We start from the raw sequence: 71,104 nt of genomic DNA, 5'->3' as shown, positions 1-71,104 counted from the left end.
CTGAGCCCTCTTCCGAATTTTTAATTGCCTCAGCTATTTCATCACGAACGCTTTTCACAGCGACTTCCATCTCGTTTTTCTTAATAAAATCTCCTATATCATTCTTAGTTGCATACTTTTCTGCAATTTGATTAATCAGAATAGCAATAGCATCTTTTGTAATGAATTGTTCAATACTGTCTATAATATTAGCTTTTATTGCACTCACCATTTCAGATAATTGTTTTTCAAACTCTTTCTTTGTTAATGAAGAACTAGTCAATTTCTGCAAAGTAGATTCTAAATATTGCTTATCAATTGCCGATGGGTGTGTTTCATTTACTTTAGTAAAAATTTCTGTACTCAGCTGTTTTAATTTAGTATTGAGATAGTTTCTGTCCAGCACCTCCAAATTCTTAATTTTATCCGATATGGCTTTTAATTTCTCATCTAAATAAGCTTTATCAACTTTATCGTTGTTAATACTCACCAACTGGGATGAAAAGCTGTCTGTTAAAGTTTTCACTTCTCCTAGAGCAGATTCTAAAGTTAGAGTTCTCTCTGCAATAACTTCATCAATATTGGCGCTGAAATTTTGTAATGAACTTAGAATATGTTCTCTTTCAATTATGCTCACTCTGATATTCTTTGTATTTTCCGAAACGAGTTTGGTTATTTGCGAATCTAAATAAAATTTCACAGCTTCGCTGATTCCTTGTTGATTTATCGATTCGATTATTTTCTGTGTTATCGAGTCAATATCACACGTAAGATTAGCAGCAGCAGCACCACCACCACCACCGCCAGCACTAGGCGTATCAATCCGACCGAATCAATGCAGAGTCATCGTAACACTAAACAATTAGTTTAGTTTTTTTTTCTTTTAGCTCTTCAATTATAGAGGCGATCTCAACATCATGTCCAGTGTTGCCAGAAGCTTTTGAGGAATAGAGTAAATTCAATCTTTCCACTAATTCGTCAAAATTATCAAAGTATTGATAAATTCTATCATGAGAATTATTTTTTGCAAATTTCAAAAAACCCCATCCCTTCTTTTTACTAATTTTTTTACTGGGAAATAGCTTCTGAATCATTTGCGATTTAATTCCCTGATTTCGTTTAACATAGCCTCTTCAATCTAAATGTATGCCTGTAAGTGTTAGGATTTTTTTATACTTATCCAGATCTCTCTGATTATAAAGATTCGAATTCGGTCTTGAACTGAATAATAACTCAAGTAGACCATGTGTCAAACGAAATCTTTCATTATAAATATCTATATAACCGTTATTGAATATTACTTGCTGATTTCCAATATAATACACGTCATCTTTAGAATTGTATGAGATTCCATAACTAATTGAATTATTCAATTTTTCCGCATGAAACGTTTTTAGATATTGTGACAGCACATCATCGTTTTTACTAGAACCAAGTAAACTGTTTTCAAATTTAGTCGAGCTTAAAAGATTGCCTGTTGAACTCCCATAGCTTTTATCATAACTCGACTGCTCATCATCAATCTCCATGCTCACTTCTTCCTCTTTTACCTCTTCCTTTTTTGGTTTTACACCATGATTAGAGTGAAAACTAGATTTGTTTTTTCCCAGTTCAATTATGGGCTCTATCAATGGTGAGAGCGTTCTCCTATTGTATTCCTCTGATCGTTTTTCAAAATTAACTAAGCCTTTATGCTTGTCGCTGATTACTTTTCTCAATTTCTTAATCTTTTCGATTAAACCAATGTTCTTTCTATTCAGCTTCCTGCTGCGTGTTTTAGACAACATGACTGCACAAAGAATTAATCTCTACTGAATGGTAAGAAATGTATCGAGCGAATCTTGATACTTGCCACTATTAATTCCACACTCATTCATAATAGTTACAAAATTATGAGGTTTACGATTCCAAACTTTATGACAAAGTTTAGCGAAATCTTTATAAGAAATATCTCCTCCAACATGATCTCTGTGAATTAATTTCAGACTCAACAAATCTATCTTGAAGATTATAATCATATTTGCATTGTCCCTAGTAAAATGTTTCTGTGTAGCTCCATAACTCTGAATTAAATATGCTGTCACAAAGTGAATTTTTGTGACGGACGTAGAGCCGTCGACTAATGTATAATTTAGCAAATTTATTCTATTTTAGAATTAGAATAGGGTCGACTGCCGGATATATTTTGTTAGATTTGCAGTTGTTTACATGCACATCATCACCATCGCCGTCAACCCCTTTGAATCAGCAGCAGCCGTATCATCAAAACGATAAGCGGCTACCGAGTCGGGTTGGTATCGTTCTTCATGGAATTTCTGGAATAGAAATATTGTTTACCGGCCTGAATTAGTGTAGCAATTAGTATCATTGTCATCATTTGCTGCACCCTTAGCATCAGGAGCAGCTGAGTCAAAACCCCGTCACATGACCAGTGGCGTGATCGTCTTTTCAGACTCTCATTGGTCAGGAAGCTCTTTTCCCCCGGCCTCCTAATTTTCAGCGACCCGGTGCAGCTTCAAGAAGACCTGGGAGAAGGGAGTTGTTCGGTGAACGGGTTCGTGTACGGCTGCGTTCTGAGCGGCGCTCCTAATAGTGGTGTACTAGAGGGTTAATATTCTATTCTGTATTTTAGTGAATGGAATATTGTATGTCGAATTGCTGACTGTAGTTGAAGATAGAACCTCCTGGGGGATTTTCTTCCTTGTTGATTATTTTTTCCCGAATTCGTATCACTGGGGGTGAATGAGTTATTCTTGGTTTTAAAACCTGTAAGGGATCTCAAGTTTGCGCTACAAACAGTTGAGTGGGAAATTTAGCTAGGCTCTTATAGCAGATTATTTTTGAGTACTTAATTTATAAGTCTCGACTCTGTCGCTTCACGACGTTTTTAATTGTAATACGGGAAGTGGGAATCGGTTCGCTATTCTCCGTATCAGTATCCACGTCATTTCAGGTAATTGTATGTCAGGACTGGTAGTCCGTATATTTTTCCTTCTCTGTAGTAAGGTGGCCTTTAGTTTAAAGAGTAATTTTTCTCCATTGAATTTTTATTCTTGTAGGGAAATCCCTGTCCTTTTTGAGAATAGTTTTACTCAATTAATTTTTATTCTTGTGGGAAAATCCCTGTTCCTTTTGAGAATAGTTTTCTCGATTAATTTTTATCCTTGTAGAGAGATTATTATCATTTATGGTAAATTTTCCTTGCTTAGTTTTCATACTATAGAGTGGCCTGTATGTTAAATTCGCTTAGCAGTTTCTGACTTGCTGTAATACCTAGTAGGAAAATTCCAATCATTTCCTAGAGAACTCAGGTACAGCTTGAGTTCGTCCTTGTCGAAGTTGGTAGACTGCGACGTCCTTTCTCTTTCTTTCTCTTCACTTTCCCTATTCTAAAATCCTTCTAGCTCTCAGGTACAGCTTGAGGACTTCCTCGCCGAAGTTTCTAGACTGCGGCATCCTTTCTCTTCCTTTCTCTTAATTCTTCCTGTGTTAAAATCCTTCCTGATCTCAGTTCCAGATTCGAGATCGTCCTAGTCGCGGGTTTTCAGACCCGCGAATCCTTTCTAAAATTCTTAGAAACCTGTCTTCTTTAATAGCAAATATTATTTGCTGGTTTTCCCTGTGGAAAATTCACGAATTTTCCCGTGATCTCAGTTGCAAATTAGAGATCGAACTTGTGGTAGTTCTTAGACTGGCAATTACTTGGAAAAGTCTATTGAAATCTTTTCCTGAATTAGGAGTCTCTGACTCGATATTTTCCTTGTGGAAAATCCTGGAAGAATCCTTTCCATCCCTGACAACGACAGACTGTTGTCTTCCCGATATTATTCTACAGACTGTGTCTGTGAAAAATCTTTTCTATCCTCTCATAATAGTCGACATACAGACTATTAATTTAAAAGCGTTTCGGACGATTGAGAGTGATTCCCATACCCTTAAGGGCAGTTACAGATTGGCCCTTAATAACCGGCGCGCAGTCATCAGACTAGTGCGGAAATACTGTTTAGCAGTTTCAGAATTGCTGAAAATCCTTTCGCAGCTGCAGGCTCGCGATTCAGAAATCCTACACCTAAAACCTTATCCTCCAAGCTTTAATTACCACGTAATTGAAATTGATATACTGTATTTAGCTAGCAGGTCCAGCTTGCTGAGAGCTAGAGCGCAATTCTCAGATTGCGGATTATTGAGCAGATATTTATTTGCTGTAGAGAATAATAATCTTATTATTGATTCTCTGTTCCCTATACCCTATACCGTATACCTCATACCCTGCACCCTATTCTCTAAACCACATCCCGGGCTTGCAGGTACAGCTTGCTCGCCGTCAATTCGCAGTTGGTTCAGATTGCGTACTACCTTTATAAATAGAATTATTGGTAGGGATCTGATAGTCAGATCCGTCTCCTTGGGTAGGGTTATCTTAATATCCCTTAACACCCACCCTGTATTCCAAAGGCCGAAGGCCGAATCGGCCAGCAACGGCACGGGCAAACACTCTTCCCCTGAAAGTAAAAATCTCGCGAAAGAAGCAGAGGGTAAAGAATCAGGATAGAGGGAGAAGTGTAGGTCTGGTAACTCCACCTGTCAGTACGGCTACTGACCCCGACCCATATCCGACTGTAGCTAGTCCGCGTCGTAGCAATACTTCGCAATTATTAGGAAACCTAGAGGGTGGAATAGGTCATGCTAATAATGCAGTGTCAATATTACGATGTCGTCCCATAGTAAAATATTCTCTTATTTGAGGTACATGATTAAGTTGTAAGTCGTCAAATATTGCTAAAGAATATTCTGATATTTTGTTCGGGTGAGGTATAGATTCAGAATTGTTGTTTATATGAAATTCAACATCTTTCATTTTTGAAAAGACTTTTCTCAAAAACAAGTACTTATCTTGATACTCGCTCTTCGTATGCAAGTATATAGTTTTAAATCTCAACCCATTCTTCAAAAAAATTAAATTGAATAGCAAATTGGTCTTGCCACAGCCTGAAGAGCCTATTATAAGGATCCTTGCATTATGAGGTAACAACTTACCATTTTTACACCATGTTGGCATTTCTTTCTGTCTTATAACATTGTCGAAATTCACTATCGGGATATTACTCATGTTAGACATGTGTACAGCATGTGATCTGATAAGGAACTAATCATTTTTCGTAAGTTATCAGGGAGGAGGAGGAGGAGGAGGGTGTGCACTAGACACCACATGGGTGTGTGTATAGCTTATCACATCGGGATGCAAGCGACAGGCGCTCGCTCTCCCCTTTCAATGCACTGATAGAAGTTTCTCACTTCAACATATCGTTCCCTCTCTTTCCCGCACCCTCTTTACTAGAATGCATCTGTTGCTTGCCCTTATCTAAGCCTAAGCAAATTACGAAAATGAATCTTCAGATTAAAATGAAACTGAGAAGTGTTTTTTGATAAAGAGGTATCATATTTACACCAAATCTTTGTCATATTTACACTGAATGGAATGTATAACAATGTGATATAGATTATTTTTCATCTAATAGCTGACTTCTACTAATATAACTAGGCGTTGAAAATCCAATCCACTTAACAAGCAATCCTTTTTTGTTGCGCTTTAATATTTTTTCAATCAGATATACTTGTCTCTCCGATTTGTTTAATTCTGTTTTTTTTTATTTCTTCTCCGTAAAACCTACCACTAATTACTTCTCCGTTTAGATCTCTCAAGCTATATGTTACAGGTTGAGAAGGAAATATAGAATGAATTACAAAATACTCTGCACTCCAATTTATGTTATAAGATTTATCGAAAAGAACCCTTTTCTTTGAGATTCGTACAACATCTCCTAGCTTAAATTTCGGTTTTGAATTTTTCAATTTATATTGTCTATTGATTGCAGAATTCAAAGACATTAAAACATGATTACGATCTTTTTTCCTCACATCTTTAGGTTTCATTCTAATTGAAGTGTGCATTGTTGCATTATAATCACGAACCAAACTGTCTAGCTGTGATATCCAGTTTTTGGTTCCACGTTCAGTTAAATATCTATAAATTTTCGCTTTAATTGTTCTATTAAACCTTTCAACCATGGAGGCTTTCTTATCGCTAGAAACATGATAATGTTTAATACTGTATCTATCTAATAACGCTTTAAATTTCGAATTAAAGAATTCTGTTCCCTGATCTGATTGAAACAACTTAACTCCCTTATTTTTAGAAATAATTGGCTCGAGTGCATCAAATACAGATTGACTTGACTTGTCTTTTAATGGTACACAATATGCGAATTTTGAAAAACAATTAATAACAGCTAAGATATACCTATAACCTTTATTAAAACGTGATAAACTGCTCATCTCAATGAGATCGGCTTGAAGCAAGTCTTTTTCACTTTTCAACTCATATTTGCGAGTGGGATAGTTAACGTGTGGTACACTATGAAGTTCTAATGCTATCTTAGATCTAATAATATTCATATTTACAACATGAAATCAAAATTAGTGGTGATGCATGCTTCTCATAGGACATACTGAGCAATCAGTTCAGAGTGTTGTTGGCACTCTATAATGTCCGAAAGGTAAAGTGTCCACACCGTTCTCAGCAATATATCTCTTATCGTCATAAGGACTCAAACAGATGTTTGCACATTCAATCTGATACATGGTGTGATTATAGGACCTCATCATATTAAATTTTTCAATGTGTTCACAACGTTTAATCAGCAATTTCTTATATAAATTAAAATTAAGTTTTCTACATTTCACTCCGGTCTGTACACCCTTTGCTACACATTTATTTACAGGTTCTTCATTCTCGTTACATACTAAATATGAGTAAACTTTGGATCGAAGCCCTACAAATCTATGGACAGGTTTTGAGGCAGTCTCATCCTTGAACTTTCCTACAACTTTATTTCTCTCCATGGAAAAGCATGGGTGGTGAGGAGGGTAATTACTAGTGTCAAAAAGGGTCAAATTTTCTTTAATCAACTGATACACATCTTCGACTTTTACGTTTAAAAGAAAACTATCTGTATCGGTCATACAGAGTTCTACGTGATCCCACGGTATAATTTTTTGTAATTTGCAATAGAAAAAATCGTACATATGGAATTTACTCAACTCCAGTACGGAAAACCTGGAATAGACAGGCTTGTTCATTTTTAGTTCCAACTTGCGAGAGAAAACCGCGATCACGTTCGGACTAATTATTTGCCAGCGTTTACATAACAGATTTGAAATGTACTTATCTAACCGTTTTTCATCCGTGATAATTTTAACATTGATTTGCTTGCGACTTGATTGAATCGTCTTGCCAAAAACCAAATTACAACAGGCCTTAAAGAAGGATATTTCAAATTTATTTTTCACGTTCTGTCTATTCCGGATATTGAAGTCGATGTAGCTTTTCAGCCAGGGAGATTGGGAAAAGCTAATGACGCGATGTACTTTCGATAATTGCAAGCCGAGCTGAAGGTAGAGCTTTAAATTGACGTAGTGAACAATGTACTTTTCACGGTCGAAAACTGTGTTCATGAGCTTTTTGGTTCCAGTTCGACCGTTCTCATTTGTTTGGTAGTTTGACAGCAATTTGTGCGGTGGTGTTTGGTGGGGAGGCGCGAGTGGGAAGCTGGCATGCTTATCATGTAACTCCTGGGGGTACTTGAGATCGCATTCTATTATATATCCGGTTTCTGAATTGCTGTCCAAATTCGCGAAATCAAGCTTGGAAATTTCTTCCTCTGAGAGGAATTTGAAATTTCCAACAGGTAAGCTTCAGCTCATAACTTCCAAGTATAAACTGTTTGCATCAATATAAAGGAGATAATTACTCGGTTTTGAAGGGTCATATGTTTTGGGTAGATGTTTGTTATTCGCTTCACAATAAAGTTTACCGATAAATGACACCCCACCCCTCATCCCTGCCTCAAACATGAGATGCATGTCAGGATGAGTTATCAATTGTAGTTCGACTTTAGTGTGTTTCAACATACAATTCCAAGTAAAGTGCGCGAGGGAAAGAAAATGGGTGACATCAAGGCCGTATAAGCTAAAAAGCGTAGACCTCATGGATTCAAAAACTTCCGCTAATAGCATCATGTCCAAACATAAATAGAAATTGTGATATTCACCGAGCGATTTCAGCTTGAATGTCGAGAACACTCTTTGCGCAAGCTCATATTCTTCTCGAGATAGAGGTATATCAGTTAAATCATTATGAAAACATTCGATGGGAGGAAGCGATGTTTCCGCGAGTTTTTTGGGACAACTCATGTATGAGTAAGGATATATTCCTTTTTTCAACAAGAGTTGTCTGTGTTCGCGTGGGGGATCATGAAACACTGAAAATAAACGTTCAAATTTCTTTTCCATGTCTGTACTTTACACCAAATTATGCACCAATACTTCCAAGGATTCGGACATGAACTTGTAGGAATCTAAAAATTTAATTTTGCCTACTGAAAGTGTCAAAAATCTCTCTGACTTATTTGCGATGCAGGAAATTTTTTTTTTACATTTACTGAGCGCTTTCAGAATAAAATGCGAATCAAACCCGGAGAAATTGTGAAAATAACACGAAATGTACTACAGAGTACGAGTCGATAAATTACAAGAAACGTGTGCTGCACATAGGTAATTTCCGGTTTCGTGCACATGGTGACGACATTTAATATCGGTGTCTAAAAACGGTTCAGCACAAAGCCCGCAGTTTACCAAATTTTGAAATTCGCGCTCTTGACTTTCGGATAAAGCTTGCATTGGAATTTCTCGTTTCATATCCTCATACAAAATGTCGCCGAGATCTATAATTTCCTGAAGAAATTTCTCCATGATTTTTTCATCTAAACTACTCGATCTATGGAGTACAGGTGCGTAAGCGATTTCCCCGTTCACATCGATAACAACAAAACAATAGCCGCAGGGAATATGTCCTGCTGTTTTCTTTGTATAGCTATGGCTGATTTCATCCCAATCAGATTCATCATCATCATTATTATCGATATTAACAACGTAAGTTTCTAAATCTGCGTAAATGGTGTACTTTTTCTTCAACGTCGCGCCTAGTTTCTTGAATTTAATTGTCTCTCCGCGTTTAGGATATGAAACTCGCTGTGATTGAAACTTGGAACAAAGCTGTTCATGTTTCATCAAATTTGCTTCACCATCACAATTTTTAGATTTGTTCGATGTAAATCTATGAAATAGAAATTGCAAATGTGTACTTGTCCGTTGCATTTTTAATGGTGAGAGAGAAGACGCGATAGCCCGTTTTTCCCGTTCACGGTATTAATTAAACAGAAATGAGTTTTTCCTGCATCGGCTTTTAGCCGAAAACATTCAGCACGATGAACCACTTCACGTTGGCATCATGACGTGCTGCGTGCTCCCTAATTATATCGAAAATGCGCCGTTTCGATCTCTCGAGCACGTTTTCGATACTGATTTCCTCGGGATCGTCGAGGGTTATGCGATGACGCACCGCTGCTGAATTGACACCGTGTTGTCTGCATTCCCTCGGCATGATGTTAGATTCTGAAAAACAAAAGAATAACAATCAGGATGACATAGAGTTTCATGTATGTTTTTAAATCAGTTGTGAATCAGCATTGGTAGAAGAAGGCTGTGTGTGAAAATGATATCTCAAGATCACATAATGTTGCATGAAAGATTAAGATTATTATCTTTTGATAAAAGATGGACGAAATCTTCTCCGCATTTGTCTGCGGAAAACATGGCGAAAGAGGGATTTATATTCTCATCTGCGCCAGACATTGTGCGATGTGTATTTTGTTCAATTTGTTTGTGAAAATGGGAAGAAAGTGACATACCAGCAATAGAACATGCAAGGTACAGTCCGAACTGTAGGAGGAAAGATAATATAACAATTGAAGAGGAGAATTTCGATAATAATATTCTACAGCAATATGAAGAAAGATATTTAACTTTTAATCGTGTAGAAGATTCATCCGTTCAAGGAGAGTATTTTGAAAAGCATCATCTACATTGTGACTTTTGTAAATCATTATCCAATAAAGCAGAGTATTTTGCGAGAAATGGTTATTTCTTACATAAAAATCCATTCTATCTGCAATGTGTCTATTGCAAATATATTATCAAAAATCCATTTGAAAAAGTAATGCATTTACTGTTTTGTTTATATGAAGAGTGTGAGAAAAAAGACTGGGGGGAGGATTATCCGGATATACCGTAAAGATGAGGTAAAATCGCATGCGTGCAGTATATTGTAGAAGGTTTTTTATCCTCCGAGCATAAATATTGTCCTCCGATGACAAAAATCCTCCCCTCTGAGGACAAATATTGTCCTCCGATGACAAAAATCCTCCCCTCTGAGGACAAATATTGTCCTCCGATGACAAATATTGTCCTCCGATGACAAAAATCCTCCCCTCCGAGGACAAAAACTGTCCTCCGAGGACAAATATTGTCCTCCGAGAACAATTTTCCTCTCCTCCACAGAGGATAAAATCAAAGTAAAATGTACTTACATGTACTGGTTGATGCTGCGTGAATCTCCTCAACTGCACAGGTGGCTATGCTTCCTTTTCGATTGATTCCTCTCAGGTGAAGATACCGCCTATGCTTCCTTTCAGATTGATTCCTCTCAGGTGTGTTGCCTCGATGAGAGCTCAACTGGTTATGAGGTCTGGAACTCAAGTTGAGAGGTGAGAAAATGCTGTGAAAACAATGAAATATTTAATAACTGAACTGAAATCAATCGAGAGGCGAGAATGCTATTCAAAATATGTTTGAGTGAGCCCTATGTTGAAATGTTGTGAAAACAATGAAATATTTAATAACTGAACTGGAATCAATCGAGAATGCTATTCAAAAAATGTTTGAGTGAGCCCTATGTTGAAATGGTGAAAAAAAAATGAAATATTCAATAACTGAACTGAAATCAATAAGCATCATGGAAGCCTATTCAAAATATGTTTGAGTGAGTTGACATGGAGGAGATTTTTTTCAGCTTCTAGCAGGTGTTTTCACCATCCCATGCAGAGTTCTAGACGAGATTTTTTTTTTTCGTCTTCTAACACATGTACAAGGATGCTATTCGAAAAATGATTTAGTGACAGTTTTTTGTGATAGGAGAGAGAATACTCACAAATCTGAATGTTGCCGATAATGATGTGGGAGCATGTGTTGTAGGAGAGAAATTTGAATTTTTTTCGCCTTGTAGCACGCTTCGCTCTTGCTTGCACGAGCCTGGAACAGAGAGAGAAACGTATGGTATATAAACAGAAGTGATGAGAGGAGAATTATCATTTACATCTGAGTCTACTTTGAGTAATGATGAGTTCTCCATCAACATCTTCTCCATCATACATCCTGCCGGATAGCCCACCAGCACAGCAGCGCGTGCTCAACTATTGGCAGCGCAAAGCTGCCATCGCTGCTGAGTTGTCCGCTGCTGCTGCTGCTGCTGCACCTGCTCCACTCAACGTGGAACCACCATCACCAGGCGGCGAGATCGTGGTCGGGGACAGCCCTATTCAATGCTTGGCTCCAGCTGCTACCTGGGCACCACGGCAAGCGGTGCTAACTACTCTACCAAACAACAGGCAGAAGCAGGGGAAGCGGAAGTTGATGTTTGAGGAGGAGGAGGCTGAAGTTAGCGGGGATGAAAAGAAGGCAATCTTCTCACAAACAAAGGTTAGTTTCAACAAATATTATTAACTTGTGTATGCACAGATTTTTTTTTCCGTGATTGATTGTTAAAAAAATCTGTGCACATACAAGTCTTTGATTATTTGATATGAATATTATTTGAAGTGATTAGAAATTGAATGCAATGAAATATTATTTGAAATGATTAGAAATTGAATGCAAGGAAATATTATTTGAACTGATTAGAAATTGAATTATGAGATATTATTGTTTAAAGTAATCGATCATGCATAAATTATTTGTTAGCAATATTATTTGAAATTATCAGAAATTGATTGCAAGGAAATATTATTTGAACTGATTAGAAATGGAATTATGAGATATTATTGTTTAAAGTGATCGATCATGCATAAATTATTTGTTAGCAATATTATTTGAACTGATTAGAAATTGATGACAGGGAAATATTATTTGAAGTGATTAGAAATTGACGGCAAGGAAATATTATTTGAACTGATTAGAAATGGAATCACGAGATATTATTGATTAAAGTAATCGATCATGCATAAATTATTTGTTAGCAATATTATTTGAAATGATTAGAAATTGATGACAGGGAAATATTATTTGAAGTGATTAGAAATTGATGGCAAGGGAATATTATTTGAACTGATTAGGAATGGAATTATGAGATATTATTGATTAAAGTAATCGATCATGCATAAATTATTCGTTAGCAATATTATTTGAAATGATTAGAAATTGATGCCAAGGAAATATTATTTAAAGTGATTAGAAATTGAATTATGAGATATTATTGATTAAAGTAATTGATCATGCAACAATTATTTGTTACCAATATTTCCTTGAAGTGATTAGAAATTGATTGCAAGGAAATATTATTTGAACTGATTAGAAATGGAATTATGAGATATTATTGTTTAAAGTGATCGATCATGCAACAATTATTTGTTATCAATATTATTTCAATAACTGATATTACTCACTTTATGCAGAGAATGCCAATTCGATGATGTCAAGTTGAGATTATGACAATAATCTGATGTAGAGATCAATAATCTATTGATCAAGTTCTCTAGTATGATGATAATCTGAAACAAATAAGACACTAATCAAATATTTTCCAACAGAAACAAGCTGGAATGGACGAGAACTAATCCATGGTGCCGCTGATGAAGGAGCTGCGGCAAGGGGAGGAGGAGGATGAGATGGAGTTCGTAACAATTGTAAATGCACCAATGCCCAAACCGTGGATCCCGCTGAGGGAGTTAAAGGAGCACACTCCCTACCCCATAGTTGGCGCGAGGGAACAGACAAATATTCACGGATGACGAGTAATTTTAAAAATTACCAATGTAGGAAACAAATCTATGAGTGAGGTGTATTTACCACAAAGATTTGCTTCCTGCATTAGCTCAGAGAAAATACACCAATTTAACCTCAAGTGTAAAAATTTTGTGATGCTGGTAACACATAGGTCGGCAAATTGGTCTGATATAAAAATTGTTAAGCAATAACAATTTTTATATCTATACAATTCGTCGACTTATGTGTTACGAATTGTATAGTTGAATGTAGTGATTAATAATAATAATAAATTGTAATATTGTTTTCATAAAATTTGTTTTCAATTCTTACCTGTTCAATTCACAATGAATAGTAGATACATACACGGAAGAAATGGTTTACGTGCTTACACTCTGTTGTGAATGATATATAAAAAAGGTGAGCACCTCTTTTATAGTTTTGTTGCAAGCATGCTCAGTAGTCTTTACTGCCACACACACCTTTCCACCATTTCCCCCTTTTCAAATTGCATTCACCTTTTCAGATTATTTGTTATTTGAAATAATATTCTTATCAATCAAGCAATGTTATAAGCACATAGCGTGTGAATTCATTTCCAACTCGATTGAAAATTAAACCAATTCGATTTTCTTTTGATTAAGTTGGTGTAATGATTAATTAATTAATTAACCTCAGTGAATGTTCAACCATTGAGTTGAAAGGTAAGAAAATGGTATGTAGGAGAAAGCAGAGTTCGAGGAAACGAGGTAAAGGAATCTTGAGTTCAGCGGCAAAACTTTTTAAGGGTGTGTCAGGTTTGGCAGGTAATGTGACATCAACTATTTTACATAAGGTAATTGATAACCTGCAGGATGAAATTCACCTCCCGGGGGGCTACCAGTGGTGTGGGCCAGGCACAAAGGTTAATGAAAGGTTAAAGAGAGGTGATCAAGGTATAAATTCATTAGATAGAGCCTGTAAGGTACATGATATAGCGTATACGCAAAATAGTGATAATAAAACTCGAGCGGTAGCTGACAGAGCTCTAGCAAACGCAGCGTGGGACATTTTCAAAAATCTACAAACACCTCCTGCCGAGAAAGCACTTAGCTATCTTGTTACAAACGTCATGGAAGCTAAAGCAGCGTTTGGTGGCTCTTTGAGAAAGAAGAAGAAGAAGGGGAAGAATGAGAGGAGAAGTTATAGTAATGATATTAGACGCAAAGCTATAGCTCAGTTGAAAAAGCATTTTGCAGGAAAAGGGTATTTTTTGAAGCCTTTTCCTAGTATTAGTGGGGGGAGAGTTTTAATTCCACCCCCTCCACCACCCACATCATCATATGGAGTGAGTTTATTCCCTCAAAAACAAGTTAAGAAATGTAGAACAACAAAGAAGAGTAGGAAGAAGAAGAAGAAGACATGAATATTGAAGGAGAATTGAGTAATTATGATTTGATTGATTGGTCGAAATTATTACAGATTCAGCTATATATATATATATCAGCTTTATATATGCTAGATGCATTACCCAAAAAAATTCTAAAAAACGAGAATGCCATTGTGAATTTAGCGAGGGAAAGCGAGGATGGTACACATTGGGTTGCATATAAAAAAGTCGGTTCCAATGTTTGGTATTTTGATCCAATAGGAAATTTACAACTGCCATACGAATTGGACAAATATTGGAAAAAAGAAATTGGAGTAAATATATTTTATAATGTAGAGCACATGCAGCTGTTAAATAGCGATTTTTGTGGTCATCTTACATTATTGTTTCTTGCAAATCAGTTGTAATTAAGTGTTTGTGCTGAACACACATTACAAGATGGTTGTTATTACATTAAGATCTAACACAAGTAACCTCTACGAACATTTACAAGAAATTATAGAATTGGATAAAAATCATGAATGGGAAATTGGATTGATTAATTTTTGTAGTTACAATAGTATTGCAAACATTAACAAAGGAACAAATTCCAGCTTCAAATATGGCGATAGATTAATTGAGCTGGATACGGGTGCATATGAAGTTGAGGATATTATGAAATCTTTAAAGAATAAATTGAATATTGATGAGAAGAAGAATAAACTTATTATATGCCCAAACGTAAATACTATGAAGATTGAAATTCATTCTGATAAAGCTATTGATTTAACACGTACTGATTCGATTGGTAAGATACTTGGTTTTGATAATGTTGTTTTGCAGCCAAATAAATGGCATTATTCTCAGCATTTGGTTAACATAACAAGCATTGGTAGTATTGTACTCGAGTGTAATTTAGCATGTGGTAGTTACTCTGATGGAAAACAAAAACATATAATCTACGAATTTTTACCAAAGGTTCCTAGCGGCTATTCAATAAACGAAGTACCATCACCAATTATTCATGTACCTTTGAATACGCATCGAATTCAAACTATTAATGTAAAGGTAACAGACCAGAACAGATCGTTTATTGATTCCCGTGGAGATACGATTACAATTAGGTTACACATACGTGAAAAACAAGAGTAAACGTAATGGGTTATCTTGTTTTCAATCCACGTTCAAATAAGACATGTACATGCAATGTCATTAGAGAGACAAACGTGAGAGCGTCAACACCTAAAAACAAACGTGCTTTGTCGGCTAAAAGTGCAAGAATATTAGAAAAGTTAGGTTTTATAGTTGATTGGCGGAATGTTAGGAGGAGCGGCAGCAATTAGTGAAATTCTGCATGTGGAGACAGACCTTCAGTTTTATAATGATATAACCAAATTCCAATTTCACACTCATACAGTTTATTTGGGACAGGAAATAAAAAACTCTGACGAGGCACGTATTGGCATCGGCTTTAGATGTCTATTCTTTACCTTGCAAATCATTCATATTTATTGAGGGAACAGTTAACTGTACAAAACCGGGAACAGCCCCGGCTGATGCGCCAGTTATGGCAGACTATAAATTAAGCAGTAATGTAATCGGCAACCTTTTTGATGAAATACGATATGAATTAGCAGGTCAGCAAATTTCTAAATCAAGATTGATTGGATTAACATCCACAATTAAAGCTATTCTAGTGAAGAATACGCTCGATAAAAACACATATCACTTGGCTGGTTTTGACAGAGCAGGATATGAGCTAACGGATAATAAATTCACTTTCTGTGTACCACTGAAATTAATCCTCCCGTTTTTTGAAGATTTTCAAAGAATAATTTTAAATTTGAAACAGGAACTCGTCTTATTGAGGTCACCGACAGACCTAAATTGTGTTGAGTCCGCAAGTGGAACAAGCGTTAGTGTGAAAATTACAAAACTGCAATGGAGAATGCCCTACATAACTTTAGAAGATCATGTAAGACTGAAATTTTTGAGACTGCTCGATGCTGACACTCCACTGAAATTAGGTTTCCGCCATTGGGAAATTTGTGAATTACCAAATTTGCAAAATTCACTTAATTATTCTTGGGCAGTTTGCACCACATCGAGTTTTGATAGTCCAAAATATGTTATAGTTGCATTTCAAACTGATCGTAAGAATAAAATTAAAAAATCAATATCTAATTTCGATAGCTGCAGTATTTACAATGTTAAAGTATATTTGAACAGCGAGTATTATCCATATGAAAATCTGCTAGGTAAAAAGGAGGTATTATACCGCATGTTCTTGGACTTCGCGCCCTCGTATTATAATCATTCAATCAATAGCGAACTCGGAACAGAAATTGACTTTAAAACGTTTTGTGAATCAACACCGCTGATTGTTGTAGATTGTTCGCACCAAGCAAGTCATTTGAAATCATCAACATATGTTCGTATTGAAATGGAATTTAATAGTGCAGTACCTGCAAATACTTCTGCCTATTGCATTTTAATTAGCGATCGTGTGATGGAGTACACACCTCTGATGAGCATGGTGAAAGAAGTTCAGTAATTTTATTGATAGAGCGCACCAGCTGCAATATTATATAAGGTGTGCACTCTGACAAATTTGGTTCATTAACAGTTTCATCTTTGAACAGGTAACATCTAAAATGTCCTATTCTTTGTGTTCTGATATTTTGGACAAGCCGCAAACTCGCTCCATTGGTATCCAGTGTGATCTTGATTCCGATAGTTTCTATTATGAACCAAGCTGTGGTACACCGATCCAGAAGCCGCTTCAGGTGGAGGAGGAGGAGGAGCAGAAACGAGAAGAGGAGGGGAGGGAGAAAGACGAAGGATTCAAGGAGCCCACCGCCGCTGAAGAGAAAGAAGTGGACAAGCAAGCGAGTGCGAAAATTGCTACAGTTGATCTTCACTGGTTTAAACAAGATTGTAATCAAATTATTGTGAAAGAACTTGCCATAATTGATCAGTTTAATAATTATATTGTATTCCATTTCAAATCACCATTTGCAAATACAGAATTGAGTGCAAAATTGTATAACGATGTAACATGGTTAGAACGTCACTATCATAAAATAAAATGGGAGGATGGAGATTTAGAATACACTGACTCATTAATACGTGATTACCTTGTAGGTTATGAGAAAATTTTCACAAAAGGAACTGAGAAAGCAAAGTTTTTAAGAAGATTACATACTAACATTCAATGTATACCAGAGGATTTTCCAAAACCCGATTTCAGCTTTTTCACTAGTTCATGGTGTTATGCTGTGTGTAACATTCATAAAAATAGACCAGATGCCCAGTGTGCTTTGTTCAGTGCTCAACATTATTTTGGATAATTCTTTGTTGTTTAAAAATATGTATCAAACAAATAATTTCTTGTGCGAAAACAATCGAATGCAAAGTATGAAAATGGCGACGATGTACACGAATTCACAGAAAAGAAACTTTGCTCGTTATGGATTCTTCTACAACGGGAAAGAGATTCAGTGTGTTCATTGCATGCATGCATTGAGACTGCATAAAGCACGTACATGTGGTCTGTCGGCAATTAATTAGTGGAAAGACCACTTAATTACTCTATAATAGTTCCTGCATACACTTAGTTTTGTTCATTCGCTTATCATGGATCCGAGAAAGTGGTTGGCTGCTGACAACGAGTTGGAAGTGAGGTTAAAAAACTGTATTGATTGGTATGATGAGTGTGAAAGTGCAATTAGGAAATCAACTCGTGAAAATTATAGTTTGGCAAAACAATTGAAAGACATTTTTCTAAGCACAGTTAATTTAAATGACATAAGAGACTATCTATGTTATTATCGTCCTCATAATTTGTGTATAGATAAGCTAATTAAAATTGAAGATGAAATTATGAATAGTTGTGCTGCTGGTGAAATGTGTAAATAAACTTTTTCTGTGTTCAAATGATTTTTCTTTCCAATATTCCCCCTCACTTTCTAGTTTAGTACTCGCCCAGAGCTAGAGCTGACAACAACAACGCGTGTGGTGCGATCTTTTTTATACAAGTGAGACACGAGCCCCTTCAAGGTACAACATGTGCATCTCATCAATTTATAGAACAGAGACACATGCCAAACATGTGGGAAGCCGTTAACATGCAGTGTTATGGTTTTTCAAAATTCAAAAAATTAACTCGTCTCTTGATGGAAATTTCATTTAACGAATTTGATTCAATTGCTAAGAATATTAAATTTTCAACAGGATGTCAAGATGTTGATTTACTGTTAACAAAAACAGAAAATGTACACTTTCCTATTTTATCTGAAATATTCAAATTGCTCGATATACTAGACAACGGGCATCTACATTATGATTGTACAAATGATTCCCCATTATCTGTTGTTAAAAATTCCGATAAACTTTGGAAATGCTTGTACGATATTGCAGATAAAAAATGTAAAAGAACTTAGATCATTGACCTCTCTCTGGATTCACTAGTACAGTATAGATGTGAGAGAAGGATTCACTAGTACAGTATAGATGTAGAGTGATAGGGAATTTCTCAATTCACTTTAATATGACAGTATAGATGTGAGAGAGGGATTCACTTCAATCTGTCAGTATAGAATTAGAGAAGAGGATTCACTTCAATCTGTCAGTATAGATGTAGAGTGAAGGATTCACTTCAATCTGTCAGTATAGATGTAGAGTGAAGGATTCACTTCAATCTGTCAGTATGGATGTGGAGAAAAGGATTCACTTCAATCTGGCAGTATAGCATTAGAGAAAAGGATTCACTTCAATCTGTCAGCAAGGGAATTTTTTCCCCCTCAAAGGGAAATTATTTTTTCCCTCACTTTCTTCATCCCCCTCATCTATACTGGGCAAGGGGAAGGGGTTAGAGAGAGATATATCTTTCTCTTTTCATCCCCCTCATCACCACTGGGCAGGGGGAAGGGGTTGGAAAGAGATATATCTCTCTCTTTCCATCCCCCTCATCACCACTGGGCAGGGGGAAGGGGAAATCTATTTCTAGAACACCCCCCAAACCCCCCACCCTGCGGACGGGGGGAAGGAGAGGCGGGATGGACGAGGGGGAGAGGGGGGAGGGGGTTTTGGAGCAAAAAAACCGGTCTGAACTCTTAAATCTCATCTACTGTTGGGAAAAACATCGGATGACCGATGTCTAGGTAAAACCATCGATAAGTCAAAAACATCGATGTTAAAAACTTCGATGTTTGATGTTGAAACATCAATGCTTTTTTACATCGATATATCGATACTCATCCCTAATCACAAGTCTACATCTTATAAACAAAGATATGAGCCAGCTGGTGACAGGCCTATAATGCTGGAGACATACGAGGTCTGCTATCTCTCCATAGTGAATGAATTAATAGAATCAACAGTTTGTAATTGGATAATCTCATGTTCTCGAATTTCGAGCTTATTTTCAATTTTAGGTGAAAATGTTGCTGAACATTAATTGTAGAGATTCTCATGTTCAATCTTTTCCACTCGAAATTTTCCGTTCAAATTGTATCTGAAGCCTTATAATTGGGAATCTAAAATCAAACTTTGCATAGATGGGGCGGAGCTCCTAAAATTTTTACAGATATGGGACTTATGGCAGTTGATAGAGCTTATCAATAACTATTTTAGGTATGAATTTAATTGAAATCGTTGGAGCCGTTTTCGAGAAAATCGCGAAAAACCCTGTTTTTGACAACATTTTCTCCATTTTAGCCGCCATATTGAATTGCATTTGATCGAAATTGTTTGTGTCGGATCCTTATATTGTAAGGACCTTAAGTTCCAAATTTCAAGTCATTCCGTTAATTGGGAGATGAGATATTGTGTACACAGACGCACATACACTCTTAAGCTGCGTACACATATACACACTTCCAACTTGCACCGAGCACGCTCTGCCTTTGTACTGCCCTCGTACCGTCCTCGTTCCTCCATCAATTCAATCGATTCAATTCAATTCAATTAAACGTTATGGAAGATGTTAGATCTTCTCGCGTTCCCCAGTCGAACCACTGTTGCTCCCCAGTCAATCATCAATCGCTCTGCTGAGGTGCGTACAGACTTTCGCTCTGCTCCGCAATCAAACGTCAATCCAGCAGAGCGATTGATGATAGACTGGGGCGCAAGAGTGGTTCGACCAGGGAACGCAGGAAGAGATAACATCTTCCGTAACGTTCACACACACACACACACACACACACACACACACACACACACACACACACACACACACACACACACACACACACACACACACACACACACACACACACACACACACACACACACACACACACACACACACACACACACACACACACACACACACACACACACACACACATACACACACACACACATATAGACGTATAGACGTATACATAAACGTATAGAAATTTAGAAATTGGGTTACCTTAATTTTTTTCGGAAAGCAATACTTTCCTTATCTATGATAATAGGGCAAGGAAAGTAATAATTATCACTCCCCTATCATTGAGTAACCAGAAAATGTTGGGAAAAATTATTGACCTGATGGAAAAGTTGTTCATATTGCATTCATTAATGGCAGAATAATTTCCATTTTTTTTTTTAATTTAGCTTAGCTTATATTCATCCTAGAATGGAAGATGGAAAGAATATGTAATTCTGTGTGATTCATCGTACATTGCATATTTCCTGGACCATCTATTGACAATAAACATCTATGAAAACATTGAATTCATCTTTGAAACACTGATTTATCCTATCTATTTTTTTTAATTCAACACTTTACTGTTAGATACTCCTACCAATTGATTGAGAAGAATATGTTTTGGGAATAATGAATGCTGCATGACTAAGCATATAGGAAGTCTTTATTCAGATGTAAATGAAAATATTGATTGTCAGATACATTTCATGATACACCAGATAAAGTAAAGTGTGACATGAAATACATTGACTTTTTGGCGGTACGAAGTTTGCCAGATAAGCTAGTTGTAAATAAAGCTTTACTATTAATAGTCAATGCTGAAAAAAGACAGGCTCAATCACCAGGAATACTATAAATTCTATGAAGGACCAGTAAGCCATTAATTTTGAGTAGTTCAATCACTTCCATTATGGACACTGAATACATTATGGACAATCAATACGTATGAAATTTATTAGCTACAATATAACAAACTTTGATTGAAGTGACCCAGACTACTACAATAGGGATAACCATCTAGATCAAATATAAGAAATTACTCACTTCTCTTATCAACTCGTAATTTTTGTTCACAAAATATTAACACAAAAATATAAGCTATATTGAATGAACTCACAGCTAATAGTACTCAAGTTTGTCTCTTTCTGGCCGTGCTACAAAAAAATGTAGGTTTATGTTTGACATCTCAACATATGTTAGAATATCATGTGTCAATCAGTTCCATATGGCATTCACCTTACCATGTTCATAGCCTTACTAAATAGGATCCTTTTTCATCCTTTGATACCCTTAGAGGCAAAATATCTCAAAATCCGTTCTTAGTGTGCGTCTAGCATGTTTGAAGAATATTTGTGCAGAGTTTTAAGTCTGTCGGCCAATTAGTTTGAGCTGTAGTGTGATTTTACATGAAAATTTTCAAAAAATTCCCTCTCCTGGACCCCTCTCTGCTCCTGGTCGGATTTTCTCTGCATAGATCTGATTTTTTTTCGTAGCTGAACAAAAAAGTTCCTCATGACTTTGCTGTGCAATGAGCGGTTAAAAAGTACAAAATTTTTGGGGGGCCCAGCTCCCTCAGGGGGGCAAATTTCTGAAAATCCTTTTTTAATGGATGTTTTGAGGCTATCATAAACAATTGTGCAAAATTTCAAGTTTGTAGGCTCAGTAGTTTGGGCTGTGGTGTGATTTCAGTCTGTCGGGGCTTAGCCTTTTATAGATATAGAGATGTAGGGTAGCCATTGAAATGATTCTCATCTAAATCTAACCACAGTCATTGTTACCAACTTAATTTTTGTTTTCGTGCACTAATCCTCCATATAACCCACCAACTATTTTGTGTTGCCATGTTGCAAATCTGGAGTGCAGAACAATTTTTTCCCGCACTAGAGCAGAAAAGTAATTCTTTGCGTTCTGTAATCAGTGCAGGAATGGCCACTTTTCAAGGTAACTGTAGGAAATAGTTATTTCTCTTCTTAAGGAAGGAACTGATGTTTGGGGGTATGTCAAACCTTGTGGTTCATGACACTATAATGCCATATCTCCAAATCGTGACGTCATCATCGGATAGAAAACTTCCATATTGTGTTTATTTCAGAAGGATGTAAATTATTATTCATTAAAATGGTAAACTCCAGCTGCGCTCCCGCTGAAATAGTCACAATCTGCTATGGAAAAAATGTAAACAAACTCTACAGAAAAGTTTTCTATCTGATGCTGACGTCACGATTTGGAAATTTGGCAGTAGATGTTGGCCTCATCGACTTTCAGTATGAACACAGAGAAGGATCTCTGTGGTATGAATATACAATAGGCCGTGTCTATTCTATAACTGGTCTAAGGTTTCCCATGAGACTACCGACTGTCACAGTGCGACTGACTCACTGACATGATAAGATCAGATGATATGATAACACGAGCATTCTGAGCAGTTCAGCATCAGCAGTAAGTTATTAGTTTGGTAACGTTAGCTCTTAGATTTGTGGGTGTTATTATTTTTTATGATACATAAATAATTAATTAAAGTTTTTCTTCAAGTGGCTTCCAAAAATTTGAATGGAAAATCCCAGCAAATTATAAGTTTTAAATGTGTACCTACCTTGTGTTATAATTAACTTTGATTAAAACTTTTTAACTGCTTGCTTTTATCAATATAAAGAGATAAGTTGCTGTATATAAGTCAGATTCAATCAAATCTGAAAATGAGCAGTATAACTGGAGTTTGCAGGGTAAGTCAAGAATACTTGAAATTCTATAGATATAAGTTAATATTAGGTAGTATACTTATAAAATATATAGGCTATATTATTAAGTAAAATAAATAAAAATAATTGTTCGTGTTATGTTTGGTCAAGTGTGTTGTTTTCTATCACTTCACTAGATGTAATGCAGTACTGAAATTCATTAAAGCAATAATCTTTCTAACTAAACTTACTCTAAAGTTTGAGGTTATGTTGCCAGAAATCACAATTATTTAAATCATAGAAATATGGTTGAAATTTTGTCTTGTTAATTAGTTATTTAGTAGTTTTGTCTTCTGTAACAATTATTCTAGTTTTTGTGATTACGACATGATCTATCCTACTCCATTTGTAAAAATGTGATTTTCTAGAAGGCTACAGAAAGCCACCCAACCCAACTAACCTATACAGGTGTCGTAGACGTGCTGAATTTTGCCCGTGATGAGAAAGCATGGTCTCTTATGGGGGTGTCTATTCTACTACTTTGCTCTTATAGTTTACCCCCATAAGAGATAACAACTACCTCCGGCTAACGAGCTGAAGATTTCAGTGCGTCAGAGACGCCTCAAACAAAAACTAGGTGAATATATTTCTTGCTGCTTGCAAAATGTATTGCTTCAAAAATATTACAGTTTTTTTATAAATGTTTAATAACAACTTTTCACAATGCAAAGTTTTCAAAAACTAATCCAATATCGTGATCGATGACCAGGCTTCCCCGGATAGATCGTGTCAAAAATTAAAACTGTATTTTACCCATAGATGGCGGCGTCACAGACCAGCATAGTCATCATTGAAAAAATCCTCTAAAGAATAAAAGCTCCTCCCAATGAGCCACCTTGACAGGGTGTTCTTGAACGCGGAAGGTGAGCGCCCCTTCACTGAATGTGGCAGGCAGTTGAACATCCTGATTGCCAGCACGGGAAAACAATCCTTAACCTTAGACAGTCGACAGTGTGGAACATCCAAGTTGGTCCTCCCCCGAGTATTGTAGGTGTGCACTTCCTCTCTTCTTGAGAACATTGACTGTTGTTTCTGACGTGCAAGAGTGATGCTAATATGTAAAGTCCATACACAGTATGAATGCCCAGACCTTGAAAAATGGACTGGCAGCGACCATCAAACTTGCTATAAGTCATCACACGAAGTGCCTTTTTTGAAGCAGGAGAATGTCCTTAGCATGAGCTGAATGACCCCACACAAGTATACCATACTATATAATATGAAATGTGTCAAGTTTATCATCAAATTGTAAGTTACATATAGGCCTTTTTACTTTGCCTACGTACAGTCGTTGCTTCAGGTCGGTTTGGCCTGAGGCGTGGGGTAGAGTATCAGTTAAAGCCTCTTGTTTTCATTCAGAAAACTCTTATTTATACTATAATCAATGAAAGAACTGGCTTATACATTTATGGGATAGGAAAATTGTGTTTGACGTATCATCACGTCTGAAATACTGGACTGATTAATTTGAAATTTTGCATATAGATTCTTAATTAACCGAGGATGGTTATAGGTCTATTCTGAATTCTTCAAGATTTCAATACTTTAAGTTTTCAGATTTTCAAGTGAAAAGTTCCTTGCGGAGCAAGGGTTTCCTGCTGGTCGAGAGGTTCCCAAACATTTTTGACTCACGGCTCCCTTTGAGTACAGATATGGCTTGCTGGCGCACCTAGTATAATTTATTTAAATCGCATTGCATTATTTATTATAATCAATTATTTAGTTTATATTCTTTAGTAAGTAATTTTCATAATATTCAGTAATAATTTTCATCAAGTTTAATTATTCAGTAATTTATTATTGACTTAAGATTTTATATTTATTTTACTATTCACGTAAGATTGTTAATATTTTTTTCACGGCACACACACAGACTGATCAGCACTGATTTGTAGTGTGAGTCTTTGATGGACAACGGCGGCGTACCTGGCACTGGTTTGCGGCGCCCCCGGGCGCCGCGGCGCACAGTTTGGGAACCTCTGTACCAGTCTATAATATAATAAAGGAAATAATTGGCTTATACACGTACGGGATAGAAAATTCTACGTATCACGTTTGAACTACTGGACTAATTAACTTGCATACAGATTCTTAATTTAATAAGGATGGTTATATTCCTATTTTAAATTCTCAAATATTTTAGTAGATTAAGTTTTTAGTTTGTCAAGTTTTTAATTACACCCGTTGCGGAGCATGGGTTACCTGCTAATTAAAAATAAACCTATGCGATTCCGTACCAAATAACTTTTTTCCGAGTTCCAGCTCAAAACCAGACAAATCTGCATAAAACTACGCCTCACCTTTACCAAATCCTATAAAGGTGGTTAGGTAAAGGTTAGGTATTTACAAAACAATACAAAGATTGAATTTTTAATTTAATTCTCCTAGGGCTACTTCAACTTCAGCAAATAAAAACTCATTCCTTAATGCGATGTGAACCTTCTCTTCTGTAATTTGCCTGAATGCTAAATAAATTCATGAGATTGAGGGGTGCAGTGCACCTGGTACAAAATAAGGGTGATCGAATGGTTGTTTAGCATTGTCCATGGATTGTGTATATCTGCATAATGTATATAGATGATTCGGCAGCACTTGTAAACTCGCCATAGGACTACATTAACTTGTGGATTTCTCTTCAACTTATATTATCTTTTGCATTTGGTTATTATTTTTTTCCTTTTTTCTTACTTGTATTTTCAGCAACTTTGGCTTTATTAGTTTTCAAAGCTTATCAAGATAAGAACTCTTTCCTCTCACATTAATAGTTCAAGTGGGGAATTTTTTTTCTTTCGTTCCAATTGATTATGCATTTATTTTTTGTGGAAATGAAGTGGATATTGTATAGTTGGGTCTAAGATACACAAGTGATGCCGTTCCTATCTCGTCGTGTCTATAATATGTTTTTAAACTAATCCTTTCACAACTTTATAAAAATACAGAATCGGAATAGAACTTATTTCGATGTCTTACTATATTAATTGTCAATAAGTAATAACAGTATAATTCAATCAATTGAAATCTTGAAGTAACTATAGACTATAATAATGCGTTTTATATTAATCGTTCATTTTTTATTTTTTACAGCCAATTGATTCCAAAAGAGAGGAATTCAGAAAATACCTGGAAAGCTCTGGAGTAATGGATGCAATGACGAATGCTTTGGTGATGCTATACGAGGAGGCTGACAAACCCTCAGACGCTTTGGGGTATCCTTTCAAAATTCATCAATTATTTAAAAACTTGTTGAAATTATTTGATTTTTGTTTGTGATCTATGAATTTGCTTCATGTATCTCTTCTTGTCACTACTGTTATTATATACAGATCCACAGTACCCAGAGAGCAAATCAATACTCAACTGTCTAATCATTCAAAGTAGGCCTACGTGTTTCGATGTGGATAGAAGCATTGGTAAGGCACTGGTATTTACAAGTATAGCAATTAATAGCTGATATGAGTCATAATTTTGGTACACACCTGAGCACAACATTTTTTTATTTTGTATTAATTTATTGTATAAAACACTATAATCATAATACAATTATGACATTGGAGGAAAAAGTAGGCTGACCCTGTACTATTTCTCTCCAAAAATTCTGATAAAATGTTAATTTTGTCCAAAAGTTAATGTTACGTAATCACACACTGCTTGGTAACTTGATTTTCAGAAAAATTAATTTTATAATGGGGCTCCTCATGATGAAGGTAAATATCACACACATCAATAGCTATTTATGTATTAAGAGCGTTTCAAATGTATTAAACGCGAATTTATTGCTTGAACAAAACAGGGCGACAGGTAGTGCAGCGCGAAAATTTTGCGAAAGCAATAAAGAAGTTTTACGCTCGAGATTTTTGATAAAGTTGGATCAATTCAAATCACATTATTACTGTACTATTTTTTAGCATTTGCAAATTTTAGTTTTTTTCAGAAACTAGGTATTTGATCCTAAAAATAACTCAATAATATTGGAAATCACTTGAGGCTTGTTGGTAGAACTAATTACACACATCTCTGTTACTTGTTTATTTAATATTCAAATTCATTCATTAGAATAAGAATAAGAATGTTTTTAATCATTTATAGCATATCATTACCAGATCATTTTCCATTGAATTGGTAAATCGGACGTCTCTTCCTCGGTAGTGAGTTTTGTCCATCATACTGTTACTATACTTGCCAAAAACTAATCTATTTCCACTTTGTTACATGAGGTTCCTTCTGGGCGGGACATTTTATCTTTACCCGCCTAACTTTTTTTAAAATAATCCGGATTTCTGGCACAGACCTAGTCTATTCCATGGCGCATCTTAGTTGACTTGAATCTTAGTGTTGACTTGCGTCTGCCAAGTAGCCTTGAGCTGTAATCGACTAAGTCCGAGCACAATGCTAAATCAAAGGTTTGATTCTGCCTCAACTTAATCTAAATAATTAAATCATCACCATTATTATTTTTACCATTGTCATTTCAAATGATGACAATTAATGACATAATTTTAAGTTAGTGATATTCACATTATTAATCAATACTATTCAAAGCAGGAATAGTCCAGTCAATATAGACATAAGAAAGGGGGTGTGCTTGCAATTTATATTGTAGTTCTGATTTTTCAATATATTATTTGGGTAAATAAGAGAAGTCCAGAACCAATTTCTTCATGCAAAATTTCCTTGTGCTAGATACAGGCTGGCCCAAAAACCTCGTATTTTCGGCTCATTTTCCAGTTTTCAGCTATTGCTGCCAAATCTCGTAATCGGACAGAAAAATTTGCTCTCGAAATTGTAGATATATTTTTCATATTAACGGTTTTGGCAGTACTATGATAGGGAAAAGTGATTCAAGATGGATTTTAGTCAACTGAGCTCGTAGAGGATGAATTTATCTATAATTTGGAATCAACCGAGAGTTTCTATGATGTATCAGACTCGTTTTAGAAACTCTTGATCAACGGAAAAAATGTGAAAACTGAAATCACCATTTTTGAAATCTTCTGTAACTTTCGAATGGTATTGGAATTGAAAGTATTATTGATTGGAGTGGGCAGAGGGGGACAATTTCCACATCCTCACTAGATTTGGAAATTTTATCAGAAATATTTCAAACGACATGCAGCTTTGAAAATAGAAATTGGCAATTTTTTGTGTATTGGAATATGGGCTTTAGTACACTCAACAATAATTTTCCACTTTTCGACCGAATTTGACTTATGATGCATGAATTTTGACCGCCTTGACGAGCCGAGAAGAATGAAATGTAGTACGATGAAATCTGAGCATTGTGTCAGAAGTTATAAGTGTTTGAAATTTTGATCCTTGAGGTGTCCTTAAGCGCGCCTCTCCACTAATAAATACTGAAATGAAGTGAATCCAACAAGTGATTCTCATAGAACATCATCTCATGAACTTATGACATTGTGCGAAATATCAATGTGACGACAATTTAGTTGGTGATGATGGTTGAAGCTGAAAATTAGGTGTTTTTCACAATACTAGGAGCATTGTCGTCAGGTGTACCTGGAAATCTGTATGAGATAGAGCGCTCTACCTGAACTCAGATTGTAGAGCGCAAAAATACGCCCAGAGGGATTTAAAATTATACATCTAAATGGTAACAATCGCAAGATATTGTTGATCAAAAACTAAAATTCATCAAAATTTATTTTTTTCTTCAAATTTCACTCATTTTTGAAAAATCATAACTTAGTATTCAATGGAGATAGAGAGTTCCGAATGATCTCATTTTATTCAGAATTTTATAATCAGAAAAAAGGTCAGATAAATTTTTTTTGTCCGATTACGAGATTTGGCAGAAATAGCTGAAAACTGGAAAATGAGCGGGGGTTGAAAATACGAGGTTTTTGGGCCACTCTGTATCTAGCACAAGGAAATTTTGCATGAAGAAATTGGTTCTGGACTTCTCTTATGTACGCAAATCTATACTTATAAAATTCTTATCTCACTGACTCACTGATCACGATTTCTGGAAAACTACTAGATGGATTGCAACAAAACTTAGAATATAGCTTCCTTATACGTACTAGGTGCTCACTAAGAAATCTTTTGGCGATATTTCAACTTTTTTACCGGTCTCACACTGGAACCGACTTCGTACGACTTTTGGTCGTGCGTAATCGTGCGACTACGCATGAACATTCCCGACAGTAGAAATATAATGAGCGCTCTCACACTGCAACCGACTTAGTCGTGCGTCTGCGTGCGTTTGGATCCGACCTGCGACTCGATCCCGTCTAGCTGGGATTTTCAATCGACTTGGTACGACCTTTTATAGAATTGAGTATCTTGTACAGTGTTCCAAACTGAGTGTTTGCAGAGTTTGTGTGTATTGTTTTATTCAATATGGATACGGAAAGTTTGATTATGTTGATCCAAGAAAGGGAAAGCCTCTGGAATCAAAAGAGTGAATACTATCATTCAAGAGATGTCCAACGGCGCCTATGGAACGAAGTTGCCCAAGAATCAAAGATCAAAGGTAAATGTAATAAATAATTTAGGCTAAATGCTTTAAATTAGTTTTATTATTATATCTGTGTTTACATAAATGCATTCCTTAGATACATATGAATAGCAAGTTGTAAGTATCGACCTATTATGATATGCTAGGAAACAAGGTTAAGCTAGCAAACTATATGTATATAATGTTCGAGATTTATAAGGGATTGTTTACAAAAAAAGTCTTGAATTGTTCTCGAATATCATATGCTCGTTTAGCAGCTCGGTTTTCACCCAGAGTACTTGCTCGAGTTGAAGTGGGTACGTTGTGGTTATAGTGATTGGTTGTAGGTAAGTTTAAAGGTACGCGCTCTCTTTCAATAACGATGTTGTGAAGGAGACAAATACATTTGATTATAACATCAGCTCGTTCGGGCTCAACTTCAATGGCTTTGGTTAACAGTCTCCATTTGCTGGTTATAATGCCAAATGCACACTCAACGACCTGTCTAGCTAATGATAAACGTTCATTGTAAACTAATTGTTCACGTCCTGCATTTTTGTAAGGGTAAGGGCGCATTAGGAAGGTCTTTAATGGGTATGCCTCGTCCCCTATGATTACATGAGGTAGGAACACTTCAGTATCAGGTAATTTTCGCTCTGAAGCAACATTGAGGGAACCATTTTGTAGCATTCTTGATAAATTTGAATTCGAAAATACTCCTCCATCGCTTTCTTTACCGTACGCTCCAACTTCTATGGCAATAAATCTGTAGTCTGGACCAACAAGAGCTTGCAGAACAATAGAAAAGAATTGCTTGTAATTATAATGTAAGCTGCCTGAGTGTCGAGGGGCTTTGATACGAATATGCTTCCCGTCGATGGAACCCATACAATTGGGGAACTTTCATCGCCGCCAAAACTCTTCTGAAATGCTGATGGATTCTTCATTTGACGGGAAATTCATGTGTTTTTCCACTAGTTTTTCCCAAATAGTCCTGCACGTTTCGTGGACAATGCGACCAATAGTATTGTTAGCGATTCGGAACGAATAGCCAATCGTTTTGAAAGACGATCCAGAGGCCAAATACCTGAAAAAAAACTATATGATTTTTCTAATCTTAAAATATACAATGTGATTAAATAAAATTCCTCTACTCATTGTTTGCGTATATAGTGAGCATGTTGTTTTGATGTTCGGGCTGTTCATAAACACCTGTTCTTGTACCATACATTCATAATACAACACAACAGACACGCCGTATATTGTTTTCATAACATTCCTCCTTATCCGACCAATCTGCTAATCCGAACAATGTTCGGTCCCAATTAGTTCGGATTAACCGGACTCCACTGTCATATGTCAACAAAGTTTTTGGAACCTTTCATATAGGTCTACGTGTAAAATTTTGAAACTAGACATTTTGAAACCGCACATTTTTCTGTTTCAGTTGAAGAAGTTAAGAAGAAATGGAGAGGTATACGAGACATTTTTAGGAGGGAATTTAAAAGAGCTAATGCGCATAAATCTGGTGACCCAGGAGAAGAGTATATCCCTAAATGGCCGTATTACAAAATCATGTTGTTTCTAAAAGATACAATTACTTCAAGAGACTTGACAGGTAGCGTCCCATCTGAGGTTGATGAACGTGATGAGCCAGAGCCCGACGTTTTAAGCGAGTTTCCCCCAGAAAATGATATTGCGACCTCACCACAAATTTCGTCACCATCAACACAAACAAAAATACCCTCCCGGACTGTCTTCAAGTCACCACCGAAGAAAGCATCCAAACGGCCCAAGGAGACATCTACTATTGACGACAAACTTCTCAAAATTGAAGAAGAAAAGCTAAAACTTTTTAAAGGGAATATGGCTGATAGCGAAATGCAGTTTTTGATGAGTCATCTGCACCCTTTTCTAAAACGGGTACCCCCTGCTCGTCAGCTGGCAGTACGTGCAAGTATTATTCGAGTGATTGATGATGAAAACACTCAACAGTATTCCCCGAGCCCTTCCTTCCACTCATCTAGTGCTGATGAATGTCGAAGTCATTCCTCATCTTCAAGTATGAATTACATGGTCCTACAAAACGCTACATCATCTAATCAACAGGGGCTTCAAACGTATTTTGAAGATTTCGATCCTACAAAAGTTCATCTCTAAAGATTAAAAATAGCCCAATAAGTGGACCTGTTTGGTTTATTGTTTAAAAAAATATTTACATATCTCTGAGTTAAAAAATGTGTCAAATGGAAAATGTGCAGTAGAGTTTAGTACCCTAAAACACATTTATATAACTTTTTATGATCAGACATTATTAATTTTTTTATGTTCAGGAAGATTTATAGACACATAAGAGCTATTTTTAATTTTTGAACATTTTTGACCATTTTCAGTTTATAATAGCCTTAATACGTAGAGTCCAATTTATTAACTACCAAAATGTAAACATAGTTAAAATAATAGTGAAAAATACAAGTAAACACAGTAGAAATGTTGTTTTATTGACTACTTACCTCAGTGTAACAGCCAAACGCTCTTCCGGTGATATCACTTTGCGAAAGTTGCTGTGTTTTGTCAGCCCTGTATTAACTTGTTCCAGAATATAGTTGAATGTGTCCAAACTCATACGGAAGTAGTCAAAGAATTTTTCCGGATGATTTTTCAAATCACTCATTAAATGGTGAAACTCTCCGTTCTCTTCTCTCTTCACAAATATCTCATTAACCCATTCCGTTCTTCGTTCACGTCTTTTTCTTCTTCTCCTTGTCAACAAACTATTACTCTCTAACAAGTAAAACAACCCATCCATACTTTAAATTATATATTTAAAGTCTAAAATTTCTAAATAGTGCCCAAAGCTTACTGTATACGAGGAGCAACTACGACGGAAAGTATGCTACAATGTGAGAGCTCAGGTCGTGCGACTTAAGTCGCACGACTACGCACGACCAAAAGGTCGTACGAAATCGGTTCCAGTGTGAGACCAGCCTAAGGGTGGTTTTTAAGGGTTTAAAGTTTGCCTTTTAGCATGTATATTCTTCTTCTCCCTATCTCTTAATTATAATTGAAATGTCCATATCATATGTTACTATATAACTATAATCTAGAGAGAGTAGCCTACCTATTCGAAACAGTTGATAACTGGCGACCAATTAATAATTTTGTTAGGTTGGCATCAAGTTGAGATTATTCCATTAGGTTGGCACCAAGTTGAAGAATTAATCAAAATGCATTTATCGAGAACAAGTTGATTGGGCACTGCTGCTTCAATCAGAGCTATTCCTGAGAGTATAGATAATTTTTATTTTTCATAAAACAAACTTTCATGACGGGAGTTGCTTCTATCAATTGATCCTATTCTATTGAGACTAATTTTGTTTGTATATCCGACAGATCGCGAAAACTGCTGAAAGGGATATTTTAAAAACTTCAGAAGTGTCCGTTGTGGAATCTGTTTGTGAAGAATGAGGAAATTCGGCCAAAATTCAACTTTGGCGAAAGAAAGGGGTTATTTATTGAAACGGCCAAATAGCTGTTGTTGCTTTTTCTAATGTGAAAATATATTGCATAGAAGTAAAGCGCTTTTCCTATGAATCAATTATTCCCAAACATTGATTGTTTTACCAAAGCAAATATAAGGTAGCTTTTGATAAAAATATTGGAGAATATGTATAACAGTTCGTTGACTGTCTATTCCTCATTAATAGCATCAATGCTCCCCTTTCAAACAATGCTGACACATTGATGTGGATTTTACCATAATCTGGCTACTTTAGATCTGATGAAGAAAATAATGTTGATGATCGCTACTGTTTCAATTTCAATCATGTTTGAAATTTCTGCTTTTGATGCCAGCTGTTATTATTATATGAAATAAGCTCTCATTTAATGAAATCATAATCATTGAAGTCAATAATTATACTAAGAAAGCAATTTGTTTAAATATGTGTGTTTGTGGATATATGTATCTATGTCGGACAGATCTCGAAAACAGCTCTAACGATTTTGATTAAATCAGGAATATATTGTGCTTGCAATAAAAAACATTATTTTGAAACAGGTCTCAACTCTGGGATAATTCGTTAAACTACCAAGAGAAAGGGTTATTGGTCCCTCAAGTAGCAGCTGATCAGAAAAAGGTTTTCCATAGTCTGTTGAAAAAGTAAGAAAGTGTGAGCAAATAAAAAACATTATAATAGCTGTAGTTGAGTTACCAAATTTGGCGACCTTATTTTTAAAACATTGCAGTATTCATGGAACATCTGGAAGAATAGGTTCAGGAAGTGACCGGATGATAGCAAAAGAAATTCAAAATCGATCTCTCCCAACATATGGTAGTTGAATGTACTGTACATTGTGAGGTGATAGCAATGCGACTGATTTCTTCAGCTTCTGTTGTATTGGTTCCTCTGTTGCTCTATGTTTGTTCGCAGCCATGGCCTTGAGAGAGACAGTTACAATGTCTGTTAATTCATAATCCGAACTAAATACCAAGATAACCAATCAGAGAAGCCTTCTATTTAGAAAAACCCTGCTCTGATTAATTCTCATGAAATTTAATCGTGATTGAAATTGAACATGCTTTTGTGCTACTGGGCCTAATATTTTCATGTTTCAAAATCAGCTAAAAACTAAATCGAAAAAACATAATATTCCATCAGCTGCTCCTATTTCCTTTCATGATGTTATTACAACACAAGACAAACAATTCATTGATATTGATAGATCACAAGTGAATTCTAAAGTTGTCAATTTAGATAGAAATTAAATCGAATTACAAGTTAGTTTACATCCAAATTTTCATCCCTAAGCTTTTGGTTTCAAGTTAAGATCAAAGAAAAAAATCATATAATGGTAATAATGGTAGTCTAAAATCAAAGTGATTTAATGAACTCTATTCAGATTCATGCAAATTCACATTAAAATGATCCCACTTTAATATTCATGATTGTAGAGTTTAGGACATGTGAAATCAGCCACAATAAATGTTATACTATCATGAATGGACTCTTATGTATGAATGGACTTCCATGGAAGAAAGAATCAGTGGATTGGCTGCTTTTACACATTTGGATGAGTGAAATGAAAAGTAAGCGACAGGCTATGACAAAAATTCCAGAATAAGCAAGAGATCCATGGATACAGATTCATCAAATTCCAAATCAACCTAATTTGGAATTTAATCTTCAATTGCCAAAGCAAAAATAACATGATCACTGCTAATTTGATAACTGTCAACGGAAATATTAATTGCCAATGAATAAAGTCGAGGGTGACTCTTAAGCCCCGCCCCATATCCTACAAAATTCGCTGCAATTAGACTACTCTTCTACAGAGCACTTCCAACATATCAATTAATTATTTGAATGATTTGACTCAATAATTTTCATGCCAAGTTGTGGCCTAATCTTAAAAACGATTATAACAATAAATTTTGGTAGAATTTAGATTATAAATGTTTCACAAAAATAATTTTATCTTCTAATTCCCGTAGCAAAGCATGGTTTCCCTGCTAGTAATATATAAAAAAAATCAAAACTACAATATAAATTGCATGCACCAATGTATATAGTGACTGGACTAGAAGGGAAGAAAAATTATGAGAACGACTCAGTATCTCATTCACAAATGTGAGTGTGATTGGGGATCCTACTCGAATTGAAAATAATAGGCTACTACTTCACCATGCCTGTGGGAGTTGCTGGTCTCCTATCGGGCACCTCCCCAGGTGGCGGATTGGGGAATGCCTCCTAGATATAGGGGGTACCGGAGAAATCAAATATCCGGGGTGGACCAAAACCAGCAAACAACTGCTGCCTTGCAGACGGAGATCAGTGGATATTCAAAGGCTAAGGGAAGAAAACCCTGAAAGTAAATTGACTGCTGCCTTGTAGTTTGGTATTGGCTTACCAAAGGCTAGGGAGGGAAACCCGAAAAAATGACCTGGTCCTCCAGGTTGGGGATTGGACTATTGCCATATGGAATTGAGAACGATGATGAGAGCTGGAAGGATGATGGAGATAGCTAATGAAATGACAAAGTTCAAGATAGAGTTAATTGCTCTCCAGGAAATACGATGGCACGGAAGTGGAAAAATAGAGAAAAAAGATTTCTCAGTGTTGTATAGTGGACCAGAAGACAGAACAGGGCAAGGTGGAGTGGGCTTCATGATTGGAAAAAATCTCAAATCATCTATACTAGGTTTCTACCCTGCAGGCAGCAGACTGTGCCGAATAAGAATCAAAGGCAAATTTAGGAATATATCAATAATTTCTGTGTATGCACCAACTGAGGAGGGGGATGAAAATGAAAAAGATAGTTTCTATGAAGCTCTAGAGAGGGAATGCAGAATGCTACCCAAATATGACATGCTGATAGTGATAGGAGACTTGAATGCCCTGATTGGGAAAGAAGATTTTCTGAACACAGTGGCAGGCAAGAACACCATACATGATGTAACAAATGAGAACGGTTTAAAACTGAGTGAATTTGCAATAGCAAACAATATGATAATCAGCAGTACATGTTTTCCAAGGAAAAATATTCACATGGGTACCTGGACCTCACCCTCATCAGAAACAATCAAATTGATCATGTGTTGATATCTAAAATACATGCCTCGTCAATCATAAATGTGAGATCCCAGAGAGGTCCAAATTGTGACTCTGATCACTTCCTTGTCTCGGTAAAGCTGAGGGAGAGACTATCAAGAGTCGGATACGAAAGAGGGCTAAGAAGGTGCATGTTGGACATAGAAAAATTGAGAAATGGAGAGAGGACAGATATATATGAAAGAGAACTTGAAAGACCTATCCCTGAAGGCCTGAATGATTTCGAGGGTAATGACAGGAATATAGAGGAGCTATGGGATAATTTAAAAAGAACAGTAAATGAGGTCGCCACAGAAAGCCTTGGTGAGAGAAGTAGGGGAAGAAACATAGAATGGTATGATGATGAGTGCAAGGCAGCTGTAAACCAGAAAAATGAAGATAGAAGGTCGATGATGCAAAGGAAAACAAGGAGAAATCGTGCTAAGTATATGGAGAGTCAGAAGACAGCCAACAAGCTTTGTAGAAGAAAGAAGAGAGAATATATGAAAAAGCTCACTGAAAACATGGAGATAATGAACGAGCGAAACGAAAGTAGGAAATTTTACCAAGCAGTGAAAAGGATGAGAAAAGGTTTCCAACCAAGCTTGATAGCATGTAAGGACTTGAATGGAAGAGTGCTTGGTGAAGATAGCGAGATAATGGATAGATGGGCTGACCACTTTAGCAGTTTATTGAATCTAGTTGAAGATGAAGAAGACCCAATAGTATATGATAGTGCTGAGCCCCTAATTCAGCCCCCAATATATGCTGAAGTAGAAGAAGTTTTGAAAAAGCTCAAAAATAATAAAGCTCCAGGAGGGGACTCAATACCAGCTGAGTTACTAAAGTATGGAGGAAAAAGGATGAGAAGAGCCATGCATACCTTGATTTTATGGATTTGGGAACAAGAGACAATGCCTGATGAATGGAAAATTGGAACAATATGTCCTATTTTAAAAAAGGGGGATAAAATGGTATGCAACAACTTCAGGGGAATAACACTGCTAAGTACTTCATATAAGATTTTTTCTGCATGGCTTTTGAAGCGTTTAGGTGTGTATGTGGAAGAAATAATGGGAGAGCATCAATGTGGTTTCAGACAAGGAAGAAGTACAATCGATCAAATTTTTACCATGAAGCAGATGATGGAAAAATGTTTTGAGTATGATACAGATCTACATCTGCTTTTTGTTGATTTCCGCCAGGCATTCGATAGCATCAGGAGAGAGCGAATGATGAGAGTATTACTTGCAAATGGAATACCGAGAAAATTTACAAGTCTCATAAAGCTAACAATGTCCAGCACAACCGCTCAAGTTAAGATAGGTAACAAAACTAGCCGAATGTTCAGTGTTACTACTGGTGTTAGACAAGGCAATGCTCTCTCTCCAACACTATTCAATATGGTTCTAGAGATGGTGCTACAGAAACTCGACACAAGCGGAACTATAATCAACAGAACAAACCAAGTATTAGCTTATGCAGATCATGTTGTCCTAGTCTCAAGAAATCAAAATAGCCTCAAAGAAATTTTTAGCAAAATGAGGGAAGAGGCAAGAGAGATGGGTCTTGAAGTGAACATAAATAAAACTAAATATATGAGAATGTCTGCAAATCAAGCAAGAAGGCAAGTATGTAATCTGGAAATAGCCGATGACTGTGTTATAGAAGGCGTCAGAGAGTTCAAATACCTTGGGGTAACCCTGACAGCAGACAATAAGACCAGTCAAGAAATACACAATCGGATAATGATAGGCAACAGAGCATACTTTGCTAATCAAAAAATATTTAAAAGCAGGCTCATATCCAGAAAAACAAAGGTGAAAATGTTCATGACGCTAGTGAGACCAGTTGTAACCTATGGGGCCGAAACATGGACTATCTTGAACAAAGATGAAAAAGCATTAAGGTCATTTGAAAGAAAAATGTACAGAAGAATCTGGGGACCAATATGTGACGGAGGAGTGTGGAGAGCCGGATTCAATGTTGAGATAGACCAGGCCATTGGAGCAGGAAATATGGTGCGTTTCATAAAGGCCAGAAGGATTGAATGGCTTGGACATTTAGCTAGAATGAGTGACGAGAGGGTACCATCAAGACTCCTGGAAGAAAGAATGCTTGGGACGAGAAAGAGAGGTCGACCACGGACAAGATGGCTGAACGATGGCGGACGTGATTGAAGACCTCCGGGTGCTGGACGTGGCAAACTGGCGACGGAGTGCTCAGGATAGAGACGAATGGAGGCGCTATGTTGAGGAGGCCAAAGTCCACCCAGGACTGTAGAGCCATTAAAAAAAAAACTACTTCACCATGACTTTAAAAATCTGGTCGCCATCTTGGATCCGCCATTTTGGATGCAAGTATATTTTTTTTAAATAGGAAGGTGGTCATGCGATACATGATTTCAATACGGGATTTCAATACAACATTAATGGCGAAAACCGCACATCGATATCTCGAACCATTTCGAAGATATTCACATTATTAATCAATACCACGTATAAATTCCATTTCTGATTTGTATGGTATTGATTAATTGACCGAGCGAAGTGAGGTCTAAGATTCAAGTCGACGGTTTGGCATTTCTCTTAATGTTTATATGTTGCGCATTTACGGCGAAACGCGGTAATAGATTTTCATGAAATTTGACAGGTATGTTCCTTTTTAAATTGCGCGTCGACGTATATACAAGGTTTTTGGTAATTTTGCATTTCAAGGATTATATAAAAGGAAAAAGGAGCCTCCTTCATACGCCAATATTAGAGTAAAAATTTATCATAAATCAGCTGACAAGTGATCACACAGATGTGTGGAGAAGCCAGTCTATTACTGTATTTCCATGAGGTCTATAGTTTCAATCAGGTACTTGTGGATGAGAATACTGCGTGAGGTCTACTGTTCACAGAACTACTAGTAATGTGACTTTGAAATGGTTTGAGATATCGATGTACGGTTTTCACCATCAATTATGAGTTGAAATTCCGTGTCGCATAGACCTTCAAATATTTATTTGATTTTAAAAGTTATACACTGTATGCCTTGTTCGGAGTACTTCTTACCTCAGTCAATGTCTACTGTACAATTTATTAGCGAGCTTGAGTGGACTTTACGAATACAAGTATGAGTACCGTACCAATCTTACCTTGTACAGTGCAAAGCGCCGCTTCCTTCGTTCAAGTTAGCCATCTGCGTATGTAGTACTGTATCCAGTACAACTGTATTTCCTTTTTTCAATAAGCTGAGAGATGACGTCATACGGCATTCAAGTTTATTCTCCATTGTCTTCCAATAAATTCAATTGAAAGCCTTTAACCTTTGAATAACACAAAACAGCAAGCCACCGTCCAATATAATAATGTTTGTTATGTTTGGATTATTTTAGAATGAAGCTCCTCAACCTTTCAAATAACTTTGTATTTTCCAAGTATATGAGAATTGTTGTTTAGTATCGCTCATTCAGGACAGCATTTCTTAACCGGTTCATACAGATATGTAATCAAGCAGTTATGCTCGGAACGAGCAGAAAATGCCGAGCTGGAAATGCTGCGGCAAGGTGTCGAGTCGCTTCGCATCAAAGTGCAAACCCTGGAAGAGCAGAGGTCCAATTTGAAGCAGCGACTCGAAATCTACGAGCCGTGCGATCAAGAGGAGAGCGTCGAAAAGGACGGCAACGAAAACATCCAACTAACCACCTCATAGACCTCTTCTTCTTACCCATTACATCTGTGATATTCCAAAATTAACTTGTGCTTTTGTTCGAAAATTTTTCTATTCAGATTACTTTGTGTTTATTCGTCAGTTCTTGACAAGGAGAATTGTCAGTTGTTTTGTTATTCAATCTTATTATAATACAATGATATTATCATCTTCAATAATTATCTATTTTATTTCCGTTCGAACACAATAAAGTTCCGAAGATCAGAATTACTCCATGAAGATGTCTTCTTTATTTTTACATGTTGCTTGACAACATCAAATATGACAAGTTAATTTTATTTTTTTCTTATTTATTTTCTAGTCATTCCAGGTGAAATGTATTATTAATTTGCTACCAAGATTCACTATTTGATTTCAATGAAGCCTAATTCTAATTTATTTTATTTTCTAGTCATTCCAGGTAAAGTTCATCATTATTTTCAAGTAGATTTATTTCATCGAAACCTTTCAAGCTACTATTCATCATATCATTATTTTCATCATACTCATTATCAACTCATTCCTATAATATACTTCAATACAGGTGGTACATTAAGTATTACCGGTACGGTTGTACTTATGTAAGTTACCGAATTGAATTAATTTTCTAAAGAAAAACTCTTTATTATTTTTACTTTTTGATAATGATATGAGCGCCTAAAGTTGAAATCTTTGGAATGAGTTATTTCAGAATTGATAGCAAAAATCATTAAATTTCCAAGCATAGGATTCTTCAAGACATTTTTATCAAATAAGGTATAGAAATTTTTTTATTTTTCGTAGTATAACTTTTAATATTTTTTCACTAAAATTAATTGATATTATGATAAATCAAATATGTTATTCTAAAAGCAATACATCAGAGAGAGTATTTTCAAAGTTTGATGAATGAATTTATGAATTTAATTTATTTGCTACCAATTCTAAAATTACTCATCCCAAAGGTTTCAGTTTGGGCACTCATACCGTATCTGAAAAATAAAAAATAATAAAAAAAATTTACCTTAGAAATTTATTTTATTTTTGTAACTTGATATAATCAAAATTGAAATACTGTATTTTTAAAAATGTCACCATTAAAAAGTTTAGAAAAGCCCGATACACAGACTTAATCTGTCCTGCTTTACTCGACTTCATCAAATGCATCAGGTTTGCTGGTATTCGAATAAGCATTTGAACCAATGAACAGTCGAGTTCAATTTCTTAGTAGAAATGATCGAGATTGCATTCATTTATGAAGAACTCTTAATATATATATATATATATCATTTATTATTAGTTTGCTTGTACTGAATATTATGATTTAGTAATATGATTCATTTGAGTGAGAGTTATAACCGTATTTGTAAGTTACGGTACTCTATTTTTGAAAAGCTTGAGTAATAATCTTAGGTTTATTTTGATTAATTTCTATTTAAGCTTTCGAATCTCCAAGTCAAGCTTGTTTCAATTATGTGATCCTTGTGTATTCTGTTAGAATATGTTTATTTTTTAATTGTATCTGATTTGATGCTAATTTGAGGAAAACAGTATAACATTATATATTGATAGTGGAGGTTGTTATTTCTTCAATGAACTAGAACTATTCAAGATTCATGTCATTAAAAAAAGTATAATTTATTTCTATAATTTCTGGAACCGAAATTGCATTTGGATTGTCGGAATTGTATGTTAAATCATTTAAAAAAAATTATAAGTGGATCACTTGTAATAATCTCTTTTACATGAAGTTTTCAGTCTTTATCTTAATCTAGATATAATACTCAACCTGTGTTGTTCAAATTTAGATTATTATCAAGTGTTTTAATTGTTTATTAATGTTGTTGAGGTTTTAATTCTCAACAGATATCTTTTTATTTCTATCTGTTACCGAAAGATATTAGGTAGTTTTAGTTACAATTGGCGGTCCCCTAGTGATTTGTTCTTTCTTATCTAAATTGATGATAATTATTCTTAACATTTGGAACGATCCGCCCATATTATGCTCTCTATTATTCACTGAGTCAGTTCAAAGAAAAAAAATTTTTTAATAGGTTAATTGAACTTCTCTCACATCATAAACTTATTGACTGTCAAATTTAATTATTATCTTATTTTCTCGAGGTACTAAAATGAATCTATTTCATCTGAATTTATTGTTTCTTCAATCTCGTGAAAATGTGTAGGTATTTCAGGCATCAGATATCTTTTTTTTTAAATACTACAAATACAGCTCAAATTGTTACATAATTGAATTTTTAGTTTAATAAAGAATTTTTTCTGCTTCCGCGTGTTAAAGATGTCATTCAAACTTACTCTAAAAACAACTACTTCATTTATTTTTGACTTTGGAGCTTCTTATAATTAAAAATACTCTTACCTCATGGCATCTTTTTATAAACGTTTACCGTAATTGAATTTGACTAAATTATCAAAGTTAAAAGTTATTGCCATCGGAAAACAGGGTCTATATTCTAAGATTTGATAGTTTTGATTCATAATTAGAAAAGATGACGCAAGTTTTTAAGTGCTAATAAAAAAATAGCTCATGTTAATTACAACTATGGAATAAACTGTTCAAAATATCCTATACAATGTTTGTCTAATTTATTACTGGAACTCATAAAATGTTTGTACTGTGTAGTACTACTCATTTCAATATTGTACTGTATTTTTCAACTTTATTATTTGTTTGTAGAGAGCTGAGGTGTAGAGACTAATTAATTTTGTATTACACAAAAGGACATGATTTAATTTCGAGATGTTAAGTAAGAAAACACTGTACAGTACATAAGTCGTGTTCTATTGGCTACTTTTGTATACTACAATTTTTCTAGCTCTACTCTCAATTCCAGATGCATATTATGTCAAATTTCCATGAATTTATTTGTCGAAATAGGCCTACATAGATTAAAAGATATGCTTCCCAGACCATATGAAAAGACCATCAGAAGCATTAACGTTTCGCATATTCTGCCACTGCTATAGTAACTTATTAACATCTACCAAGCATAAAACCTAACGTGTTGAGAAAATAGCTATCGATCATTTTATGTGCATTAAGAATACTTTCCGATCGTATCATATGTATTCCATTGTTGGTGAATTTGCAATCTTGTTATCAAGATACTTTTTTCGTATAGCGATTTTTCCACAGAATAATAATAACTAGATTCCACTGTATAAATTTGACAGAACCATTACTGTCTAAGGTTAAGTAGTACAATATTCTTATGTATTCCACAATCAAATGTATTTGTAAAATTGGACTGTACAGTTGATGGTTGAATAAATAAATACCGTTGAATATTGTTTTTTACCAGCATAAATAATATTTTTTCAGCTTAATAATCATAGTTTATAACTCTCTTCATCTACTACTAAGATTGAGCTGCTAGTGGTCTTTTGAAATCATCAACACAAAACCGGAAAATTAATGCCATTCTCTAGTAAATTACCTTGTCCATGAATTCACTGTAATTTGTACGTTTTCTTCTCTTATGAAATTAAATAATGTGGCAGTACCTACATTACTAAAGAAAAAAAATAATTCTGCTGATAGAATAGTTTTAGATTATGCATTTATGCAATAGTTGATGGGCATTTGCATTTGAATAGCTAGACCATGTAGTATTACACTTTAGTATGGAGATGTAGACTCACTTGAATTTACGATTACTGATAAGTCTACTACGGTACGGTACCTATTATATTAGTTTGTTACAGTGTCAAGATAAATTACCATGCTTTGGTTCACCGTTATTTTCAGTACCGGTAGTTCGTGAAATATAATACGGTACTATTATTCTTATCCTGCTGACCATAATCCAAAAATTTCAAATTCTGTGTATCACTATTATTTTATTTTAAATTTGAATCTCTAGAAGTGAGTTTTAAAGCAACATTCTTGATAAAATAAAGTTTAAAAAGGGGACTTTTATAGCTAAGGGGGAAAAATTTAAAAATTGTTTTTTTTTTAATTTTCACGAGTAGCCCTTCCATAATAGTCAAAAACTATTTGTATAATAGTGTATTTTTAGTTCAATTATCACCTTCATTTGAGGTAATATTTCAGTAAAGTTTACCAATATCGTCAATTCAATTATTTCTATTTAAATATTCTATTAAATATTTCCACTCATGATATATTTTGATATATTTGATAATCGCAGTATTTCATCAACTGCTGAGAATTTCTGTAAAATATGTGGTACTGTTCAAGTAGGAAATGTGTTTCTTGATGATAATCCATACAATAATACTTACAATTGCAATTTATTAAAAATAATAATTGCGTAATCAATGTACGGTATATACATATCTATATTTTGCAATAGTCTAGTTCATTCTAGTGATAACATAATTTTCATTGCATAATATTCGTAAATGGTTTTCTCTAATCTTCTCAGTCATTAGAATAAACTTTCATCAAATTCTTTGACCGGTTGAAACTGTTATTTACTGTAACTGCAAACTACAATAAATGCGTTTTTATTCAAAAATAATGATCTCGTATCTATAGTCTAGTTTGTAATACTAACTTTAAGTAATTTTGGAGAAAACATTTGAATGTGCCTGACACGCTAAATAAAAAATAAGAAATTAAAAGCAATGACAATTCACCATTTAATAACTGAATATTCTATGCTACTTCAAATTATTAAAATTTGATGAAAAGTTGTTGATGTATAATAATATAGTGGTACATCCAAAAATGTTTATATTTGTGGTCAATTACCTGGAGAAATTACTTTAAAAAAACAGGAAACAATGACAATTCAAAATTATTAGCATATAATTATATAGGATGATATGAGACTGTTCCAAAATTATTGATAATTTACAATAAATTTAATACAAAGTTGTTGATGTAGCCTAATATACAAAAGTAGTATTTGAAAGTTTTTTGTATTTTCTGCCCACTTCAAATCCAAATTAAATTAAATTCTTTCAAAATTAATGAATGAATAATCTTATTTGATTTTTTGTAATGCATTTATTGCTTAGTTATATCATGCTCTATCCACTGATTATATCAATTCATGTGTAGAAGTAATGTACTATACTTTTTTACAATAAATACATTTTTCCACCAAACACTCGTATATTCATTTTTATTTTTTATCATATGAACATTTCATTTTCTCTATATAATTAACAATAAGTCACAATGGAGAAAATTAGCTACGTTTTCCGAACATTCTCCATGATACCCCTATAAAAAAATGTTACAAACAACCTTGAAGAACTCTTATTAAAATGAATACTCAAGTAAATAATGAAAATAAATTCGTAACACTTAATTATCATGTCGTCAATTATTTGAACTGACCAAGTATAGGCTAGTATTGATAGAGATTATTATTGTTCAAGTTGAACGTGATGATATTAATCACGGTGTGTAGATATGTTATACAGGGTGTTTCAGAAGTAGTGTCGAACATTTTAGGGTATTGCTCCTGGATGATAGGAGACCAAAAATGTTGTATTTTAAGTGTACAAAACTCAGCGGTTATCCTTATAGCTGCCATTTTATTTTTCACTTAGGAATTTTTATCTCAAGTACGAAATAATGTATTGATGTGAAATTTGTCATGAATATTTATGCTTTAAAGACACTACTTTGAAAAAATTTCAAAATGGCAGCCATTTTAAATTTTTGATTGCAAATTTCACGAAAACCGTTCACTTTACAGAAAATTTACAGGAGACAAAAAAGTTGGCAAATTTGATCAAGATTTCAAGAATACCATATTAGGAAACCTTATTCCACCCTCTAGGTTTCCTAATAATTGCGAAGTATTGCTACGACGCAGACTAGCTACAGCCGGGTATGGGTCGGGGTCAGTGTCCATACTGACTGGTGGAGATACCGGACCTACACTTCTCCCCCTATCCTGATTCTTTACAATCTGTCTCTGTCGGGAGGTATTTAGCTTGAAGGGAAGAGTGTGTGCCCGTGCCGTTGCTGGCCGATTCAGCCCTTGGCTCTTGGAATTCAGGTTGGGTGTTAGGGAGGATTGAGGTAACCCTAACAAAGGATTCGGATCCAGATATCAGATCCCTACAAATAATTATATTTGTAAAGGTAGTACACAATCTGAACCAACTGCGAATTGACGGCGAGCGAAGCTGTACCTTTGCAAGCCCGGGATAAAGGTTGTAGGTGGAGGAATTCGGGGTGGGGTTCAACAAGGAATGATATGGAATTTTGTTAAGGTTTTCGCAATTTGTGACTGCAAGCTGTCGGTGTGCAGACTGAACCTGTGCACCCGGTATCAGATTAATATGATTGGAAAGGTGTTAAGTGGTATAAGGTACAGGATATAGTATACCGAGTTTGAGGTATACAGAATATTTTATCGGGCCTGGGGAATGGAGATTTGTTAATATAATTGTTCCTCCCTGTAACTAATGGGGGTTTGTTCAATAACTTGCAATCTGCAAATCGCAATATAGTTCTCAGCAAGATGGTCCTGCTAGCTAAACACAGTATATCTATTTCAATTTTATGGTAATTAAAGTTTAGAGGATAAGGTTTCAGGTGTTGGATTTCTGAATCGCAAGCCTGCAGATGCAAAAGGATTTTCAGCAATTCTGAAACTGCTAAACAGGATTTCTGCGCTAATCTGGTGACTGTGCGCCGGTTATTAAGGGCTAATCTGTGATGCCCTTAAGGGTACAGGAATCACTCTCAATCGTCCGAAACGCTTTTAAATTAATAGTCAGTATGTCGACTATTATGAGAGGATAGGGAAGGGTTTACAAGGTGTAGTGTTGGGCATCCTGCTCATGACGTCAGAAAAGCAATGGAGGGGAGTCTTTGTATTAAGCCAGTCGGGCGGTCTAGTTTTGTAAAGTCTTTTTGTGAGTTAAAAGTAATAAGTCAATAAAGAATCAAGTGTCTAACAGTCTTTTATTAACGAGTATTCCAAATAATCATATTAAAGTATAAACATTATATTTGGCGATGAGATAATTGATGGTGAAGTTGTGCATTGCGTGTTCCTGTTTTGTGGTTATGTAGGCTACTCTGGCGTCTTTATTCGTGGACTGTGTTGTAGTTACATTTTTCGTTCGGTGTTTTGTATTCATGTTTGAACTATGTTTGTCTCGATTTCGGTTATCATTATTTGCACTATGTTTTCCGGACTTGGTCAAATTTCTTCGTGTGTGTTTGGAATCATAGACTATGTTTAGACTATACACCTCACTTACGTGTCTCGTGTCAACATGTCCAAACCTCCAGTTTTCGAACCCAGTGTGGAGGACTTTGAATCCTTTTTGGAGCGTCTCGAACTATATTTTAGCATCGAAGGTTTCAAGGATGAGGTAAAAAAGGTCACTTTTGTGTCAATCTTCCTCCATCTGTCTATGCAGAGTTGAAAACAGCATTGTCTCCCATCGAAATTGCAACAGCCACATATGAACAGTGCGTACAGGCTTTGACAAACTGATATAAACCAGTGTGTAAAGTAATACCAGAACGATATAAATTTCATTCTCAGAAGCAGCTTGCAGGAATGTCGCTACACAACTATATTTCAGTGATATCTCGCTTGGCCACTACCTGTAAATTTGGAAGCTTTCGTGACTAGGCTTTATGCGATAGACTGGTGTCAGGCCTACTACAAACGTCAATGGTGAGTCGGCTTTTGTCTGAGCCAGATGACATGGAATTTGATACTGCTTGTCGTCTAGTATTAGAAATGGAATTGATTGAGAAGTCCACTTTGGTCTTTTTTTTTTTTTTTTTTTTTTTTAAGATTACGTCCTAAAGACTCCAGTCATGGAGTATAAGACAAGTCATGTTATTACATAATAATTCTAACACTAAGTAGTTCAACCTAGTTTAGGTTTGAAAGGAATTCTTGTACACTATAAAAAGCTCTATCAACTAAATATTTTTTAATTTGTTTTTTGAAAATCTTCAAATCATCATTACTTTTCAAGATTTGAGGTAGCTTGTTATAAAATTTCCTACCAATATAATCTGGTTTTTGTTCAAATAACCTACTATTGTGACCCATTATATGATAATCTGCTCTGTTTCGCGTATTATACTCATGAACATCTGAATTCTGGATCACACCACTCGTTTTCACATGCATTACAACTTCATATACATACAAAGATGGCACAGTTAATAGACCAAGCTTTTTAAATAAAGGCCTACAAGAGTCTAACCTATTCACTTCCTCTATACATCTGAGTGCCTTCTTTTGAATCTTAAACACCCTGTCCATATTTTGTTGAGATGAATTACCCCATACTAAAATAGCATACCTAATATGAGATAGTATAAGTCCATGGTAAGCAGTTAACAGTAGTTTTTTATCATTCAGCCTAGCAAGCTGCCGCAGGACAAATACCCCAGATGATATCTTATTACATATCCTCTCAATGTAAGGATGCCATGTTAATTTCCTGTCCAATAAAATTCCCAAGAATGCTACTTTCTCTTCTTGGTCTAATTCATTTTCCTCTACAAACACATTTATTTCTCTATCCTCTACTGAATTATATTTACTTTTGAATTGTAGGAATTGACATTTCTTACTATTTATTGTTAATTGCCTTTGCTTCAAGAATTGGACAATTGACTGTACTCCAGTAAAAGCATTTATTTCTAGACTATCTAATAAATAATTGTTAAAGATAAGCGATGTGTCATCAGCAAACAACAGAGCTCTGTGATCTTTTAACTCTTTTGGTAATTGGTTCACATACAACAGAAACAGTAAGGGACCCAGAATTGAGCCTTGAGGTACTCCAGCCTGGACCTCCAGTTTTTGAGATTTAATTTTTACTATTTCATTCCCATCCACCTTGGTAAGCTCAACACACTGGTTTCTACCTATGAGATATGATTCAAACCATTTTAGTTCTATACCATTCACACCTACAGTTTTTAGTATTTCCAATAATATTCTATGGTTCACACAATCAAAAGCTTTGGATAAATCAAGAAATATTGCGGCTGCCTTCTCACCTGAATCTATTATATCTATTAGTCTTTCAACAAGGGATACTATTGCAGTCTTAGTAGATTTCCCTTTCTGGAACCCATGCTGTTCATCACATATGAAATTAATTTCTTCCAGGTGCATCAATAGCCTATTTAAAACTACTCTTTCAAAAATTTTACTTATTACATTTAGAATACTAATGGGTCTATAATTTTCAACTCTTTCAGAATCACCGCTCTTGAAAATTGGCAAAATTTTTCCTTGTTTCAGATCATCAGGGAAAATACCCTGCTCTAGTGAAGTATTAAGGAGATGCAATAAAGGGTCCAGTAATTCATTTTCACATTCTTTTAAAATCTTGCTTGAGACCCCATCCAATCCTACTGTTTTTTTGTTATTCAAATTTTTTATTATTCTTGACAACTCATCTCTTGATAATGGATGAAATTTAAATACCTTTTCAATTGGCTCAGCATTTAATGTAGTTGTATTACAAGTATTAGTGTTCAGTGACTTTTGGAGATTATATGCAACCTGTTGATAATACTTATTGAAAAAGTTACAAATGTCTATACTATCATCCATATAATTTCCATGTTCATCGATTATCCTAGGGACATTAGTAACTGTATCTTTTTGAGCTGCTCTCCTATTTCTATTAATTACCTCCCAAACAGCAGAGTTAAAATTGGTACTAGTTGTTAATATTTCAGCTGTTTTCTTACACTTAGCTTTCCTCACTTCTTTTGCATAGTTTTTCTTTAGACATTTGTATTTGACTTCACTCGGAACATCCCTCACTAATTTAAATTCCTCATAGGCTTCCCTAACAATATTTCTTTGAGTAAGAATATCTTCAGTTATCCATTCATCTACTTTGTCCAATTTACTTTTCACTTTGACTTTTTTTATTGGACAGCATACACTAATGTGAAATCTTAGAGTATCAATGAATTGCTTATATTTGTAATTTAGGTTACAACTGTTATAAACACTACTCCAATTTTCTTGAAGCAGTTCCTGCTTCAAACAATTTATATTTCCTAGCTCATATTGCTGAATTTCTTTCACAAAAGTTTTTTTTCTGCTTGGATTCTGGCCCTGCAACTTAACATCTAAAATTTGATAGTTATGATCTGATAGATCTGAGCTACCTAACCTGACATTACAACCTTCTATATTTGTGAGGATATTATCAATAATTGTCTGTGAAGTTCGAGTTACTCTTGTATATTCGTGGACCTTAATTTCTAAATTATTCATATTAATAATATCTCTAATATCCTCTGTCATTTTATCCTGCCTGGCAAAATCGGTATTGAAATCTCCTACTACTATAACATTTGTGAAACGAGCGGTTGTAATTTCCAAAAGTGTGTGGAGCAGCTCACAAAATTTTTGCCAGTCTCCATTTGGTGACCTATAGATACCTAACACTGCTACCTCAAATCGATCATCAATTTTTAACCTTAGTCCCGTCACCTCTAAATCCATCTCAACAGAAAATCTCTTAACAAAATCCAGTTCATAAGTTTGGGTATGCTTAGCATTGCTAGTGAATATACATACACCACCACTTCTATGAGCTATTCTACAAAATTCTGATCTCAGTGAATAGCCTGGAATCCTAACTTGATTTATTTCCTTTATTTTTAAGCCATGCTCTGTGAAAATAACAATGTCAGGATCCTCCTGTTTAAGAAATACTTCTAATCTGTCAATTTTGTTGCGAAGATACTGAATATTTTGATGATAAATACTAAAAACCTTACAATCTTGTGCTACTCTATCTCTAGCATTTGTAGCTATTTCCCTTTCCCTGTTTTGAGCCAATTTACTAAAAAATCGTTATTTGTTTTTTTGACTGTTTTTAAACCAGAGGATTGCAAACGGCTTTCAATCAGCTCTGCCAATCTATTACAAAATATTACTTTGCCAGATCGATTTAGATGCAACCCATGATTAGTGAAGTTATGTCTTTTCAGCCTTTCATTTAGAAAACAAATCCCCAGTTGTTTAGAATTCTTATTTTTTAGGCTGTTGATTGTATTATGGATTGATTTGTTTGTCGAATTGATTGCTTCATTTAACTCTGGCCTATCAAACCTATTAGGAATAGTACTTATTATTAAGTTTGTTTTTTTGCTGAGTGGCACAATTTCCTTGATTTTTTCTGTTACTTGAGGAAGATGATTCAAGTTAGGTTCATTTATATTATTTGAGCCACCCAGTACAATTAGATAGTCATTTTCATCAAAGTCTTTAGTTTGTTCCCTAGCTGACTCTAAAACTGCATTAATTGATGCACTTGGCTTGAAAAAACATTGGACATCAAATTTATTTTTCAATCTTTTATCAAGGAGATCACTGCAATCACGTCCATGACTGGACGTCAGTAGCAGAACTCTCCCTTTCCTATCTTTATTTCCCTCAGCTATATTTTTGGTTGCTGTCTTCAAAACCTCACTGTACGTTTTATTTCGACCATTTTCAGAGCATTTCCCATCATTTAGGTTAGATTCTATTTTTTTGCATTTGGACGGAGGTTCTATCATACATTTAGTATTATCAAATTTAGATTTTAGTTTCTTTATTTCCTCCGACATTAGACTACATTGATTTTTTAGATTTAGTATTTCTTTTTTATGGTCTTCATCTTGTAATTTTATAATCAGTTCCAAAGATTTAATTTCTTCTACCATCCCTAACCTTTCTTCCTCAGACGTTTTTAGAGTTACTTCTAATTGGTTTTTTAAATTAGTGTGGCTACTTTGTAGTTGAGCAACTTTTTCGGCTAAAGTAGTTTGAGGAACTGGGGTTTTTGGTTTTGGCGTTTTTGAATTTTGGTTTTGGGAACGCGTAAGTACTCCCGCAATGTTTACATTTCTATTAATAACCCTCGGTGTTCTATTTGAGCTCATCTTCCTATCTAGAAATTATATTACTTGCAATAATAATAATTGATTTATAAATGATAGGATTTTAATTAGGTTATAATTTTAGTCAAGTAAACTATCTATGTTTATTTTTAAATCTCGAAAACCTAACCTCAAAATAACCTCTAAACGATGTTTGGCTTATAAAATAGAATTAAGAATTAAAATCTAAAACAAAATGATAAAACGTGATCAAGAAACAATTAATAATGAAATTAATACAAAATTTGTACTTATCCGTGACTATTTATAACACAGAATCTTCCAAAACCCAGGAGCGAAATTATGTATGACTTTCATTCACAACCTCAAGGTCATATCCAAGGTCTTGGCTGGTGATGCTACAGAGACTCTCACGGTATCGTCTACGTCTTCATGTTCCTTGTCTCCCCAGTCCAGGCAAGGTTCGTCACCACGGCAGGGCTATCCTGAGTGGTCGGGGTTCATCTCTAGGTCGAGCGGTTCCATTGGTCTCCAGGGGTTGTTCGCCGTCGCCTTATCAACAGTCAGAAAAGGGACTGAGAAAAAGATGCCGTCACTGTTTCTCCAGGCATTCTCCTGATAAGTATCCAGCTAATAAGTGGATGTGTTTTAAGTGTCAACGTACAGGTCACACGGCAGAATGTTGTGACCAGCAAAGAGTAAATTATGTCAAATCCACAGTCAATGTGTCAGTCAATTCATCACAATCAGGTCAGTGTGATTCATTATTTGTCAATATTGTCATTGATGGCAAATCAGTGCATTTTCTAGTGGATACCGGGAGTTCAATTACTATTCTAAGCTCAGCTATTGCAAAAGAGCTCCAGTTGTTGTCACAATTAGTGCCTTATTTCAGAGCTATAAGGGGTGTTAATAATAATCTGCTACACGTCCTTGGTTCATGCAAGGTGGAAGTTATTTTCAATGATGTATATACTAAGCTATCTGCTGTTGTAATCAATCACATTTCATGTCAAGCTATATTAGGTAGAGATTGGTTGTCGGTAATTGCATGGAAAAATCCGTATGTGCGCTGATTTTAAGGTAACACTGAATAAATATTCAAAAGTAGATCAACATCCAATGCCGGTTCCTGATGATATTTTCAATAATTTTACCGGTTGTAGATCATACACTGTACCATATGCACTGCGGGACGAAATTGGTAATGAATTGGATAGATTGGAGTCGAAGGGCATAATTAATAAGGTTGAAACATCTGATTGGGCCAGTCCCATGGTAATAGTCCCTAAACCGAATGGAAAAATCCGTATGTGCGCTGATTTTAAGGTAACACTGAATAAATATTCAAAAGTAGATCAACATCCAATGCCGGTTCCTGATGATATTTTCAATAATTTTACCGGTTGTACTGTATTTTGTCGTTTGGATTTCACTGAAGCTTATTTACAGTTAGAAGTTCATGAATCAAGCAGAGATTTATTAGTTGTAAATACAATAAAGGGTCTGTATCGCTTCAATCGTTTATGTTTTAGTTTGCTTGCGCGATATTTCAGTCTGTAATTGAGTCAATTTTAGTGGGAATCGATAACATTTCTCCCTATTTGGATGATATTTTGATAGGGGGTAGAGATCTTGATTCGTGTAAAGAAACTTTGAACAAGGTACTGAGTCGCCTTGAAGCATACAATGTCAAGTTAAATATATTCAAAAGTCTGAGTTTTTTGTCAAATCTTTAGTATTTTTGGGTTTTGAATTGTCAGCTAACGGTAGAGTACCGTCTACTTCTAAGATTGAAAAGATTTTGGCAATGCTGCAACCTGAGAATTTAACACAGTTGAAAGCTTTTGTTTCCATGTTCAATTATTATCGTAATTTTGTACATATGTGTCCTGATATCTTAGAACCATTTCATAAGTTAATGTGCAAAGATGAACCATGGTTTTGGAATTCAGACTGTATGGTTGCATTTTCAAAGTGTAAAACTGCATTGTCAGAAGCTTCACTTCTCACGATTTATGATCCAAGTAAAGAATTAGTGTTTTCTGTAGATTCCAGTTCGTTTGGCGTTGGTGCTGTTTTGAGTCAAATTATTGATGGGGAGGAGCGTCCGATTTCTTTTGATTCAGCGACATTATCGCCAGAACAAAGAAATTATTCACAGTTGGATAAGGAAGCGCTTGCTATTATTTTTTGAGTGAAAAAGTTTCATAAATATTTGTGGGGTAGGAAATTTACTATTTGTAGCGATCACTTACCATTGAAAACTCTATTTGGAGAAAATAAGAAAATTCCAGTAATGGCTTCATTCAGACTGATGAGATGGGCTGTTATTTTATCAGCATATAATTATCAAATTGTACATAAGAAAGGAGTTTTGATTCCTCATGCTGATGTATTTTCACGTTTACCGTCAGCTTGTAGTGGAGAAGAGCATGAAGTTTGTTTCATTTATTTATCAACGCTGTTAATAGATGTAGATGAAGTGTATGAACACACTTGAACACACTTGCAAAGACGAGTTGTTGAGTAAGGTTATTGGATATGTAACAAATGGTTTTCCACATACTATTGATGCTAATATGAAAGTTTTTGAGAGTAATCAATGTTCATTATCTGTGGTAAATAAATGTCTCTATTTTGGAGATCGCATTGTCGTACCAAGAAGTTTGAGAGAAAAAGTATTAGGGGTAATTCATTCGAGTCATGCCGGTGTGGTACGATCTAAATTATTGGCTCGCTCATATTATGTATGGTGGCCAGGTCTAGATGATGATATTTATCATACAGTTCAGTCTTGCGAAATTTGTCAGTCAACTAGAAACAGGTCAAACAATCAATACCGTCAACCTTGGCCGTCTGCCAAGAGTCCATGGGAAAGAGTACACATTGATTTATTTGATTTTCAAACTAATAAGTACTTGATATGTTGTGATTCCTATTCTAAATGGATAGAATGTTTTCTTTTGAAAGACAGAAGTGATTTCCGCTCGGTATTGTCAAAATTAGCTGAAATGTTTTCTAGATTCTCATTCCCACCTACTTTGGTCTGTGATAATGGACCACCTTCTAGTTCTCATGGAATGAAAGATTTTTGTCACCGGAAGGGAATTAAATTGATTTATTCACCTCCGTATTCGCCGCAATCAAATGGTCTGGCAGAGCGTAGTGTGCAAACCTTCAAAATTCTATTGTCCAAGTTTAATCTGGACAAGATTAAGAAGAAAATGCAAATAAGCCCACATGATTTGCTGTTTGATTGTTTATTTGCGTATAGAAGTACTCCTTCTTCTGTTATGGGTAAATCACCAATGTCTGTCATATTGAATTTTGAAACAAAAGTACCACTGACAAATTTGAAAAAGACTGTTACTTTCAAAGATTATTTGGTCGAAAGTCGGAGTATTGAAAATCAGAATATTAAAAATAATGTGTTCAAGAAACTGGTCCCAAAATATCATAGAGATCAAATTGTATGGATTAATTGTAATAAGAAAAATGATAGTTATGGTGTCAAGTATGAACTAGGTAGAGTTGTTGAGAGGATAAGTAATTTTGTGTATTTGGTCAAGCTAGCTAATAATGTAGTTTTCAAAGTCCATGTCAATCAACTCAGGGAGTTTTATGAGAATGCTAAGTTGAGCAAAGCATTAGCGGCAACAGTGCCAAGTATTGATCTTGAAACGGGTGTAAGGGGAGAAAGAAATAGTGTGAATAATGAGGAAAGGAATGCGGTAGATAACAATGATAATAGAGTGGATAATGATGGTCAAGTCAGGAGGTCACAAAGAGTGATGAGAAGGCCAAATAGATACTCTGATTCGAATTCCTGGTAATTATGGATTTGTTGCTCAACCGAAAATGTTGTAATGTCTTTTTATTGTTTAATATTGATATGTTATGTTATAAGTTAATATGTCTTGTCTAGTTGAAAGTCAATGAAGTTAGTCAGTAAATTTGGTCTGTATATCAATAAAAAAAAAACTGTACTATCGGTTATGTCTTAAGTATGTCGTTTTGTTTGTCATATAATCAATTATTATTATAGTATGAGTATAGTCTAGCATTTACGATAACGTCTTCATTGGAGATTGTCTTATGTGAAGTTTCAGTCTTATAAACATGTATTATTTAAAATGTCTTAGTCTTGAAAGTTTTGAAGTCTTGTCAATTAAAAGGGGGAACAGTGTAGTGTTGGGCATCCTGCTCATGATGTCAGAAAAGCAATGGAGGGGAGTCTTTGTATTAAGCCAGTCAGGCGGTCTAGTTTTGTAAAGTCTTTTTGTGAGTTAAAAGTAGTAAGTCAATAAAGAATCAAGTGTCTAACAGTCTTTTATTAACGAGTACTCCAAATAATAATATTGAAGTATAAACATTATACAAGGATTCTCCTTAGCTTCTCGCTGGTCTGAGACCCGCGACTGGGTCGATCTCTAATCTGGAACTGAGATCTTGTGCTAAACGGGGTAGAAAAAATTAAGAGAAAGAAAGAGAAAGGATGTCGCAGTCTGGGTACTTCGACAAGGAAATTCTCAAGCTGTACCTGAGAGCAGGAAGTGTCACAGTCTGTGACTTTGACAAGGACGTTCTCAAGCTGTAACTGAGAGCAGGAAGCGTCACAGTCTGTGACTTCGGCAAGGACGTTCTCAAGCTGTACCTGAGAGCAGGAAGCGTCGCAGTCTGTGACTTCGACAAGGACGTTCTTAAGCTGTACCTGAGAGCAGGAAGCATCACAGTCTGTGACTTCGACAAGGACGTTCTCAAGCTGTACCTGAGAAAGTTGAGAGAAAGAAAGAGAAAGGATGCTGCAGTCTAGAAACTTCGGCGAGGAAGTCCTTAAGCTGTACCTGAGAGCTAGAAGGATTTTAGAATAAGGAAAGTGAAGAGAAAGAAAGAAAAAAAAATGTTGCAGTCTGTGACTACAACATTTTCGGTTGAGCAACAAATCCATAATTACCAGAAATTCGAATCAGAGTATCTATTTGGCCTTCTGATCACTCTTTGTGACCTCCTGACTTGACCATCATTATCCACTCTATTATCATTGTTATCTACCACATTCCTTTCCTCATTATTCACACTATTTCTTTCTCCCCTTACACCCGTTTCAAGATCAATACTTGGCACTGTTGCCGCTGATGCTTTGCTCAACTTAGCATTCTCATAAAACTCCCTGAGTTGATTGACATGGACTTTGAAAACTACATTATTAGCTAGCTTGACCAAATACACAAAATTACTTATCCTCTCAACAACTCTACCTAGTTCATACTTGACACCATAACTATCATTTTTCTTATTACAATTAATCCATACAATTTGATCTCTATGATATTTTGGGACCGGTTTCTTGAACACATTATTTTTAATATTCTGATTTTCAATACTCCGACTTTCGACGAAATAATCTTTGAAAGTAACAGTCTTTTTCGAATTTGTCAGTGGTACTTTTGTTTCAAAATTCAATATGAGAGACATTGGTGATTTATCTTTCATTTCATGTGAACTAAAAGGGCAATTAATGTTGTCTAATAATTGTGTCTTGAAAAACACATGTTTAGGTTGGGTAGTTTAGGATTCCATTCCTGCCTGCAATTTTGTCACTACTGAAGAACCTATTTCAAACTTCGCCACTAATAGTGACATCTCTACAGCAAAATCAAATACAGTAAAAAAGAAAAGATGGTCTAAGAAAAATTTTTGCCACCTTACAAAAAAGAAACAAATGAACTTCAGAATCTTCAAACATCACTGTTGACACCGTTGTACGATTGAAGGATATGAATACACCCCCTGCCTCCTGGAAACGTGGTTGAGTCATTGATGTACACCCAGGTTGTGATCAAAAAGTTAGAGTCGTTACTGTCCAGACTGGTCATGGTAGATTCAAACATGCCATCTCAAGCATTGCTCCCCTACTCGAATTTGAGGATTGATTTTGTTTGTCCTTTGTCCAGCACTCTACATTTTCTTTTGTGTATTTACTTGTTATCATATTGTCTAATAGTTGTTGCTCGTCATTGCAACGCTTGCTTTGTATTGTTGTTTGTCTCATATTGTCTTTACAGTATTATCGTCTGCTGTGTTTCAGTTGTTTTTGACTGTATGACATTCGTTTTTACATATTTTTTTCTCTTTTTCTTGGGCCTCGCTTCACTATTACTGTGCTTCCCCCAAGGCCGGGACCTCATGTAAAAACTCAGTCATACAGACTCTGGTCTTTGTATTCTGGCGTCAAGCTCCTTCAGTTCGTAAGTTGTCCACTCTGACGCTAGTTGTTTGTTAGTGCTAGTTGTCATTCACACACTTTGTCTACTTCTAATTTTGTATATTTTAAGATGGTATTTTCTGATGTATTTTATTCATTTCATTGTTCTAGTAATTTATATTGCAGTTTTCATCATATTCTGCAATTATTCGAGCCATTTTGCATTGGTTCTGTGTCATTTTTATTTTCATTACTTCCAACTCCCATCATTGGCTTTGTTCATTAGACACTTCCATTCTTGTCTTCCCAAGAAATTTGCCTGTCCGGCATCACTTTTTCATTTTCTTCAAATATGTAGCAATTTTATCTTTTCACCTGAAATTAATGTTTTAAAGTGTTCTCCAAGTTCTCCTATTCATTATGTGCAAATAAGTTTCTCTGTGGGATTTTTTCTGTTCAAAATATCTTTGTCGTTCCTAAAGCTAACCTATTAGTGCTGCATCACCTCATGTTCAACTTTAAAGATGCAGAACAAATTTTCCACAAACTTTATCTTCAAAATTCAAATGTTTCCTGCCATCATAAATTATTATGAACACTAAAAAATTGTATCCATGAGTATTTAAAATGTAAGTTCAATTTTTTCTCTCTTGGCACTTTGTCTGATTGGTTTGGTTACAAGTCACAGTGACTTGTAGGCCACAATACTATCTCTCTGCATCAGGACACCATGTCCACCACACTCAGCATCAGGATTGAAGATCCACTGCTCTACTATTTCCAAGATTCTAGATCTTGTGGCTGTACACTAACCCAGTTCAATTCTCAACCAATCAGAAAAGTAGCCTTGCTGCCAAACTCAAGTTTCATGAACTCTATTCTTGCCCGTGTGCTATTTCTGTGTCATTCAGTGATCTGGCTTATCAAATGTGCTCAGAACTTTCTGTTTCAAATTGTTTTCAACTGTATTAATTCAATTCAAATTATTTTCACCATTGTGATGGACATTTCTAGTTCGTGCTAACTGCAACCACTACCTCACATTTTGCATATGTTCTGAACTCTGGCATTGTGTCATTCCAACTACAATTACAAATTCCATGTTTCGGTCCACCCTGGATTCTGTGAATCCACTCTGAGGTCATTCATCAGTCTTTGCTGCTCTTCTCTTTGGTTGACGGAGCTCATCTCATCAGTCATTGGAGTTCTGCTTCATCAGTCTTTGGTGTCCTTCTCATTGGTCTCCCCTTCTCTCACTGATTGCATCCAAGGTGCCCTGCCGCCTGTCCAGGTGCGAGTCACTGGTGTGTGTCTCATGCGCCCTCCCAGGAACAAGTTAGATGGCCTGACTTGCAACGATTGTTTATAAGATGAGTTTTTTGTCTCTTTCAATATTTTCAGATTTATTCTTTGGCCCTTTTTACACAGAGGTATTTCTAATATTCATATTTTAATTCTGTTTTTTAATTGTGTAATATTACATTTTTTCTCGATTGGAATCGAATCTTCAATTCGAGATCTATAAAACTTTATAGTAAATATCAGAGTCATCGATATACAGACAACTTTTTGACTGAGAATTTATCGTAAATGATTGTGTTGCATATTCATGGGTATCACTGAAAAAACAAAGTGAATGATTACATGAGACAGGTTTCTGTGGAGGTTAGGAACAATGTAAACAAAATGAATGTTGCTTTGAGTCAAGTTGATGAGTTCAACTTTCAACTGAGAATTGAAAAGGTGTATGCAATGCATTCTCAAGTGAACATGACTAACTTTTGTAAGCAAAATGTGTTGAAACAAATGAACCCATAAATAAAATCATGTTCTTGAAGAAAACAAAGCACAAAGTCACCATTGATGTGTTAGTATTCAAAGGTTGTTTCAAGTTGCTTACTTACAAGATGATGACTGTGAATCACATGATGAAAGGGTATTCCCCAGCACACAATGATTAGGAATCCTGTGTTATGCCGGGATTCAGAATAGCATAATCGCTACGCAGTGTATGGTAAGAGTCCATAATTGTGTCTTTTTTCTTTCCTGTAGCCTATTTTTCTTGGCCCTTAATCTTTTCAAATTTCGATTCTTTCCTGTCTTTGTGTAATGTTCAGTAAAATTCTTCTATGATGCATATCTTAACCAATCTTGTCCATAGTCATTTAAATTTGTATTTTTCTGAAATAATTTTGGAAGTTAAAATAGTAGCTTATTTTCCTAATCTTTAAATTGTTGATAAAACTTAACTTTTCTAAAATCTATCCATTGTAGTGTAAATAATTGTTTGCTTGCGGTATATTTTTTCATCATGTATTACATATTTTAATTATGTCTATTTTTTTCAGGTATCATATTAGGTAATTAGGTTTTTCAGAGCAAATTATGTCCCATTTTCTCATTTTAGTATATTTTATTAAATATACTTCCTTATGAAAGTTCAGTACTGACATGTAGGATAGGCTCTAATTAATCTTTCTCTTCTTTGTATTATTTAGGAAATTTATTTACCCAATTTTCTTTTTCTCTTGTTTGTATTTTTTAGGGAACTTATTTACCCATTATCCATCTTGATCATCTTTGTATTGTAATCTTGAAATGTTTGTATTTATTATACAGTCTTCAAATTATGAAATTATTTAAAAAATAAATGGTTCAATTTAGAACATGCTGAAATCTATTCTTATGTATAAATTCTTTTGTTATAATAAATAAACTTTAAAATTTGAAAGTATTAATGAATTGTGTAGCCATATATATGAGATGTATTAATGAAAGTTAACTTGAATAATGTTTTCATTGAATAAAAACGTTTTGTTATATTATTAATTGAAATGAGTTAAAGGTTAAAATTTCTCTAAAGTTTTTATAATTGATGTCTTTTTCTAAATTTTTTTTAAAAACTGTTTGTTCTATAAATTTTGATATGATTGATTATCGTTTGAAATGGATGCTGAAGTGTATGTAGAATTTTAGTGGGGTTTGTTGATTAGAATTTTGCTGGTATGTGATTGTTTTTTGAGATGGAAACCCATTATTGCCTAAAGAAGGAATAACAGAGGTTATGACTTAGAGAGGCAGTAATGAGATAATATTTTTTGTGTTGATTACTAATGTTGATTGCCATAGATGCTGTTTACTTATGAATATTGATTGCCTTTGAAGCAAAATATTATTGATGTTTTGAATGATTTCTTGTTTAATGATTGATAGTAAAGTTTTGTCATGAAATGTAGTTTGTGTTTAGAACATTGAAAAGTCGAAATAAACTATAGTATCCAACAAATGATGATTAATGATATTGAATAATTTGCTTTTTATAAAATATTTGAACAATGAATAAATGGAAATGAAATTATTTTTTTCTAGTGAAATTTTGTAATTGATATCTCCATATTTCACAATTTATGTATTGCTGACTGTATAATAAGATGTTAACAAATTTCAATTTTATATTGATTATATACTTAGAAATAATTTTCATGTGTATTAGATTGTATTGATAGCCTAATCAAAATTTTCTTTTTAGTTTATAAGCATTTTAAGATAACAGGTACAGCACAGACATTAACATTGAAATAATTATCACGTGAATCTCGAAATCAGCAACAAGTGAACACCATGAAGAGTGTTAAGAACATTTGGGTGATTTTCGAACTAGTGTGACTCATCAATTGAATAACAACACCAATAACTACGCCACTATCTATGCTGATGTCTACACCAATAACTACGCCAATATCTGCTCTGATGTCAATATCTACACCAATATCTACACCAATATCTACGCTGATGCCTACAACAATGTCAACGCCAATAACTACGCCAATATCTACACTAATATCTACACCAATAACTACGCCAATATCTACACTGATGTTTATATCTAAGCCAATAACTACGCCGATGCCTGTGCTGATGCCAATGCCAATATCTACGCCGATGCCAATGCCTGCGCCAATGCTGATGCCAATGCCAATATCAACGCCGATGCCAATGCCGACACCAAAGCATACGCCAATGACAACGCCAATGCTTATTGCTGACCTTGTATCTCAAACTTCAACACTACTACATTACCTGGAGGTAATTGCCATCCATGTTCACGTTTGCAACTTTGAATTCAGAATAACAGTCACAGTATCATGAAAGAATTGATTCAAAAATCCTCTCCTAAATTATTCCTGTATGCAGAACTCTAAACCTTGAAAGCTGAAAATATCAAAAAACCAAACCTTACCTAAATTAATCCTCACCTAAGTTAATCCTGTATGCAGCGTCTATCTCTTTTCCAAAAAACGAATTACATTGTCATTTCAAGCCTGAAATGTACATTGTATAATTACAAATATGATACAAAATTTACGTGACTCTGTATCGAGTTTGGTATGCAGCCGTCTACTACAAGCATGAGGCAATGCTAACTGATATGTCACCTGTATCGAGTTTGATATGCATCAGTCAACTACAAGTATCAGCCCAACACTACGTGCATCCAGATCAGCCCAACACTATGAGTATTCGGATCAGCCCAACACTAACATCATCACACTGGAGTCACACTTAACTGAAAATCATACTGAGTGCCTTAACGGACTGTTTTCCAAAATTTGCATCGATAAAATAGACCGCGTCAATAGTGAAAGAAATGAACATTTTTTGATTTATTGAAATTTTATGTGAAAATTAAATGTAACAATTCATCAATTCGTTTAAAAAAAAAATAATAATAATAATTTTTTATTCAACATTCTAAATTTTTTTTTATGCAATAAAAATTGAATTTTTCTATCTATTAAATTTATGTGCAATTTCAAAAAACTATTCTTTATATATTAAACTTTCTGTTGAGATATTTCCCTTTAAATTATAAAGCTGAATCAAAAGTAATTTTGATATTCTATACTTTGAAATATTGTTTGGAAACATATAAAAAATGCTATTGATGAATTTTTATAATAATTTTCAATATTATAGGACAACATGTAATGTTTTTATAGAAAAATTGTTACTGTTCTCGAATTTACAATTCAAAATTTTCCATTTGGGTCAATGTAATTTTTTTCTTTAAATTTTCAAACAGTAAAATTTTTTATGTCAAGAGGGGGGTATTTGTAATATTACATTTTTTCTCGATTGGAATCGAATCTTCAATTCGAGATCTATAAAACTTTATAGTAAATATCAGAGTCATCGATATACGGACAACTTTTTGACTGAGAATTTATCGTAAATGATTGTGTTGCATATTCATGGGTATCACTGAAAAAACAAACTCTGTAAACAGAGTTAACAGAATTAACAGATAATATAGATGATATATACAATTTAAAATAACAGTTTCAAAATAAAGTTTTATTGAGAACAAATATAAGATGTGAATTCTAAACTTGTAATTTATAAATTTTGGTGACGTGTCCATGACATAGACAATGATTTTGAGATGTGGTTTTTGTTCTGACGAGGAGGCTTCCTTCTCCTCTAAAACTAATGGCTGGCTGTGTGTGTTGTAATTTTGTGCTCTCTGAATATTTTTCTGTTTAAGTGAATTTTTAATGTTTTAAATTGAATTTTTGAACAGTTTATAGTGTTCTATTTTGTCTATAATTGATTTGTGTGTATACAAGCCTATAGCCATTGTTTTCAACTATATAAACTGGATAAGTATTTAGCTCGTAATGGTTTTAGATGCTTAAGTGTGTTGTATATTGTTTTGTATATTGCCAAAATCCTTCTGAAGATTATAAGTTGGTTTGCTCTGAAAACTGAATTTCTCATTCATAGGCGATAGATCCATTCATAGTTTATCAAGAATCTATTATGTTGGAGCCGATAACTATCCTTAGGTTAATAGGTGAAAATTTGCTATCCAACCGATTTAGGAGAAATGGGTAGCACGGCAATTGCTACTTATTTGCTACATTGAAACTTCTACTCACCCTTTTTTATGAGTCTCTTTCTCCTTTTACCACAACATTGGAAGTCTGTTGTGCAACAATTTTGCCACTTCAAGTATTTGAAGTCACATTTAGTAATTCTGTATATGTATGATTTTAGGAATTTTCAACGTTTTCACATTAATAATCAATCATTTTAAATCAGGCAGTATAGCTGTCTTTGCTCTGTTCTACAAATTAGCCAAGTTGCTTCTGGTTTACTCTCACATCATACAAAGTATTGTTATGATATGTTGAGATTTATTCTGAATTTATTGATGATCCATGGTTGATTCTAATCATCAATACTGTGTAATATTTCTACCCTTTTTTGTCATTCATTTTTTCAGGAACAATAATTTCAAGAATCAGTGAAATTGAATTCACAGACAATTGCTTACCTATTGAATTATTTGACTTCATAAATTTATTAATTCAGGACTATTAAATTTCTCAATTCAGTTATTGGTAGAAATCAAACTATTCAAGCTACATCCATCTGTATTTAAATTATATTAACTTACATTGAAAGCTTATCCATAATCATTATTGTATTATTGTATCAGCCCTTTTTATCTCCATCATCAGTAAACATTTTGTCATTTGTGAACTATTCTAAGCCTATGACAAAAAGGCAAAATAAAATCAGTCATTGTTTCTGTACAACTTTGTCTTCATTTAGAAAAATCATTATCACAAGTATCAACTTAGAACTATTATATTTTTTAGGTTTACAATTACAGTTCTTTTCAAACATTCTAGCTTCCAGAGTCAATTACAATTTGTATAACAGTTGTAATTTCAATTTGGCACTTTGTTGGGTCTGTGGTGCAAGAACTAGACAAGTGTTAGTTCTTTTATCAAATTCTGCTTCTCACACCATACAGTCCACTCAAGTTAGGTTAGCTTTACAACCCTACCTGCCACGAGAATCATCACAGACCAAAGTACGTGGAAATGAAAATCTAGAAAACATTTCAGCTAATTTTGACAATACTGAGCGGAAATCACTTCTGTCTTTCAAAAGAAAACATTCTATCCATTTAGAATAGGAATCACAACACATCAAGTACTTATTAGTTTGAAAATCAAATAAATCAATGTGTACTCTTTCCCATGGACTCTTGGCAGACGGCCAAGGTTGACGGTATTGATTGTTTGACCTGTTTCTAGTTGACTGACAAATTTTGCAAGACTGAACTGTATGATAAATATCATTATCTAGACCTGGCCACCATACATATGAGTGAGCCAATAATTTAGATTGTACCACACCGGCATGACTGGAATGAATTTCCCCCAAACCTTTTTTTCTCAAACTTCTTGGTTCAACAATGTGATCTCCAAAATAGAGACATTTATTTACCACAGATAATGAATTCTACACAGTTTTATTCTTAGTTGTAGTTAATGAACATTGATTACTCTCAAAAACTTTCATATTAGCATCAATAGTATGTGGAAAACCATTTGTTACATATTCAATAATCTTACTCAACAACTCGTCTTTGCAAGTGTGTTCATACACTTCATCTACATCTATTAAAGGCATTGACAAATAAATGAAACAAACTTCATGCTCTTCTACACTACAAGCTGATGGTAAACGTAAAAATACATCAGCATGAGGAATCAAAACTCCTTTCTTAAGCTGCGTACACATATACACGCTTCCAACCCGCACCAAGTACACTCCGCCCTCATACTGCCCTCATTCCTCCATCGAACCACAGTCGCCTCGCCCACACACCCATCATGAACCATTCCCCAGTCGAACCACTGTTGCACCCCGGTCGATCATCAATCGCTCTGTTGGAGTGACGTTTGGTTGTGGAGCAGAGCAAAAGTCTGTACCCACCTTTATGTACAATTTGATAATTATAAGCTGATAAAATAACAGCCCATCTCATCAGTCTGGATGAAGCCATTACTGGAATTTTCTTATTTTCTCCAAATAGAGTCTTCAATGGTAAGTGATCGCTACAAATAGTAAATTTCCTACCCCACAAATATTTATGAAACTTTTTCACTTCAAAAATAATAGCAAGCGCTTCCTTATCCAACTGTGAATAATTTCTTTGTGCTGGCAATAATGTCGCCGATTCAAAAGAAATCGGATGCTCCTCCCCATCAATAATTTGACTCAAAACAGCACCAACGCCAAACGATCTTGAATCTACAGATAACATTAATACTTTACTTGGATCTTAAATCATGAGAAGTGAAGCTTCTGTCAATGCAGTTTTACACTTTGAAAATGCAACCATACAGTCTGAATTTCAAAACCATGGTTCATCTTTGCTCATTAACTTATGAAATGGTTCTAAGATATCAGGACACATATTCTAATATTACATTTTTTCTCGATTAAAATTGAATCTTCAATTCGAGATCTATAAAACTTGATAGTAAATATCAGAGTAATCGATATGCGGACAACTTTTCAACTGAGAATTTATCATAAATAATTGTGTTGCACATTCCATGGTATCACCGAAACTGAGTTAACAGAATTAACAGATGAATAGATCATTATAAATATAGAGGATATATATAAATTTAAAATAACAGTTTCGAAATAAAGTTCTATTGAGAACAAATGTAAAATGTAAATTCTAAACTTGTAATTCATAATTTTTTGGAATTTAATATCAGTCACGTGTTCATGACGTCGACACTGGTTTTGAGGTGGGGCTTTACTCTGTACTTGTTAGGTCTTCTCTCTAAAAAATGATGGCTGGCTATGTGTTCTAATTTTTTGTTCTCTGAATATTTTTCTGTTTAATTGAATTTTTAATGTTTTAAATTGAGTCTTGAACAGTTTTATGGTGTTCTAATTTTGTATAAAATTGTTTTGTGTGTCTACAAGCCTTAAGTCATTGTTTTCAACTATATAAATGGATAAGTATTTAGCTTGTAATGATGTTAGATGCTCAAGTGTGTAAGGTATTGTTTTGTGGATTTGTGTTGTATATTGCCAAAATTCTTCTGAAGATTATAAGTTGGTTTGCTCTGAAAACTGAATTTCTCATTAATAAGCAATAGATCCATTCATACTTTATCAAGAATCTACCATTTTGGAGCTGTTAACTTCCTTTAGGTTAATAGGTGTGAAATGCTATCCAACCTATTTAGGAGAAATTGGTAGCACGCCAATATGTACAAAATTATGATAATAATTGAACATGGAAACAAAAGCTTTCAACTGTGTTAAATTCTCAGGTTGCGGCATTGCCAAAATCTTTTCAATCTTAGAAGTAGACGGTACTCTACCGTTAGCTGACAACTCAAAACCCAAAAATACTAAAGATTTGACAAAAAACTCAGACTTTTGAATATTTAACTTGACATTGTATGCTTCAAGGCGACTCAGTACCTTGTTCAAAGTTTCTTTACACGAATCAAGATCTCTACCCCCTATCAAAATATCATCCAAATAGGGAGAAATGTTATCGATTCCCACTAAAATTGACTCAATTACAGACTGAAATATCGCACAAGCAAACCAAAACATAAACAATTGAAGCGATACAGACCCTTTATTGTATTTACAACTAATAAATCTCTGCTTGATTCATGAACTTCTAACTGTAAATAAGCTTCAGTGAAATCCAAACGACAAAATACAGTACAACCGGTAAAATTATTGAAAATATCATCAGGAACCGGCATTGGATGTTGATCTACTTTTGAATATTTATTCAGTGTTACCTTAAAATCAGCGCACATACAGATTTTTCCATTCGGTTTAGGGACTATTACCATGGGACTGGCCCAATCAGATGTTTCAACCTTATTAATTATTCCCTTCGACTCCAATCTATCCAATTCATTACCAATTTCGTCCCGCAGTGCATATGGTACAGTGTATGATCTGTGAAAAATAGGCTGGACGTTGTCGTCCTTCAAATTCAGACTAACCTTGAATTTCAATATGGGTTTTTCATTATCTTTGTTTGAAAACACTCTTGGATATGACTTGGCTAGCGTTTCCACAGTTTCATTTTTTGCAATAGACAAACAAAAATTATCATTTTGATTAGAATTTGGCAAAATGTTATTTGCCCAATTGGGTGCAATTACCGACAACCAATCTCTACCTAATATAGCTTGACATGAAATGTGATTGATTACAACAGCAGATAGCTTAGTATATACATCATTGAAAATAACTTCCACCTTGCATGAACCAAGGACGTGTAGCAGATTATTATTAACACCCCTTATAGCTCCGAAATAAGGCACTAATTGCGACAACAACTGGAGCTCTTTTGCAATAGCTGAGCTTAAAATAGTTATTGAACTCCCGGTATCCACAAGAAAACGCACTGATTTGCCATTAATGACAATATTCACAAATAATGAATCACACTGACCTGATTGTGATGAATTGACTGACACATTGACTGTGGATTTGACATAATTTACTCTTTGCTGGTCACAGCATTCTGCCGTGTGACCTGTATGTTGACACTTAAAACACATCCACTTATTAGCTGGACACTTATCAGGAGAATGCCTGGAGAAGATCATAGTTAAGCAACAAAATATGACACAAAATGCTATCAATGTAGAAAATAATGAAAGTATTAAGCATGTTGAAAAAGAGGTTGTAGAATTAAACGAAAAAGTAGACAAGGAAATCAAGGTATTATTCTCTTTGAAATTAGATTGTCAAGAAAATACAGCTGCTATAACTGAGGTTAGGAAAAACATAAATAAAATTAACATGTCAACAAAACCGATGTGTAATCATACTGGTAACAATAGTAATCTCGATAGGTTTGAATTCCAAATGCAAATTGACAAGAAGAATCCAATGCATTTCTTAGTAAACTTGACCGAGTATCTTGAGAGAAATGAAATCACAAACTGGATCAAAATTAAGGGTATTTTTGAAAACAATTTTAATTCAAATTTTGCTCATCGTGATTGGTGGATTTTCATCAGTTTTGATGTGAATAACTTTGAAGAATTTAAAGAGAAATTCATTGCTAGAATGTGGTCAGACGACATTCAGTCATCTGCTAGAAATGATTTGAGATTTGGAAAATATAAGCCAAACTTATCTAAGAATCTTACCGAGTATTATATTTCTCGTTTCAACATTGCTAAGAATCCAATTCCAGCCTTTGATAAAGATACTATTTTCAAGTTTTTGAAAGGTCATTTTGATGAAACCATATCTACAGCTGCTATTATTCGTAAAATTAAGACTAGTGATGAGTTCATTTGTTTGTTGAATGAGTTTGACAATACTGACACTCACAAAGTAAACAGACAAACGCCCCGTGATCATAACAATGCTCAAGCTGGAGGTCAAAATAAAACAATAAGTTTTCATCAGAGTGAACATAGGGATGATAGAAATAGGTCTCAGAATTCAAATGGTGTAATTTCTCATGTGCCGTGCTACCAATTTCTCCTAAATCGGTTGGATAGCAAATTTTCACCTATTAACCAAAGGAAGGTTATCGGCTCCAACGTAATAGATTCTTGGTAAACTATGAATGGATCTATCGCCTATGAATGAGAAATCCAGTTTTCAGAGCAAAAGAACTTATAATCTTCAGAAGAATTTTGGCAATACACTACACAAATACACAAAGAACAATATCTTACACGTTTAAGCATGTAAAGTCACTACAAGCTCAATACTTATCCAGTTTATATAGTTGAAAAACAATGGCTATAGGCTTGTATACACAATAAACAAATGATAGACAAAATAGAACACTATAAACTGTTTAAAACTCAATTTAAAACATTAATAATTCACTTAAACAGAAAAATATTCAGAGAGCACAAAATTACAACACACGCAGCCAGCCATATTTTTAGAGAGAAGAAGGAAGCCTAGCTACAAGGAACAGAGCAGAGCTTTGTAGACACTTCAAACCAGTATCGATGTTATGGACACGTCACCAAAAAATTATAAATTACAAGTTTAGAATTCACATTTTATATTTGTTCTCAATAAAACTTTATTTTGAAACTGTTATTTTAAATTTTATATATCATCTCTATATTATCTGTTAATTTTGTTAACTCTGTTTACAGAGTTTGTTTTTTCAGTGATACCATTGAACATGCAACACAATCATTTATGATAAATTCTCAGTCAAAAAGTTGTCCGTATATCGATGACTCTGATATTTACTATAAAGTTTTATAGATCTCGTATTGAAGATTCGATTCAGTAGTGGGGTTTTGAGAGAGCTGCCTATCCAATAGAAATCGAGGGGTGTGGCCTCCCCCCTCCACCCCCCCAGCCCTGTCGGCCATTTTGGCCCCGCCCCCAGCCAATAGGAATCAAGGGGCGTGGCCACGCCCCCCTCCACCCCCCCAGCCCTAGTCAGCCATTTTCTCCCCGCCCCCTCCACCCCCCCTGCCCTAGTCAGCCATTTTCTCCCCGCCCCCTCCACCCCCCCAGCCCCAGTCGGCCATTTTGTCCCCGCCCCCAGCCAATAGGAAGCAAGGGGCGTGTTCAAAATGGCGTCCCCCTTCCCTAGTGCCCCCACCACCCCAACCAATAGGAAGAGGCCATTGTAGCAGGTGTCCATCTCCCCAACGGCGGCGGCGGCGGCGGCCATCTTTGTTGTAGCAGGTGTTAACTGACATCTGCTGCCCCAGTTAACACCTGCTTAATTTGCATATTAAAAATATCCCCACATTTAAAATCTTTAAAATCTTTAAACTACACTACTACTACTAATCTATTTCCCAGTCATATTTTTTTCTTTTTTTTTCCTGCATCACTTGGTCGCCTATCACTGAACATTCTTTTCAAAAACAACTCTTGCACCTGATCAGAATTCAAATTATGTTGTACAGCTTCACTCATGTCAAAGATGTACCTCTTTTTTACATATTGTGCAATCAAATAGTATGAAAAGTTGAACAACTGTTCATTTAAATATTTCTGAAAATCTTCACCTTTCATAATCATCTGCATAATGTCATCTTTTAGCTTTTGGTGAGAAGCTGAATTTTTTTCATCAAGTTTCTTTTGCACCTCAGCCAACATAATATTGAATGTTGATTCTAGATCAACTACTTTCAAATTATAATCTTGCCTGTTAATAAAGTTAAGTTTCTGTTGTGCAATTAGATTGTCTTTTAATTCTTTCAATTTAGTTTCTAGCAAATCTGTATCAACATGTTTTAAACAATTGTTTTTACTTTGTTGTTCACAT

The 71,104-nt window shown here is 34.9% G+C and overlaps 3 protein-coding genes across 3 annotated transcripts; all 3 read left to right on the top strand.

Moving 5' to 3' along the window:
- Positions 1-10,731: 10,731 nt before the first annotated feature.
- On the top strand, positions 10,732-13,143 carry LOC120352389. The gene is made up of 2 exons (XM_039432630.1): positions 10,732-11,634; positions 12,741-13,143. Exons 1-2 carry the CDS (start codon positions 11,272-11,274, stop codon positions 12,765-12,767), a joined length of 390 nt encoding a protein of 129 aa, XP_039288564.1. The 5' UTR covers positions 10,732-11,271; the 3' UTR covers positions 12,768-13,143.
- Positions 13,144-22,844: 9,701 nt separating this feature from the next.
- Positions 22,845-44,524, top strand: LOC111056793 (c-Myc-binding protein). The gene is made up of 3 exons (XM_022344200.2): positions 22,845-23,182; positions 26,282-26,403; positions 39,730-44,524. Exons 1-3 carry the CDS (start codon positions 23,156-23,158, stop codon positions 39,938-39,940), a joined length of 360 nt encoding a protein of 119 aa, XP_022199892.1. The 5' UTR covers positions 22,845-23,155; the 3' UTR covers positions 39,941-44,524.
- LOC111054293 lies at positions 29,502-32,393 on the top strand. The gene is made up of 2 exons (XM_022341285.2): positions 29,502-29,687; positions 31,099-32,393. The coding sequence occupies exons 1-2, from the start codon at positions 29,555-29,557 to the stop codon at positions 31,809-31,811; spliced, it is 846 nt and encodes a 281-aa protein (XP_022196977.2). The 5' UTR covers positions 29,502-29,554; the 3' UTR covers positions 31,812-32,393.
- Positions 44,525-71,104: the final 26,580 nt, after the last annotated feature.

This window comes from Nilaparvata lugens, chromosome 7, assembly GCF_014356525.2.
Source record: "Nilaparvata lugens isolate BPH chromosome 7, ASM1435652v1, whole genome shotgun sequence".
Taxonomy (NCBI): Eukaryota; Metazoa; Arthropoda; class Insecta; order Hemiptera; family Delphacidae; genus Nilaparvata; species Nilaparvata lugens.
The sequence above is the reverse complement of the archived record's forward strand: the minus strand, read 5'-3'. Positions and strand labels throughout refer to the sequence as shown.

Coding starts and splice junctions, on each gene's coding strand:
- LOC120352389 (XM_039432630.1), top strand. CDS start 11,272: ATGATGAGTTCTCCATCAACATCTTCTCCATCATACATCCTGCCGGAT. Junction 11,635..12,740: donor CAATCTTCTCACAAACAAAG/GTTAGTTTCAAC, acceptor ATTTTCCAACAG/AAACAAGCTGGAATGGACGA.
- LOC111056793 (XM_022344200.2), top strand. CDS start 23,156: ATGAGCAGTATAACTGGAGTTTGCAGG. Junction 23,183..26,281: donor GTATAACTGGAGTTTGCAGG/GTAAGTCAAGAA, acceptor TATTTTTTACAG/CCAATTGATTCCAAAAGAGA. Junction 26,404..39,729: donor AAACCCTCAGACGCTTTGGG/GTATCCTTTCAA, acceptor CGGTTCATACAG/ATATGTAATCAAGCAGTTAT.
- LOC111054293 (XM_022341285.2), top strand. CDS start 29,555: ATGGATACGGAAAGTTTGATTATGTTGATCCAAGAAAGGGAAAGCCTC. Junction 29,688..31,098: donor CCAAGAATCAAAGATCAAAG/GTAAATGTAATA, acceptor TTTCTGTTTCAG/TTGAAGAAGTTAAGAAGAAA.